At 38.9% G+C, this 64,207-nt stretch overlaps 7 protein-coding genes across 20 annotated transcripts; 4 read left to right on the top strand and 3 right to left on the bottom strand.

Annotated features, from left to right (window-relative positions):
* Positions 1-5,801: 5,801 nt before the first annotated feature.
* LOC133718567 (uncharacterized) lies at positions 5,802-13,299 on the top strand. Of its 2 annotated transcripts, none has more exons than XM_062145426.1 (5): positions 5,802-5,953; positions 6,073-7,970; positions 8,064-8,210; positions 8,281-8,357; positions 11,820-13,299. In XM_062145426.1, the coding sequence occupies exons 2-5, from the start codon at positions 6,362-6,364 to the stop codon at positions 13,254-13,256; spliced, it is 3,270 nt and encodes a 1,089-aa protein (XP_062001410.1). In that variant the 5' UTR covers positions 5,802-5,953; positions 6,073-6,361; the 3' UTR covers positions 13,257-13,299. The 2 variants fall into 2 exon arrangements, with proteins under 2 accessions (XP_062001410.1, XP_062001411.1); XM_062145427.1 differs by having other exon boundaries at positions 8,287-8,357.
* Positions 13,300-13,697: 398 nt separating this feature from the next.
* LOC133718569 (glutamate--cysteine ligase A, chloroplastic-like) lies at positions 13,698-17,980 on the bottom strand. 13 transcript variants are annotated; one of them, XR_009850377.1, is made up of 10 exons: positions 16,870-17,972; positions 16,724-16,775; positions 16,241-16,543; positions 15,917-16,033; positions 15,316-15,417; positions 15,120-15,212; positions 14,927-15,010; positions 14,699-14,848; positions 14,112-14,178; positions 13,698-13,887 (listed from the first exon to the last, which is right to left on the bottom strand). XR_009850377.1 is itself a non-coding variant. In XM_062145432.1 (9 exons), exons 4-9 carry the CDS (start codon positions 16,346-16,348, stop codon positions 14,819-14,821), a joined length of 534 nt encoding a protein of 177 aa, XP_062001416.1. In that variant the 5' UTR covers positions 16,349-16,543; positions 16,724-16,775; positions 16,870-16,943; positions 17,888-17,980; the 3' UTR covers positions 13,936-14,818. The 13 variants fall into 13 exon arrangements, 8 of the variants coding, with proteins under 8 accessions (XP_062001416.1, XP_062001412.1, XP_062001417.1 ...); XR_009850374.1 differs by having other exon boundaries at positions 14,112-14,848; XR_009850376.1 differs by lacking the exon at positions 13,698-13,887 and having other exon boundaries at positions 13,936-14,178.
* A 9,091-nt stretch (positions 17,981-27,071) lies between these two features.
* On the top strand, positions 27,072-29,147 carry LOC133714857 (uncharacterized). Its single transcript, XM_062141117.1, has 2 exons — positions 27,072-27,211; positions 27,493-29,147. The coding sequence occupies exon 2, from the start codon at positions 27,530-27,532 to the stop codon at positions 28,835-28,837; it is 1,308 nt and encodes a 435-aa protein (XP_061997101.1). The 5' UTR covers positions 27,072-27,211; positions 27,493-27,529; the 3' UTR covers positions 28,838-29,147.
* A 687-nt stretch (positions 29,148-29,834) lies between these two features.
* LOC133714858 (uncharacterized) lies at positions 29,835-35,041 on the bottom strand. Its single transcript, XM_062141118.1, has 7 exons — positions 34,659-35,041; positions 34,522-34,562; positions 34,394-34,439; positions 32,841-32,918; positions 31,961-32,074; positions 30,986-31,065; positions 29,835-30,146 (listed from the first exon to the last, which is right to left on the bottom strand). The coding sequence occupies exons 1-7, from the start codon at positions 34,959-34,961 to the stop codon at positions 30,038-30,040; spliced, it is 771 nt and encodes a 256-aa protein (XP_061997102.1). The 5' UTR covers positions 34,962-35,041; the 3' UTR covers positions 29,835-30,037.
* A 396-nt stretch (positions 35,042-35,437) lies between these two features.
* LOC133718702 (protein N-terminal asparagine amidohydrolase) lies at positions 35,438-38,516 on the top strand. The gene is made up of 8 exons (XM_062145572.1): positions 35,438-35,763; positions 35,974-36,038; positions 36,117-36,216; positions 36,324-36,362; positions 36,467-36,658; positions 37,118-37,296; positions 37,506-37,625; positions 38,078-38,516. The coding sequence occupies exons 1-8, from the start codon at positions 35,509-35,511 to the stop codon at positions 38,187-38,189; spliced, it is 1,062 nt and encodes a 353-aa protein (XP_062001556.1). The 5' UTR covers positions 35,438-35,508; the 3' UTR covers positions 38,190-38,516.
* Positions 38,517-48,415: 9,899 nt separating this feature from the next.
* On the top strand, positions 48,416-52,126 carry LOC133713538 (uncharacterized). The gene is made up of 3 exons (XM_062139581.1): positions 48,416-49,029; positions 49,106-49,676; positions 50,688-52,126. Exons 1-3 carry the CDS (start codon positions 48,683-48,685, stop codon positions 51,735-51,737), a joined length of 1,968 nt encoding a protein of 655 aa, XP_061995565.1. The 5' UTR covers positions 48,416-48,682; the 3' UTR covers positions 51,738-52,126.
* Positions 52,127-52,768: 642 nt separating this feature from the next.
* LOC133713539 (protein EMSY-LIKE 3) lies at positions 52,769-57,670 on the bottom strand. The gene is made up of 10 exons (XM_062139582.1): positions 57,334-57,670; positions 56,363-56,571; positions 56,161-56,270; positions 55,778-56,042; positions 55,471-55,680; positions 55,285-55,353; positions 53,703-53,945; positions 53,547-53,615; positions 53,400-53,463; positions 52,769-53,174 (listed from the first exon to the last, which is right to left on the bottom strand). Exons 1-10 carry the CDS (start codon positions 57,359-57,361, stop codon positions 53,131-53,133), a joined length of 1,311 nt encoding a protein of 436 aa, XP_061995566.1. The 5' UTR covers positions 57,362-57,670; the 3' UTR covers positions 52,769-53,130.
* Between the last annotated feature and the right edge of the window lie 6,537 nt (positions 57,671-64,207).

Here is a 64,207-nt window from a genome sequence, read left to right on the forward strand (position 1 = left end):
AGATAAGACTAGCCCTGCTGGTTACAGTGAAAAATCAGACTAGCCCCGCTAGTCAAGCAACGATAAGATATGGGGAAGAAGTTTCACCATACGAAAGAAGGGAGCCTCCCAGGCTCGGGTCGGAGTGTCCCACACTCTGGAGCATCCCATGCTCTGCTCTTACTCACCCACAAACACATAGTAAGCAGGGAGGAGTACTAATAGGCTAGCTAGCAATAAATATGACGACCCAGGTATGGCGGGTAAAAACCATTCAAATCCAGTAAATCTATAAGGCTTCCCCATAAGTCCCGCGAATAAAAACACACGAGTACGATTCCTAACCGTACCCGGAAATTCTCGTAAAAAGTCACATAAATCAACAGCGTGTCCCACACGCTAAAAGAATAATTAGATCAATTATAAATCGCAGTTCCGAAACAAAACCGAATCCAGAATCATCAATGAGGCATTCCCAATGCCAAAACCGTAAATCGATAAATAAACAAGAAATATAATTCCATCGAAATCTCATTTCGAAAAATATTCCATAAATCTCAATATCGACGAATAAAATATATTAATAAATTCCGGAAATCACCTCGGAAAATAATTCGTCGAAAATCACTTAAATCACAATTTCAAATCCGAGCGAATAAAACTCACGTTTCAAAAATCATGATGGAAAATCCAAGCAATATTCCAAAACCGAAATCATATCCGAAACTAAAATAATATGATAATTAATAAAACATTAATTCGAAAAATAAATGCATGCATCAATATTCAAAAACAAACGGTCACTCACAGTACTAGTTGGCGACCACGCAAACAAGTCCCTTCATCTAGCCGTAGCTCGCAACATTGCCCTGTACACAATTATATTTCCGTAAACGGCAATCCGATAAAATAAATACGAACCTAAACGAAACCCGAAAATCTCTATCTCCAAAACCTCTCAAATTCCACCCAAATCTCACCCATAACACCAATTCCTCGATTTACATATTCCACAACGAAAACGAGGGAAATCCGACGGCCGGATTTCCCACAATTCAATCACAAAACTTCCGAACTTCGGAAAATCACAAACAATTCCAAACTCTTCCAAAATTCACCAAACTTCACATATATGCTCTATGATAATTATAGAATTTAACTAGCCAGAAAATGAAATTAAAAAGCTACCCTAGCCGCCGCTACCGCCGCCACCGCCACCAGCTCAAATGGATACCAAAATTTGACAGCAACACCTACTCAACACACTGATCATTTTTCTCAACTACAACACATCCCAATTTTACCTTTAAACAGTCGAAACCGGCCGGTGCAAAAATTTCCAGAAAACTCCAAGAACCCTAGAAAATGCAAATCGTTAATTCGACCTCTACACTGCAAAATTGAAATGAAAGACCTTAGGGGAAATGATCTATGTCAAAAACCGAACCTTCGACGCCAGTTTGGTGGCTGGAGACGGCCGGAATCGCCGGAAATCGACAAAACTCCCAAACTGCTACAGTAACCTTCACAGCTCCAAATCGAGCTCTTCCGGCCAAATCGCTGCAAAACACCACCAGACGTGACAAGGGTGAAGAGGCGAGCCAGCTGATGCCCGGATTCCATCGTGGAGTGGCCGGAGGAGGAAGAAATCGGAAGGAGAAGAAATCGGGCCGAAGAGGAGAAAGGGTCGGGGGAGAGGAGAGAGAAAAGCTGGGTAAGTTTCCAAAAATGGCAACTTACCACAGTAACTCGGCTATTTATAGAAACTTACCACATGAACAGTAATTTTAGTATTTCGCTTATAACTTTTGTATACGAGCTCCGATTTTTACGTACCACATATGCACGCGCTCGGTTTAACGTCCCCTATAACTTTCATGAAGAACAATTTCTCAAATTTTGACCCGAACAAAAAGTCAACTTTTAGGGCCACTAAAAGTGCTGAAATGACAATAAAAGTGAAAATAAATATCGTTTACCGTCCAAATGACTAGTAAACCGGTGAATTCAGGTTCGGGACGTTACACTCTTTGCTAGACGTTTTACACACCACAACACACCACAAAACACCTCTCTCCCTCACAATTCCCAACATTAGAAAAATTCTCTCCATTCTCTAGTCTTCAGAAGCTCTGCGTCTCAACCAATGAGGAGGAGAAGTCATGCAATACATCAAGATTCTAGCCGCCATCCACCCTTGTGTCGTCCCTAGAAGATTGCTTGCTTTCAAGGATCTTCAAGTTCTTCGTCTCAAGGCTTGTCATCCATCTTTCACGGTGTATTTCATATTTTCTTTTGTTTTCCTTTGTTTGATTCGTAGAGTTATGAATTCTAGTTAACATGACGTTAAGGGAAAAGTTTAAAGTCCGTTTGTATGTTTTGAAATAAAGTTGCAATTTCTTTATATGTTGATTTTTATGTTGCTTATGTGAGATTGCTTGATTGATTTTGGATTACAGAAAACTTTTGCATGTTTATGTTCTTTGGTGGCCAACTTAGGATATATGCATGTAATTGGAGCTAGATTTAGGTAAACAATTCACCTAATAGTTTTGTGAACCTATTTCATAAGTAGTAAAGGCTTTGGACAAAAGTCGAAATCAATTAAGGAGGATTGCAAATAGATGAACTTTTTCATACTAGGTTGTGCACTTTGGTTGACATCCTTTCTTTGTTCTTCATGCATTGAATGTGTTCATGATTAGCTAGCTTTCTAGACTATGATTGCATGTTCAATTGGTTTAATTTAGGTGCTTTCACTTAGATTAAAATATTGAAGGAAAGTAAAAAATGAGAAATCGTTTGCTTTCTAACGTTTCACATGGTCAACTTCTTTCTCATGACATAGAAAATCAACTATAGGATTTGTGATTGGATTTCATTCATATGATTGTGGTTTTGATATTTGTTCCTTGCGTTCCACCCTTGTATATATGTTTTTACATTTTCTTTATTTTATTTATTTAATTTTTGATTTAATAATCCTAAACCCCTTTTTACATTAACTTGTATATATTTCTATTCTTTGTTTTATTTTTTTTTTGTAAATATAATACTTTTTACTTTTATTAATTCTTTATTTGTTTTTGCAATTACAGGTGTACCCTCAATCCCCGGCTTGAACGATCCCTACTTATTCTATACTGACAACTACATTTTGCAGGGTTAAATTGCGCGCTTCCTTTTAGCGTATCAAATCTGAGATGCTCTGTCGCAAACTCGCAGAGATGCAGACCGTGGCGGAGGAGGTAGCTCAGGCAGGCGGACTGAAACTCTGAAAGGGGAGGTGGCTCGGTGGCTGGAGCCTGGAACTCTGGAAGGCGGAACCGATCTGAAGTTCTGAACGGGGAGATGGCCGACGGGTTTGGTGTTTGAGAGTCGGGACGGACAGCAGCAACCTAGCAACTCTTCGAAGCATTAGTATTTTATTTATTTATTTATTTGGGATACACCCTTACTTGGCACATTTTGGGCCAAATTTTCCCTTGGGCTGTAGCCCAAGTAGCCCTGTGAGTGGCTACGTCCCTGGATGGGAGCAGTATGGGATTTGGCGGTGCTACATCCAGGTGCGACGGCTATGGCGTCTGTCGACAAAGCAAGGGCCGATGTGGATGGTGTTGCATGGCACAAGGCGGTGCCTAGAGCTTGGGTGTCGAAAGGAAAGTTGAAGGTTGCCCATGTTGGGTGGCCCAAAACTTTTTTAAGGCCCAACTCAAATGGGTGGCCCAAAACATGGTGCATGTTGAAGTCACAAAGGTTTTGGGTGTCCATAACATATATTAGTGTGTGCTATAATTGGGTCGTTTCATGGACCAAACTGATGAGCTCTACCACTATGGGTTTTCACATTTGGGATCCAGGAGGATTGTCTCAACTAATCACCTTTTTGTTCTTTATGTTTTGGGGTGAGTCTATATACTATGTCTCTTTTCATAGTTTTTTAGGCTAGCTCTTAATAAGTAAGCACTGGTTGTCTAATGGGTGGTGCAAGCATACCACGTCCTAAACTTGCCCATAGAGTTAGCAAGGGAAGGTATGTATCCGTGTCATTTTGGCTTGAGTTGAATGAAATTTGATGTATTGATTAAAAAAAAAAAATTCAAGTTTTGGTGAAGCCTTTGACACCAGAAGTGCCTCAATTTATAGTAGTAGATATATCAAAACTGAAACTTTGTAGAGATTAAATTCAGTTTAGTCCCTCAGACTTTAGGCCAAACATCAGTTTGGTCCCTTTTTTTTTTTTTAATCAAACTCATCCCTGATCTCTTAAATTGCATCAATCTCGTCCAAAATTTGAATTTGACTCCGAACATGACGTCATGTGTTGACATGGAGCCGACATGGGGTCCCACGTTTCAGATTTTGACCCTCTAAGAAGGGTAAATTTGACATTTTCCCTTCCTCCCCTTCTTCTTCTTCGTCTTCATCTTCTTTTCTCTCTCTCTCTCTTCCATCTCAATCTTATTTTTCCAGATTTTACTCTGATTCTTGTCTACCCAATTCTTCCAATTTCTTGAAACTTTTGTGCACAAAAGAATTCACCAAACTCTTCCCATTCATTCATCCAATCTCATCACCTGACCCTTTTGAAACTCCACCACCGAAAGACTATCACCAGCCATTAATTCCTATATTCCATCACTTCCTCTTCATTTTACCCATACCAATATCAATACCAGATTTATACCAATACCCATATCAGATTCATACCCATACTTCATACTAGATTCATACCCATATCATATTCCATCACTTCCTCTTCATTTCATCAAGATGTCATCAACAAGTTTTTTTCTTTCAAATTGACAGCAGCTATTCTGCTCCAACACCACAATAACAGTCACTTGTCATACAAAAATCCCAAAAACCATCGGAACAACAGTGAACATAAAATCCCAAAATTCCAATTTCTTCAAAGTACTTCTTCAAATCTCAACTAAACTCGAATTCTAGTATACAGAGGAGGTAGAGATTGATGAGAGGATGTTATTTGGTACCTTACCCGTGCCCGATAGTAGCCACAGCCGCCGGAAATAGCTGTAAAACCGGCGAAACCACCAAAAGCTTCGAGCTTCGCTTCTCTCTTTCTTCCCCTTCCCATTCCAATTCTGATTCCGATTCCAAGTCCTCCGACTTCTCCATCCGCATACCGAATCGCCTGCCCGGTCAAGTCTTCTGGGCTGCCTCGACGAGTCTAAGTCAGTCACCGGAGAAGAAGATGAGGACGACGCCGATCAAGAGGCAGAGGCAGAGGCAGAGGCAGAGGCAGAGGTGAAGAGAGAGAGGCTTCGACGGTGGATTTGATCGAGGCCTCCTATTGCTCCTTGAGGCAAAAGTCTTTGTAATATTTGGAGTAGAGATTCATGGTGGCTGGGAATGAAAGAGAGAGAGAGAGAGAGAGAGAGAGGTTTCAGATATGGGTGAGAAGAAAACGACGCAGAAGGGAGAGAGAATAAGAGAAAAAAAAAATTAGAAATTAGAATAGATTTGAAATGTCTATTTTACCCTTCTTGTGGGTTCAAAATCAGAAATGTGGGACCTCCTTGTCGGCTCCAGCTCAGCGCATGACGTCATGTTCGGAGTCTTTGGACGAGATTGATGCAATTTGGGAGATCAGGGATGAGTTTGATTAAAAAAAAAAGAAGAGGGACCACCTAAAGTCTGAGGGACTAAACTGAATTTAATCCAAGAAAAAAACATAGGTCAGGAAGCCGGGCCATAAAGCTGCGGGCTTATATAGATTGGACCCCGGGCCCAATTGTCTTTAGCCTGGCGGGTGATGCGGATGGCAGAAGAATACGACGTCGTAGAAGTAGCTTGGCTCCGACAGTATATTCCCAGTCGCTTATCACTCTCATAACATTAACAGAGACAATTTAGAAGAAGAAGAAGAAGAAGAAACCACCTGACCTGACCTGACCTGGAGTGGCCGGATCTGAGAAACCATCATCTTTCTTTTCTTATGCCATGCCAGGTTATTTTTTTTGTTCTTGGGGGAGGGGGGTGAGAATAGAAATACAATTGTGAATTTATTGTTGTACTAGCTAGTACTGAAATCTAAAATCAAAGACACTGTTTTTGATTGCTTGGCAGGGATCTGATAGAGTGGATTGGTAGGGCAGGCGCTGCAATGGAGAATAGTAATAATATGATGACGGAACCAGTGATGATTTTGGATTTAAACCAACAACCTGTAGAGCAACCTCATGATTCGGTCACTGGCTTACACTCCATACTGAATGAGCCAGAAACCGCCCAAGGACGCATTGAAGCAGTCACCACTAGGCAGTAGCCGCAGCCATTCTGACATCCACTGAAACCGAGGAAGGTCAGCCATATAAAGGAAACCCACCGGAAAATTGTCGAATCCTCAAACACGTGAATGGCGGACCAGCCGGGCAAGGCCGAATTGAGCGCAGTGCGGTTCAAAAACAAAATGGAGGACATAAGTAACGATCTCGATGACACTTACCGTACGGACTCTGTGATTTCTGTTAATTGTGAGGGAAAAGTCGAGCTTGGTCCCTGTTGGCGTAAGATTCCCCCTGCTTCTGTTGAAGAGTTACTCAAGGTTGAGCCGTCAAGACTTGTTCCGGTCCACTGTCGATGTCGAGGTGAAGAAATTTCATGGAATCAGTGGTCAGATAAACCATTCACAAGTTGGCCCACCTATGAGGAAGCTTGGACTACCTGGGTTGGAAAGATGCTTCCTTATTATGGTGACCATTGGAAGAAGGCCAACATCTATGACGCAATAATGCTCTCTGCCAGGCGCTTCTTGCCCGACAAGGCCCTGCTCAGCGCTGGATTTTGCTTTTGGAATTCATCATCCAACACTCTAGATTTGCCTCTGGGGATGATGAGTGTGAGTTTGCTTGACGTTGCTGCAATTGCTGGGTTTAGGCCTCATGGCACCAGTTATGACTGCACTGGTGAGTTGGGGCTGAAAACTAAATTTAGTTACTACTTCCATGGTCGGCATGAGGCATATGGAAGTTGGATAGCACAGCATAATAGGGATTGGAAACCCAATGTCAAAAGCAACAAAGTCCTCGTATTTGAGGATTTCCAGCACATAAAGGAAACCATGCAAACTACCAGAATCACCGATCAAGAGCATATATCATTCCTCCTCTACTGGCTCTGCAGGTATGTCTTCTGTGTACCTTCGATAGGCATTGAAAAAGAATGGTCTCATTTGGCACAAGTTTTGCATCAAAGAACTGATGTTGCCTTAGGTGAATTAGTGCTAGCCTCACTGTATAGGGGTTTGCAAAAAATCACTGCCAACCCATTTGATGGTAAAGCTCAGGGGCCATTTTGGCTGTTCCAAATGTGGTTACAGATTTACTTCCCAGACCTAGGCGCAGTCAGTACCTTTCCTGCCGATGAGGTTATGGGGTTTGCTTTGACAAACCAAATCCCAAAACTACACTCCCCTCGTGATTGCTTTGCAACGTTATGGAGTTTCAAATCAAACCCATTTTGGACGCACACCTTGACAAGAAGGTATCCCAGTTTCCTAAGAAATAGGTTCATAGATGGTTCAACGTCCGATAGTGCCTTAGATGAGGAAATAGAAGCTGTGCTAACGAGTGTGGTGGTACAAAGAGATCTGCTGTACGGAGGGATCAAAACCGGTAAATATTATGGAGTCCAGGCCGAATTTTACGGCCCGAACCATTTCAGTAGGCAGTTTGGTTGTATACAAGGAATTCCTTACTCTGGTCATGAAAGTGTTAATTGTTATACCTCATGGAGGGATGTATTAATAAATGCTGCGAAAATCAGAGGCGTCTCAAATTCCTTTCGTTCTACAAAGTTGAAACCATTCCTCACCAGGTATTTGCCAACCTCTGAAACTACCCCAGGCTTTGACAAATGGTGGCATAGTCAAACCAAAGGTCGATTTTCAGCAGAACATTATGGGCCCTTTGCTATCTTATATATGCATTTTCCATTCCGGGATAGCTATCATCTAGAAGTTCCAGGTATTCCAATTGTTTTAATCCTGTCATAAGTTGCCTCATCCCTTATAAATACTTTAATGTTAATTTTATGGCACATTCCATTCAATTATGAAGGCTTTCCACCTGCTGTTGGAGAAAGGGAAGAAGGTGAAGAAGGAGAAGCTAAAGTTGAAAGCTCTCTCCCTACCAACAAGAATCGAAAGAGGAAACGCACCACAAATGCTCCTGTGTCAACTAGGCGGAAGACTACTGAAGTCACAGGTTGGTTGACATACCCTTCAGTTATCTGGATTTAGATTATGCACGGTTTAATCTGTTGCTTAACTTGAAGCTGTAGAATCTGGAATGAAGACAAATGGATTTAAAGATGAAGAAGCAGAGGAAATTGATGGCCGTCATACCCTGAATGTTAGCTTCTAACCTAAGCTGATTCATAATCCCTTATTCGAGATTACTTTTTGAAATATACAACACATTGTGTCCTAGTTTTTTGAAATTTGCTATATTCATCATGTCTTGTCACGGTGTTGGTGTTGTGATGCAGTATACTCACCTCTTAGATACCAGGATCAATAAACTCTAAGGTTTAGAGATTATAACACAAATTTTGTAGGATAGGAATAGAAAACTATGAATTAGGAATCACTCCCAGGCTTCTCACCCAAACTAGGCTTCACACCAACACTCCCATCTCAGGAAAACTCAGATACTCTGATAATGTTTATGGATAATGTTTATTCATCAAGACATGCCTGGTCATTTGGCAATTACACATACTTATACTTGAGCAGATAGCTCACATTTAACTAGCATTAAAGACTCAATAGTAAGACTCTTAAGACTCGCAAACCTGAACCATAAAAGACTTCATAAAGGAAACTTTAAAACTCCTAAACTGAAACATAAAATTTGAAAATACACCAGACTTAAGAGGCTTCTAGAATCAGATCATTAATCTCTCCCTCAAAAGCTGCTGTAATTATCTTGAGAGAAATTAATCAAGCCATATGGAAAGGGAATGATTAGGTGCTCTCTTTTTTCTTTTCTTTCGCTCATAGACCTTAAAAGGTCCTGGCCAGTTCATTTTCTAATTGTAGTTCTAACTCTGGCTATGATCTTTCTCTGATGATGTGTAATTATACAAGTCCTCAAATTTGTTGATATTAGCTTGGAATAGCTGCTATTTTCTGGGTTTTAAGAAGATTGAGAGGAATAGATGATGGTGAGGAAAGAGAAAGTACATCTGAGGTTCTCTCTTGATTTCTGTTTGAAGTCGCACCCTCCCTCCCGGGGGGTGTGGTGGGGGTTGGGTTTGTGTTTGTGTTTGTGGAAATTAGTTTGGCCTTTTGGGTTTGATTGAATTTCGGATTTCGATTTTAATGATGGATAATGAGAATTTTCAACATAGGAGGTATTGAATGCTTGATACATGAGTCTTGTAGTAAATATGCACCTTTTACCCAGAACCTTGTTTCTCTTTATAGACTTATGACTGTGCAAACAATAACAGGATGATGATGCAAAATTCCACATGATGCAGGGCAGAAACTGGAAGTTTCTGTCTTGTGGCTAGATTAGGACAAGAACACTAGAGAGCAAAGATCTCAGCGAAAACAAACAAGAACAAAGAGATACCCGCAATAGGATTAGGAGAACGAGTCTATTTGAGTTCTAGGGCTGAGTATCCCAAAGAAGCTCTATATTTTCTGTTAAAAATGACCAAAGACTCAACAAAGCTATATATACTAGGTTACAGCAACCCTAATAAAAGCATAAATAAATGAAAACAGCTGGAGCCCAAAACTAGACCCAACAGAACAATTAACAAAAACAGCATGAATCTAGAAAGACTCAAAAGAACAATAAATGATTATAAAACTCCTAATTTAATTTAGGAGTCTTTTGGATGCTCCTGCATCACCACAGCAAGATAATAAGGAAACAATGGCACACACAAACAGATAATTTTATAGAGGTTTAACAAGAACTTTGCCTACGTCGTCTTATTTGAGAATCACTAGCACTATTGGGAATAACAACTTGATTACAAGTACTTATTGAATCCCTATGCTAATCCCCAACCCCTTTGCTAGATCTCTCTATCACCCTTGGCTCTCTCTGCCCTTGTGTTTGTATGTAACTGAGAACTCTCTGAGATCTCTCTTTGATCTTTTCTCCAAGCCGAGGACACGTTATATGACCTCCCAACAGCCTTATTTATAGATTATAGGTGCTGGTTACAAACTTGTCACATTAGGATTCCAAAAAGTCTAAAACTATTAGAACAAGGAAAGAGAGCTAGCTTTCCTATTCCTACCTTAAATAGGAGTTACTTTCCAAGTCTAAACCAATAGGAATGACTCTTCCTATTCCAAACCCCAGTAGGATACTTGAAGAATTTCTGTGCGCACTAATCTTCCTTTGCCCATCTAGTTTTGCCTTGAATCCTAATCAACATAGGCATATCAACAAGCCAAATTCACAACGAGTCTCACTTTCTGTTCCTGTTGTTCTTCATCATTCCCCCATCCTCCTTGCTTGCTTCTCTAAGTGCTCTCATCAAACTCATCGTCCCCATTCAATTGGATGAATTCTCCGTGGTCCAATGGAATTACCCATTTGCTAATTCCAATCAAAGCTGAAAGACTGATCCGTGATGTCTTTGGTGGTGTGATTGGAAGCCTGAATTGCATGGGAAGAAGCCGCTGATGAACACCAACCTACTAGTATTCTTAGGCTTGGGATGGTTATGATTACCCTTGTAAACTATCTTTGATTTGTCTATCCAAAGACCTCTCAACCTTTTTCTTTGTTGGCAATTGGGATAAGTACACTTGATTCAGAATTTGGGTTTGGATTTTGGATGCAGCAGAGAGCAACAGTTGGTGAGAGTATGAATAGAGTGGGTGGGGAGTGTATTCCATTCGTGGAGTTAAGAGTGAGAGGCCAAAGAAGAGAGATAGGAAGAGAAAAGAGAGTCCTTGTTTTCTTCTTTCTGGTTGTTCATCAAGTCTATTTGAGGTGTATGATTGTGTGTACCCATTATAAATATAGTGGAAGATTGTTTTTCTACCCGGTGGATGTTAGGCAAAAGTTTTGCTGAACCATCTTAAGTCTGTGTTCTTGTGGTTGTTTCTCTTGGTGTGCTGTGCTTATTTCAGTTTTCGATATCATACATTGACCAATTCACAACAGCCATAACGTGCATGGATGAAGGTGTCTATGGATTTAGGGCATTGATGGGCCATGGTTCTCTCAAATTCTCTTTGTAGTTATATTCTAATAATAATCTAATTATACTATTGGGTGGGCCTTTAATGAGGACCATTAAAATGAAGATTTTCTAATTAACGGTTGTGAGACCCACTTTTCTTTCAAATTTCGGCAAATCAGCTGTTGTATGTTTAGATATTTATGAGTAGATCATTTATGCAAATTTTCATTCAAATTGAAAATTGTTAAGGCGTTCATAACGTGATATATCATTTATTAATATGAAAATTTTAGGTTTGACAGATTTTGTTCGTCTATTGATTTGATCTAGTTTGGTACTTTAACGATTAGCAATTTTGAAAGAAATTTTCAAAAGTGATCTAGTCTTGCATACCTAAACATTAATAGTTGATTTATTGAAATATAATTGAAAAGTAGGTTTCGCAACCATTGATCAAAAAGTGTTCATGAAGTCCTCACTTTAAAGATCCTCGTTAGAAGCTCTTCCCTATACTACTGACTTTTTTTTCTTTTTTTTTTTTGAAAGGGGTTTGGAAGGCTCAGCCCCACGCCCGGCCCTATACTATTGACTTAGACATATTGAGATGCTGATTTTGTTATTTACATATTGCAATTACATACCAAGTCTCATTTCAGACCTTCGGAACTATGAAAAAGCTGAGGCCAGCTTTTTCAAGTGACACTGTGAATATCAAAACTGAAGAACCCGAACAGACTGAAGGACCATTGATGGGAACTGTGGAGCTAGGAAGTGAACAAATGTGTAGCGATGATGTTTCCTTAGCTGCCTTTGCACTTATCAGGATGCACCGAGTTCAATGTGAGCCAACCACGCCAGTTCCAGACTTAATAGAGAGCAATGTGGGGACCTCAAACCATGAAAAGTTGAAAGTGTGGGAAAATAATATAGCAAACTCTGCATCTGTTGAGGCCTCCAAACCTGCAAATGATGATCCTGCAGAAGCTGCCTCCGAACCCGAACAGACTGAAGGGACATTGATGGGAACTGTGGAGCTAGGAAGTGAACAAATGTGTAGCGATGCTGCTGCCTTAGCTGCCATTGCACTTATCAGGATGCACCGAGTTCAATGTGAGCCAACCATGCTAGTTCCAGACTTAATAGAGAGCAACATGGGGACCTCAAACCATGAAAAGTTGAAAGTGGGGGAAAATAATATAGCAAACTCTGCATCTGTCGAGGCCTCCAAACCTGCAGAAGATGATCCTGCAGAAGCTGCCTCCGAACCCGAACAAACTGAAGGGCCATTGTTGGGAACTGTGGAGCTTGGAAGTGAACAAATGTGTAGCGATGCTGCTGCCTTAGAAGCTTTCTCTAAGAAGATGCACGGAGTTCAAAGTGAGCCAACCACGCTAGTTCAAGTATTATTACTCAATAAAAAGTTTGGAGTGTTGAAAATTATTGTATTCAACTCTGCATCTGTCAAGGCCTCCAAACCTGCAGAAGAAGATCCTGCTTGTTCCGTTATTGCCAACGTGGTTCGACGCACGTTGGAGAAATTTGAGGATATCCCTTTCGGTATGCAAGGACAACTAATGGAGGCATTAAATTTTCTTGGAGGCAGAGTTCGAGTAAATCATGCGGTAATTAATAAAGTGGAAGAGTATTTTAACGTGCTTACATGTATCAAGGAGGACAAAACTAGGAATTCCAAGACGTTGACTTTGCTCCAAGATTTAGATCAACAACGTAGGGACGTCCGGAATAAGAAGGCTGGAGCAGAAATTGAAGCAAAGAAGTTGGTAATTCCATTTCTACAAAGAGTAGAGAAAATTATTGAATTGGATAAAAAAATAAAGGTACTTGTAGCAAGGAAGCGTATGATGACACAAGCACAAAATATTGCTGATGAAAGGCTTGCACCAGTTGATTTGTTGAGAGCTCAACTGTCCAAACACGATCTTCAGTCTGAAATACTTAAGATTAAATTAGAACTGCACAGTAGCAAGATTTGGTGTGACACTGTATATCAGCTTATAGACGAAACATTTGGGATTTTTTTTTGGGATGAGATTTGTGGAACAAAAGGAATGCTCACTTCCTTTTTGGGATGAGATTTGTGGAACAAAAGGAATGCTCACTTCCTTTTAATTGGTTTCTTGTGTTTTTTCTTCATGACTTGTTCTCAATTCCCTTCCTGTGCTTCCACCTCAAAATTTTTATTTTTCATAGTGCAGCATCTATATCTCCTTTCATACAAAGAGATGAGAATATGAACAAATAATTGTGTTGAAAGATAATCGATTTATGTGTGCCTTATCAAACTACACTTTCTATTGTTGTAATAGGAGAAGATTGTTCTAGATTCCTGTCTTAATTAGAATATGACTTCTTGTACTCAATGGTTTTGTACTTGTATCTCTTTATATGTAGAAGCTCCTACCATTAATAAAAGACGCAACTATTCTCCCAATTCTCTTTTAGATTTCACTAGCAATGGTGCCCGCGCTTTTGCTGTGGGGCTTGTTGTCAATAATTTACAATAATGATAGATATGAATGAAAAGGACTTGATTCTTGATCACAATGATAAAATAAGAGACAAAGTTTCGTCTCTCTAAAATTGTTTGGTTTACATTATCGTAGTTTACAATAAGATTCTATCATAGCATTCTATGACAACATCAAGTATTGCAGGGAGCAAGGAATGCTAAAGTAAACAAATAGAAATGCGGTAGCAGCCGTCCTAAGATTCAAGTAAATGAATTTCAGAGACACTTGAGGATATTCAATATGCCAAATTAGCCTTGAGGATATTGAAAAATAAAATCGCTTAATGCAGAAATTACACTGTTCTAGCAAGTGATTACACATATAGTCTTTAAATGAAAAATTAGAAAAAGAGAGAGAGAGAGAGAATAAAAAAGAAGATGAAAAGCTATTGAGAATTAATCATGTACTATTACGTACTCGTTATCATATGGATTAAGAAGCTTCTCCATTGAAGGTTATCTTGGCTTGCTGTACTACTTGAACTCTGGCGAATGAAGAAAAGCAGCAAAAGCTTAGAACAGCTTACCATATTGTAATGTACAATCAAGAAAGCATTTTGAAGACCTGGAATAGGAAACTGAAAACCAAATATCCAAATTCATGTTCTGCTTGCTCAGATGAAAACCCATTGTGTGTAGAAGTGCACAGTATGAGAGGTTAACAAAATGTTAATAGAGAGAAAACGTTTGGTCAAGTCTATTGAATTCATTGTTTTTGCTAAGAAATAGGTCAGCCACATTTTCACTTGATGGAGGATATTCTTTTGCTTTTCTATTTACTTGCATGCAAAGATTGCAGTATTCTGAAATATGGAACATAATCCTCCTAAATGTGTAAAGTAGATTGAAAGTTCTATATTTGTAAAACTAAATCAAGCAGTCACATACAGTTGTACCTCAGACATGTTTTGATATATCCCTGCGAACTGTCTCAATGCTTTTAGCATAAAAAATAAGTTCAATCTGTCCAGTGCTTTCACATGGAATTGTAATTAACCAACATACCGCTTCTTGGTAAGGAAGAAGCACGGCTGATAAACTTTTTCTATCTCTAAAGGAACTGGAATTGGACTCATATCAATGATTTCAGATGTAACCTCCTGTCCAATCTGAAAAGACTTTTCCCTAGTGCGGCTTTTTAGAAGAACAAACATGCTGCAAGGCAGGTGGAGTATGACTTTAGCCACTCACCAAAACGAATGAAATGGAAAATTATGAAAGAAATTATCTTGCCTGTACTGTGCAAGTCCTGAATATCAGATCATGTCCAAGTGAGCCAACTTTTGCCGTGTAATTATTAGCAATCTCATATCTTCGCTGAACATATATAAGCACCACGCGGTTGTCAGTAATTCTAATATAAAACAATTGAAAAGAAATGATGCCCCTGTGCATCTATATGAATTTTAAGAGAATCAAAAAATACCCTGGGCATCATAGGTATGTCTTGAATGCTCCATTTCGGCTGACCACCAATTTCAGGAAATCCAATTCCCATTTTCTCTGCAACTGCTTTAACCTATTGAAGTCAGAACATATATAAGGGCAAACTGTTAGTATTTATGCATGAAGGGTGACCCTAGCTTGCTGTGAATTCCAAAACCACAGTTAGTTTAACTCACCTGACAGAGCTGTGAATCAACTTCCATACAAACTTGATGCAGAGTTTCAAGAGGTGCACCACTAAGCTCAAACCGACCTCCAGGCTCAACTGATATACTTTGCTGTCCAAAAATATAAATGAATGATATGTATGTGTGTGTGTGTGTGTGTGTGTGTGTGTGTGTGTGTGTGTGTGAGTTTAACCATATATAAGGCCTCTCTCTATTAAGCTACGAATGACAATCTAATTCAACTTACTACACGATAAATATTATAGGTCAATGACCCCTGCGGCATAAATTAGTTTAATATGACTTAGGGTCACAATCAGATAAGCCTACAGGAAGGTTATTTGAGAACTTTTGGAATTGAAATATGCACAATACAAAATTAATTTCCCGAAAGCTTCTATTCAGATCTAATTCATCCAAATTGAACCATTGTCCCAATCTTTTGCTCAGCAAACATATGGGGATTGGTTGGAGCTTCATGCAATGAAGTGCTATGTTTACTTCTATGATTTTTTTATTTTTATTTTTTAAAATATATACTTCTATAATTCTATCACACATATATAGAGAAGCAGCTAGTCTTTTATTGCCCAAAATAGTCGAAATGCACCTTATTCAAGCACTGGTGTGCTTCAAGTACAGACTTGAGGTTGATCATTGGTTCACTCATTCCCATGAACACTACATTAGTCACCCTATGCTTGAATATCTCCTCAATGGCCAAAACCTGTGAATATAAAGGTATTACAATGTCATTTATGCTAAACAAACTCAAGCTAGCTTATGCAATAGTATAAAACAGCAACAATATACTTTTCAATATGTCTTTTAAGAAAATCTCAGCCGTGCATGTTCACAAATTAGGTACAGGAAACACAAACAGCTGCAACTCAAAATGGATTTTGAAGACAAAGCATGGAATAGACAATCATACCTGCTCAACAATTTCATGCCTCTTAACATTCCTTGAAAACCCTTCTTTTCCAGTGGCATAAAAGGAGCAATGCAGCGGGCATCCTACCTGCTTCAAGGTTTCATCCATTCAAAATACGCCAACCATGCAAATGCTAACACTAAAACAAAAACCTGCACCCGAAAATTTTGTCAATGGCTGAACCCCTTCTCAGAAAATCACGTCTGATGGGACACATGCTGTAAGGCGCATCAAACCTTTCTTGTCTTGAACCGGTATGCCAACAGTTTGAATCAGTCTGTTATCATCCAACTTTATCAATAACTGCAAGATTAATCACACAATTTTTAAGCAACTGAAGCTAGCTACCATCAGTTTGCTGAATTCAAGTTATCAAACTTATACAAAGAAAGTACCATATTCTCAATTCAACATCAATTAAGCGCCTAAATTCGTCGAAAAAGACAAAATAAATATATGTATGAGCAAGAAATCTAAGGTGACCTCGCAATCTTCCATCCAGCTTTATCAAGCTCATTCCTGAATGCCAAAGGCGCTGCAACATAAACATGCAACACTAATATATAGTTATATACCATAAGCCCAAAAAAAAAAAATCAAAATCAAAATTACAAAACAAAACTGCATACCTTGACTGAAATCTTGAATGTCTTTAATCTTTCTTTTGTAAATGAGATGAGACAAATGGGTTTATCAAGAAATCCTGAATGCGGAATGGTATTATGGTATAGTTTCTGGTATTCAAATCAGGCATTCAACGACCAAAGAACAAATAATTTCTCCATTTTTTGTTTTGTTCCATATTCCAGCCATCAGGATACAACTCTTAATGAATTAACTTGGAGGTTGTTTGTTAGTTGATCTGTTATGGCCACTTCATTAGGTGAAGCAAAATCAAGACAACAATTCAAAATCTTGTGGGTATCTCAAGAAAAATGAACCCAGAAAAACCTTGTTCAAGTTGATGAACTCTCATCTGCAACATATAGCTTTGCTAACTTTTAACTACTGATCCATATAATAAAACATGTGCCAACTTCCATAACTTTCAGACACCCGTTTTTAATGACCTTTGAACAGTGTATATCATGTTCTGAATCGTTTTAGTTGTAAAAGGAGTTCTACAGCTCTGTTTTATGCATGCAAGAGAAACTTGTAGCCGTAGATGTTGCAGAATCACAGAAAGGAGAGCATGCAATTTACAAATCCAAACATAAAAACCTCAAATAAATTTATTTTCCCTTCCTCTAGTACATATGATCGGAATTAAATCAAAACCCATAATCAAGATTTGATTTTTCCTATTCCTTCACTTAGCCACTAACCAAACAGAGCTCCACACACAATCAAATCCCTCAAAACAGATCAAGATAAAGCGGTAGCAAATAAAAAGAATCCGGAAAATGGGCTCTGCGTCCTGATCATAGAGAAACTTTCTTTGTCTTCACTTGTATGAAATTGATGAACTATTGTATCCATTTAGCCATTGATGTTTGAATTTACAGACATAGTTTCGTTTTCTAAATCTTTAAGAAGGAATTGCTTGTATATGTAAACCCTATTCAGTTAGGCATGCTTAAACCAATTGGCTTACTTGGATCACAATTTTGCTAATTTCAATGGCTACAATGAAAGATAGATACATACCTTCTTCCGCCACTGTTCCAGTCCCAATTTGTTAAATCATTTAATTCAACTATTCAAGACATGAACAGAACAGAGCATCAGCAAAACACACACACACAAACACACACACACACACACATATATATATATATATATAGGATTTTTCTCAGGTGCGGACGTCCGTACCGAAATTTCGGTACGGATTTCCTGTTTTCACCCACTTTCCGATCACATATTTTGATCTTAACCGTTCAGTTTTTAGGTCCTAATGTATAGATCATCTCTGCAAAATTTCAGCCAATTTGGTGATCGTTAAGGCATCCAAAACTGCAATTTACACGAACGAACCGAATCTGTCGAACCGGAACCGTTCGTATACATTGTTGTAATTTGCAGTTTTGGATGCCTTAACGATCACCAAATTGGGTGGAAATTTGTAGAGGTGATCTATACATTAGGACCTAAATACTGAACGGTTAAGATGTGAAAATGTGATTGGAAAGTGGGGGAAAACAGAAAATCTGTATCGTCCGCACGGTACGGACGTCCGCACCGTAGCCGGACACACACACACACACATATATATATATATATATAAAAAATGAGAGAGAATAAAAAATCAGTACAAATTTTGGATCAAGACTCCAAAAACTTATTTTTGGAGGACTCTACGCGCTTCTTCACGCGCCCCTAAACACAGAGGTTTTGCTTCCTGTTTCGATCATGCTCGTCCGGTGGCGCGCGGAGGCTGGACTGGCCTCTGGCCTTCCTGTCGTCTGTTCCGCTGCCGGACAGGTGATGAATGTTAAGGCTTTGGGGCAGCTTCCGAGAGACTGTGGCTACTCAAAGCTTTGGCAGATGGTTCGGTGGTGTTCTGTTTCCTCTTTCTTTTCACACACGGTGGCCGGTGTTCGATTCTGCTTTCCTTCCAAGTGGTGTTGCCGACTTTTATTAGTGGCTTTGATCTGGTTTTTGGGTGAACCCTTGTCGGTTTTTGCTTGGTTTCCAGTTTGGAGCTCTTTATGGTCGGAGACGCTCAGTTGACGGCATCCGAGATCGGCGACGACGTGGTTTCGGCGGCGCTGGGTTGTTCACCTGTGGCTACTGTACGAAGGATTGGGGCGGGGCCTGTTGGGCCAGTCTGCTGGGTTTTGAGCCCACTGTTTCTTTAGGCTGCTTCTGAGACTTAGGGATTGGGGCTGGGGTTTTGTGCCCTAGGCCCATATTATTTCTCATTTTTTCGGGATCCTATGTTAGTAGCTTAGTTTACTTTCAATAATTCCCTAAGTTTTTAGGGACCATAGCTTTGGTACTTTGCTTACAGAATGATCTTAGTTCTACACATTTAGGTGCAAGGTTCTTTGGTGTACCGCAATTGAGCGCATTGGCACCGGGAACTTTGTCCGCTATTATTTTTAGTTTAGAATTATATTATTCTGCTAGGTTTCTGAAAAGGAGCGGAATTGTTTCAAGTGTAATGACATCTATCCTCTCTAGTGGGAACTATGTACTGTGCCATTCTGGCATGTGTTACTATGAATGAAACCATTATATTTAACTCAAAAAAAAAAAAAAAAAAAAAAGATTGATTAAAGGGTGCGGCTATTGCCACCCTACCATTTTCTTTGTTCACCTTACTTGCTCATTACACCCTACATTTTAATTTCAATTATTAAATTTACTTATTTAACCCATTTCTCTTTCCAACAATATCCTTATATGACATATCCAATTCAAAAATAAATGTTTTTAACGAAAATATCTCATTTAATTTATACTCATAAAAAGATTAAAATTTATTAAAATTTCCTAATAAAATCATAATCTGACTTACTCTCATTTTTTAAATTCTTTCTTTCAATTTCAATGTTCTCTATTTCAATCCATGTAAAATGATTAGTAAATTTACAACTATGATCAATGAAGAAGAGATTGATTTTTTTTCTTTGTGTTTTAAATTTTTACTTTTGGTGTCACAAAAAATATTGCAAAGATTTTGATGAAGCTAAAAATAATGGTTTTGTGAATTGAATAACAAATTAACGATGAAGAGACAACAAAAAGATAGTAATAAATTCAAATTTGGGGTGGAGAAGATAAAGATTAATGTTATCCAATGAGAAGCTAAGTAGTATTTGTATTTAATTAATTACTTATATATTTATTTTTGTCACATATTTGAATTTTAGAAAATTAGTGTACTTATCAATCATTTTGCACTTGGGTAATATAGTCTTTTAATAATTCAAATGTTTGTAGGATGAACAAAGAAAATGATAAGGTGGCAATAGCCGCACCTTTGATTAAATCAAGTGATTCTATGAGAGCAAAATTTTACCCAGTTTTTGTGTGTATTCATATTCTGAACATGTGTCATATAGATTTAACTCTTAGAACAAAAAAGGAAATTAACTAAAAAATGGGAGTAAAGTGATATGTTTTAAAAATATTTAATGTCATTGGTTTTGAAATTCTAAATATTATGGTTTCTAACCTCATTTAATTACAATTTATTTAAGGAAAAATTAAATTAGATAGTGTCTAACTTTATTCTTGTATTAAATTGGAAGGCCATGTATAGAATTTTTTTGTGTTTATCTAACTATTTATACATAAATATTTAAATAGAATAATATAAGGAAAATATGACTATTTTTTTTCTTTTAGAATGCATAGATGTCTGTTTTTGTCATTTAACCTACCTACAAAATCTAATTTGAAATATAAAATAATAGGGATGTGTATTAAGTGATTAGGGTGTGTATTTAAAATTTCTCAAAGATAATTAATAATGTCTTGGTTCTATTTATAAATTTTGTTTTGGTTCTATTTATGTTTTAACAATTAAAATATATCAAACTTTTGTTTGGTATAATTTAAGGTAACGTAGATAATTAGTAATGTCTTGGTTCTATTTATAAATTTTGTAACACATCTTTGTAAACAATATTTTTAGTGTATTTATTTGATGGATTAAATACTTGTTACTCCTCAAACTTTTCCCTGAAAAACAGTTTAGTCCCTCGCCTTTCAAATTAAACTCGATAGTCCTTATTCTTTCTAATTCTCACACAACAGGTCCAAAACAGGTCTAAAATGACTATTCTACCCCCAATATCCTTTTTTTATTTTTTTCTCTCTCTTTTTCTAATTTTTCTCTCTTTTTTATTTATTTTTTCTGCTTTTCTCTCTCTCTCTCTCTCTCTCTCTTTTCTCCTTCTTTCTTCGTTCTTCTCTGCTATTTTTTTTTTCACGAGCCCAACTAGTTTAGTTTTTTTCTTCGTTCTTCTCTGCTCTTCCACGAGCCCAACAACTTTCATACCTGCAAGAATGTCCAATTCCAAACAAAAAGGCTGGAAAGCAGCCCAAGTAAAAGGATTTCCGGCGAGCTACTGTTCACCTTCGAATTTCTCCTCTACCGGTCGATTCAAGCTGCAATAAGCATACCCACAAGATCAGTGTTCTTCCAACAACAAGATTCACCAAGGTTTCCAGCCGAAAAATCACCGGAAACCAAAAACCCAACTAAGAAATCGAAAATTTTCGGTTTTTCTCTCCTCCTCTTCGATTGGCTTCAATCCAAGCCTAATCACCTAAAATCCTTACCAGAGATGGAGGAGGAGGAAGAGAGGAAGCTTCGATGGCCGGCGACGAGTCCAACTGAGGTGATTTCGCCGGAATTTGGGTCCGGTCCGAGGAGAAGAGAAAAGAAAGGGGGAGGGGGCTGGAGGTGAATTTCGGTATGGGGTTACTCTTGGATTTGGGAGTGTGAATTTGGAGAGGTGGAGGAATTTTGTGGGGAGGATTGGCTCTAGATTAAATTAAATTGGAATATGGAGTAGAGTAAGAAGGGGAAAAAAAAATAGCAGAGAAGAACGAAGAACGAAGAAAGAAGGAGAAGAGAGAGAGAAAAGCAGAAAAAATAAATAAAAAAAGAGAAAAATTAGAAAAAGAGAGAGAAAAAAATAAAAATAAAAATCTTGGGGGTAGAATAGTCATTTTAGACCTGTTGTGTGAGAATTAGAAAGAATAAGGACTATCCAGTTTAATTTGAAAGGCGAGGGACTAAACTGTAATTCAGGGAAAAGTTTGAGGAGTAACAAGTATTTAATCCTTATTTGATATATTGTTGTTATTGTTTATTAAAATTTTTAACCCATTTCTTGATGTAACTCTTGAGAGCGCTACATATAATTGTACATGTGTAAAAATAGGTTCTGATAAATATATGCCAATTTGATTTAGCGATTGACCTTGACTTTTATTGATAGTCATAGCATATCATGGTCTTATCAGAAAATTGTCGTCTTTTAAAAATAAATGGCCATTTGTTTTCAGATGTAGTAAGAACAATTCTAGGTATAAAAACTTTTTGACCTATATTGTTTCCTGTTAAAATATTTGCTTCTATTAGTCGATCAAATAATTTTGTTATTATTAATCTCGTACTATTGCATAAACCAGACATTTGATTTAAATTTCTTAGTAGCATGATAGGCATTCTAATTTTTAAAATTAATTCATGTGATGGTAATCCATTAAAGTCAAGCTTATTCAAAAATTCTATTGGATATAAAAGATTCGAATTTTCATTATTTCCGAAATTCAATAAGATACTATCAGCACTTAAATAAGTTGTTTTGTTACATGGCAATAGATTAATAGCATAATCATTTATGTCTCGAACTATGGCATTTCACGGTGTAACAATTTTACGGATCTGCTTTTGTAGTACTGTGTTTATTTAAATATTTATTTAACTAAAACTAATTTCCCCATCTATTTTTTTTTTGGATTTGTGTTTTATTTTCCTTGCTGAGAAATGAAAAGAAAATATGAGGAGTTCATTAGAAATAAGAACAGGGGTTTATTTTTGATTGAAGATTGTCGTTTATTTATACCTGAAAATATATAGGAGATGTTGTTATTCTCTGTTTAAATGAATCTAATAGCCTTTAGTAAAGGTCGAACTTGATTACCCAAAGAGATTGGTGCTTTAGAATTTCCAATGGTTTACCATCACCCATAGGGCTCTATATGGTCTTATAGAATAGCCAATGTAGTGAATCCGGTTCTATGCTTCATTTGCCATACTTGAAGGATGAGATTGTAAAGTTGTGGTAGAGCTGCCCTTTTGAGCTGTTTAAAGAATTTTGAACGAAGTCATAGTTTGTTTAGGAATAAGAATGGTTTATTGTGATTGTTGCTGGTAACATTTTTTTTTTTTAGGGAAATGGAATCAGGTTCCAATATATTACGACGTCATAGCGTCAAGCTAGAGGGTTTTAAGAAACCACTCATAGTACAAGTACAAGCACAATACAGACTGCGCAAGCAGCCAAAATCTCCTAACCAAACTGCCCAAAGCAGCCAAATTATTAGTAACCAACAAAACTAAAACCTAAAGGAACTGCAGAAAAGAAAAGCAAAAAAATAAAACTTCCCTAATCCTACCCTATCTGAGGATGGAACCACTGTCTTGAGCATCTTGAAGCCTAAGACCCAAATGGTGTACGTCGCAACAAATAAACACAGTCACACGGTAACATCCAAAAGACAGAAGTAAGGCTAGACAAGAGACTGACTACCTCCCCAAAAGCCCAGTCCAGCCCAAACCAAGTGAAAAGGAAAGAGGAGAGTTGGGCCAAAACAAGTCCCAGGTCACTAGGCTGCAATCACAACCCAGCAAGGCAGAGGCCCAAGCCCACTGCCGAGATCCATCTTCTTCACACCAGCCGGACAAGACTAGCCTTCCCGGAAGGCAACCCAGCCAATCACCGTTCTGCCGGCCTCCAGCGCTCCTCCACCATCACTGGGTCCTCCTAGAGTCTGGCCCGAAAGACTACTTCAAAAAAACAATCACCGAAAGCCCGAAATACCTCCGCCGCCGACTTAGAAAATCAGCACCCTCTTTTGAAGGCTGCGATTGTGGCAGAGTCTTGTGAAGCCGCCGCTGAATCCCAAGATCAAGCTTTGGCACCCAGACGACTCTGAACAGATTCACCACCGTGATCAACTGCGGCTTCAAGAGAGTGTGCTGGTTTTCAAAGGATGTTTTCCCCTTCTTGGAGATAGCAAGCGAAGCTGCAAGACGAGCTGAGACTTCACATACCATGTTTGACTGGTGGGTGTTGAGAATGGCATGATGAGGAGCTACACTCTAATCCAATTCTCTCTGCTTTTAGGTTAAGCTAGAAAAAATATAGATCATTCATTATGGATATTGGAGTTACTTTTCTTTCAAACTAGAGTCATACTTGTGCGAATGCCTGAAATAATAACTAGAAACTTGATGTGTTATGGTCTCAAATTTTAGCAACCAAAGAGAATCAAAGTTAGAAAACTATCTGGAGCAATTTTTGGATTGAAAATGTGTTTGTCACCCACTCTACTTTTCTTTTCTAATTATCTTTTATTTGATTTTTGTATTTTACCATCATGACATTTTAAATGTTTTTTTTCTTTTCTTTTGAATAATTGGATGCTTTTTATGCAAATTAAGTTTATTTTATTTAAAAAGAATATATGACAATTCAAATTTTGGTGAAGCCTTTTTTTTTTTTTTTTTTTGAGAGAGAAAAAGAACTTTCATTCAATCACCAAAACCATACAATTGAGGGGGACATAGACCAAAACCCCAAGAGAAGACAGTTACAGGTACCATGAGCCGATAGGGGCTCAACTATAACCGCAATACGCCAATTTCCAAGGCTACTTAGACTAAATTTACCCGAGTTTCTCAGTAAACTCCTGTAATCAACAGCATAAGAGACTACGTCCTCTTCGACACCGTGTCTCAAAAAAGCCAAGACCACGTGCAAGGATCGCATGTCAGCATATTGACACCAAGAATAAACCGACCATAAACCTAATCGTCCCCGGGTATGACACCATAACTATGGCACCACAAAATAAACCAACCCCAGCTCAAGAGAGTGGGGACTTATTAACCCTAACCAAAAAACCCTAACAAAACCTAAAACCCTAATAAAGAAAAAGAACCAGCCGCAGCCCTCTCCTTCCTTTCCCCAAAGCTCCGACACCATCCTAAGAGCAATCATCAGAAAACCAAGAATTGCCCAGCTGATCTTCTCATCTCCAGGCCACCACCCCCCTCCACTCACCCAGCCATCAACCCTTTGCCATAGGGCCTGACTACCACCAACATACCACTGTCCCCATCCATGGTCAACTAACCATCGACACTGATCACCGCTCCACCAGCCATAGCCGCCACGCATCAAAATCAAAGAAGCCCAGCCTTTGAATCCTTGTCTCCCCGTCCACCATTGTGCTCCAAGAACCGCCGTCGTCACCGTGTGGAAGCCAAAGAGATATCGCACGACACCACGCCCAAAGCAACTACATCCCCGCCCGGCTGCAGCCACCATACTCCGACTAGGCAGAGCCTTCATCGGCGCTGGGGCGCCGCCGGACGAGGAAAAACACTGCACGAAGAAACCCAAGTTTTGACTCCGACTTTTTTGGAGCAAAACCTAAACCCCTAGAGATCTCAATTGGCGTACAACAAGAAGAACCAAAAAAAAAAATCGACCCAGCCCCGGCGACTTAGCGCCGACGAGATCTGATGCAGCATTGACACCAGCGTGAACAAGGACCGAGAGAGAGAGAGAGGACACAGTGGCATGCTTGTAATATTTTAATTGGATTGAGGGAAAAATGGTCATTTTATGTTAAAATGGGTAAGTGGAAACAAAAATCTGTTGTTGGGGTAAGTTGGATAATTTTTGCACATTTTGGTGCTTTGGGTCAAAAAAATATTCAAGTTTTGGTGAAGCCTTTGACACCAGAAGTGCCTCAATTTATAGTAGTAGATATATCAAAACTGAAACTTTGTAGGAACAAGTCTTTATAATTCAATTGATCTAGCGCTCTGCTAGGGTTTCGGAATCCTTCTCCTCTAGGTGGCGGGTTCTCGCTTTCTTGCTGTTGCTTGTCAATGGCGGTGCTGGTAGACTTTGGTCTGCTTGTTCTGTTCTTCACTGCGTTGTGGGACACTGAGGCGTTGTTGAGTTCAGGGGTTGCAGGCGTTGTTGTTTCTGCACCCAAGCTCGACGGTGACATGAATGATGCGGCCTCCGGGAGGGAGTTGGCATCTATATGGCAACTGAGCAGCGATCCGGTCTTGGTTTGGTCAAGATCGGATCGGAAAGGTCGATTCCGATCGAGTCCAGGGGAAGATGTTCTCTGGCGTGCAGGCGATCTTGATCTCCCGGACGGTGACAGAGCGCGGGTTTGCTCGGACGCATGGACTATTGCTTTTGCTGGTGGTGCTGATCGGTATACCGACGGTGAGTACGAAGGTAAGAGTGGCTGTCAATTTGCACCGGGGATTCCGGAGCTGAGGGAGGATCTGCTTCTCTCCTACCCGGGTAGATCGTCGGTGGGGATAATGGTGCGTCTCTGCGCATCGGAGATGCTTACCTTTGATGGTGAGGATGCTTGGTGCAACGACGGGCCCTACCAAGTCTTTGGTGGTCGCGGCTTGCTGGTTGGCGGCGGCGGTGTGCAGGTCCAGTGGGGTGGATCCTGTGGGGTGCTCTTAGCAATTTCGCCCTATTGGGCCAGCTGGGCCTGGGGCTGTTTGGAGGGTTTGTGGTATGGCTGGCAGTGGGTGGGTTGGGTCCTACAACTTCCGGCTTGGACTCTGTCTGTTAGGGATTGGAGTTGGATTACCTCTTGCTAGGGGATTGGATGTTGTGGGTCTCTATGGCCCATAGTGCCGTTTAATTTTTGTTTGGGTCGCAAAAATCAGTGCCTTAGTTGGAACCATTTTATGTAAGCTTCGAGGCTTCTAGGTTTTTGTTAGAATAAAAGTGCGTGAATTTACCAAAAGGTGGGTGTACTAGGGATTTCTGGGATTTTATTCTGCTAGAAAAGGGTTCATGAGATTCTAAGGAACGATTCTTTCTGTCGACCCCATAGGGGTGTTTCGTTTTTGTACTGCTTGCTGAATATTAATGAAAGGGCTGACCTATTATTACCATAAAAAAAAAAAAAAAAAACTGAAACTTTGTAGAGTAAAAAATAAAAGAAAAAAACATAGGTCAGCAAGCCGGGCCATAAAGCTGCGGGCTTATATAGATTGGACCCCCGGCCCAATTGGAGTTGGGTCTTTAGCCTGGCGGGTGATGCGGATGGCAGAAGAATACGACGTCGTAGAAGTAGCTTTGGCTCCGAGAGTATATTCCCAGTCGCTTTATCTGCCCTTGGCGCCTCTCTCATGACATTAACAGAGACAATTTAGAAGAAGAAACCACCTGACCTGACCTGGAGTGGGCCGATCTGAGAAACCATCATCTTTCTTTTCTTATGCCATGCCAGGTTATTCAATTCTCTCTTCTTCTTCTTCCTTTGTTTAATCGCTCTGTTTAACTTGGATATTCTAATTTCCACCTTTCTTGATTCTTGTTTGCCTCAACTTTCGCATTCTTATAATGTTTCTTCAATTAATGGGTTTAACACAAAAGCATCAAGATTTCTTTTTTCTTTTCTTTTTTTCTTGGGGGAGGGGGGTGAGAATAGAAATACAATTGTGAATTTATTGTTGTACTAGCTAGTACTGAAATCTAAAATCAAAGACACTGTTTTTGATTGCTTGGCAGGGATTTGATAGAGTGGATTGGTAGGGCAAGTCCTGCAATGGAGAATAGTAATAATATGATGACGGAACCAGTGATGATTTTGGATTTAAACCAACAACCTGTAGAGCAACCTCATGATTCGGTCACTGGCTTACACTCCATACTGAATGAGCTAGAAACCGCCCAAGGACGCATTGAAGAGCGTATCAGACAGCTCGAAGCAGTCACCGCTAGGCAGCGTCAGAGGTGGAGGCAAGCTCTTGTTTCCCCTCAGGTTGTGAATATCACTCCGCCTGCTGATACGCCAAATGAACAACACATTCACAGTCGGGATGTTGATGCTCTTGCCAATGCTGCGAGAGAAAGAGAGACAACAATAGAGACTGGGAAAACCAACACAACTGAGAGTACCCATTTGATAGCCAAGGCACTCGCGATGGATACAAATCCTAAGAGGGTGGAGCCTCGTATTGGGAGCTTCTTCGACTGTAATATATGCTTGGACATGGCAACAGATCCTATATTGACATGCTGCGGTCATTTGTTTTGTTGGCCATGCTTCTATCAGTTGTCTTATGCTGATTCAAATGCAAAGGAATGCCCTGTGTGCAAAGGAGAAGTGACTGATGCAACTATAATTCCAGTTTACGGGCACGGTGATGGTAACAGTTCTCAAAAGTCAAAGGAATTTGTTTCCGAGGCCCCTCCTAGGCCCCGTGCAGCCAGGATTGAGGGTGTGAGGCAGCAGCTCATTAGGCGAGGGCCATCTTCCGTAATTGAACACAGGATTCAGCTACTAGTTGGTGCATTGGGGGAGAGAAGACAGACACAGGATTTTTTTGGTTCTCATATCAATGCAATGGCTGAAAGAACTAGTTTCTTTACCAGCCGGTATCCATCACCTGCCACCGAAACATCAAGCACCCAGCACCATGATTCACTTCAAGTTTCAAGATTATTGATGCAAAGAGCTGCTTCAGTTTCTTCCCTTTCATCAGCACTGAATACTGCAGAAAGATTAGTTGAGGATCTCGAGGCATATAGTAATGATCCCCGCATGAGAAGAAACCACCAGCAATCTCCAAGTAATGATAATGGAGTTACATCTTCAAATATTGCTACAATTATACAACCAGAAAACCTGACGTCTGATACAGCTGCCGAAATCAATTCAGATGTGCTTCCAGCTGCTTCCTTTTTAAGGAGTTTTCCTGCTAGTGCGGGCTTGGAAGACCAGACCGTGAATTCAGAAATAGATTCAACATTTCGATCTTCATCTTCGAGGAGAAGAAGTAGTTTTCAGAGAGGCTCTGGTGTGAATAATAATCAGCATTCATCTGAACCCAGAAGGAGAAGGTTGAGATGAAGCAAAGATCTTTCTCAGCAGAATTTGATCAAAATGATACAAGGTTCCTTCTGTTTGCATATGGCTGTGTGTGCCAAGTTGCCAACCATGTACGAAGTTCTCACTGCTGTTAAAAGCAATTTCATATACATTTTGTAAAAAGGATACTCCAATGTGATCAAGTATGGCATATCTGGGCTATTAATAAGGGCAGAGTAATGTCTTCCTTCTTTCCATTTCAAGAATTGAAGCTGTGTAATGGCACTAGGGCCTTTCTTTATGCCAGAGAACAGGTCATATAGGTAAAGCTTTATCTTCTAGTTTTGATGTCTTTGTATGTGTCTTTTAAATCTCGGTATATAGAGTGGCAAGCTTTTTGAAATTGTGAGCTATTTATTCTTTAACCAGATACTTGTTTTTTTGTTTATCATCACAAGTCCAAAGTTAAAAGCTAGGCGAATTGGTATGCTTACCGACTTCACTCTATTTTCTTGAGGTTACTTGCTTCTTGTCCATGTTTTTAGGGATGATTTTGAACAAGTTAGATCATTTTGTGCTGCATATACAAATTGTCTTCCAACCCTCTAGATCATTTGGAAGAAGAAACAAGGATACTTCGGACATGCTGATGGTAGTATCTAAGAAGTCTAGGATTGCCAATATTTTACAAATGGCTCTCTGTTTATGGGATTTATTCAGAGAATCATCGGTTGTTTTAAGATGGTAAACGTGATGAGGTAACAAATTTGATAATATCAGCTGGTATCCGGGCAGACTAGTTTAGTCCATTAGTTTGATATTCGACTCTGTATTTTATGTTGTCTGACTAATGAGTCCTGTTTGTAACTTGTGTGTATTCTTGGTCAGTATGAATCAAACATTCCACTTCGTGGGTTTTGCTGAGTGAGTTGCATGCGCATACTGACGTCCTTCCTTTGGGACTGGAATATGCCTTAAATCAAACTCGTCATCTGGAAATTATACTCCAAGGCAGTTATCACAATGTTGTACCTGATCAGTTCACAAGCTTTTCCCAAAATCTTTACATAACAACATTTTTAATGTCTAAGGGCACAACTGTTAACGTTACACCAGAGTGAAATAAATGAGCAACAAACAAAACAAGAAGACAAATTTATACAGCGAAAGACAATCCTACTTAGTGTTTAAGTGCATCAAAGAAGCTACATGTTAATGATGTCTTACAAAAGCTTGCACACACTAATTTCCAGCAGCTAGATCATTTCGGAACTGTTCTACCAGTGGAGGAAGGAGAAGAGCAAGCCTAGACTTGTACCTTGCAATGCGCCGCAAACGTTCCTCTCTTAATCTGCAAGTAAAATACCAAATAGATGTTCAACATTTTACATTGTGTATTACCTGTGGAAATAGATCCCAACCTTTTTTTTTTCAAAGCATTGCACAGTATGACTTTTCTTTACACCAACAAGTGATAACAGGGTATCATATGCTCACATGGGACACAATATATCCTTATTCGGTAATGTTCCATACATCCAAAGTTACAAAAAGGATTCATTAGTCGGAAAAACATAAAATACTATCACTGAAGAACAAAAGGTTTTGAACCCCATTGTAAATTATACCCTTTACAGGCGTCATACCTTTCTAAAATTGTTGATTAAGGCCTTTCTTGACTTGTGGATTAAGGCAGCATGCATTTTCAATTTACTCTCACATCCGAAAACTTTCCATCACCAAAGAAAGACGCAAGTGGGCAAAAAAACCAAAAAAAAACAAAACCTATACAAACTAACAGTCCATTTTTCTTCACTTCACGTAGCCACCTAGGATGAGCTAATTCAATCAGTCTAGCAGTAACTGAAAGTCAATTCTTCTCAAGATTCAATATAAACAGAAACAACTCTCCCCCCTTCACCTTTTTTCCCAAAAGGAGTCTTTACAATCAACAGCAGGACCCTCCCATTCATTGTTCTATGGCCCAAGTGCAGGTGTTAGAATTTAATCTTGCATAGGAGTGGATATTCATTTATGCTTTCTAACCAGAAACATCATCAAAGTACCAACTTCAATTAAGCTATGAACTTTTAAGTATGTATATTACTTCTTTAAGCCTAAAAAAAAAATATATCAAATAATCAGCCATAAGTCTGCTTGTGTAGGAACCAGATGGTATGAGAAACTTACCGTGCTCGAACCTTTCTAGCACGTTTGACATGTCTTTTTAACAGATCTTCTGGTGATACATGTTCAAGGGATTCCTCATCCTAAAAGCAACAACAAGGAAACTCATATCACAACAGATCTAATTGATTTTTCATCAGTGCTACAGATTGAATCATTTGGTAGAGAAAAAAACAGATTCCTAAGTAATAGAACCCCCAACTTTTAATTTCATTGCCCTTTAGATATAAAACTCAGTGGGTTAAATATATTCTAGATATCCATTGTAAAAACTCTTCTATGGGTAAAAGGTAAACTCAGTGGGTTTAATTTCATGAGTCATGTAGCTTTAGCACACCATACTCTGTTTGAAATCACTAATGTCCAAAGAAATATAATTCCCAAAAACAAGAAAAAAAGGTTGATCTAAACGATTAAATCTGTAGCACTGATTTTTCATTTCAAGGTCGAACAAGTTCTTGGCAAAGTTTTCCGGAACCTTGTAACTTGTAACAGTTCTGGAAGACAAATGTCCCAAGAAACAGTGAGTCTGTAAATAAAAATTTTGAATACAAAATTCATCCAGAGATCATCATCATCAGACATAAGTACCCTAAACTCTTCTAATACACTTAATATCTTCTAAAGCTTCAGGGACATAAGTACTGTAACAGAACATATGTGGATGTTGCTAGTTTGCAATCCATTGCAAACAGTTCTATTATTATTTTTTTACTGAAAACTCATTTAGTTTGCTATTGGTCTAGTAACACTAGCTCAAGTATTTTGATTAATGGACACCTAAGGAAACAACCTTATAAATGAGAAACCTAAGATCTCCTAATTGATAGGCCTAAACAGCTAAACTATATAAACAGTCTGGAATCGTGCAAAGCTTTTAAGTTCCATACCTTGATCTCATACCCCTTTTTTTTTTTATCCTTTTCGTATCAATTCAAAAACAACTACTTAATAAAAGAAAGTTATTAGAAACCCAACCTTGTCTTCAATGTCTTCTTTTTTATCGCCTTCTTCCTTCTTTGGCGGAGTCACACTTGCCATAGGTATGGGTGAAGGCTTTGGAAGAGACCTTGTAGCATCACCATATCGTGTCTGCCAACAGATTCAAAATCCTCAGAGAATTAAGAGGAAAGGACTTGAAAAAGATAGAGAAAGAGGTGAATGGAAAATGAAAACGAAAGGAAAGTTGATGCCAGTCACCACATTTCTAAGTCCAGAATGCAAAGTGAAAGCCCAAAGAAGATTAATAATCCATATAGTACAACAAAAACTAGAAGAAAGGAAAGTAAGACTTTTGAAACATGTCATTAGAGATTTCAGTAAACTTTTCAGTTGATATCACACAACCCTCTGCAATTTGAAACATCTGTTATGAAGGCGTAGTTATCCATTTTACATTTGTGGTAAAAATATATTAACTTCTGGAAGCTTGAATAACAAACAATTGTTTCATATGACCTCCAGAGGCGAAAGCGTAAAGCGGGCAAGCCTTGAAGCGTTGAGGCAGAAGTCTTTCGAGCATAAGTTGGAAGAAAGAGATATAGAATAGATATCCAAATAGTGTGGTTCTGTTTAGACCTCCCAAATTAATATTTAGACCTCCTACAATATTTTTATCCTCAAACTTCCAAATTGTCTTCTTAGTATTTTTGAACTTGTATTTGTAATTTTGAAACATTAGCAAGGTCTATTTTAAGTTGCACTAGTGATTTAAGTTTTACCAAGTGCTACTTAGGTTAAACTGAACACAAATTTTGGGCTCTGGGAGATCATAGAGTGTCAGATTTTCTAGCAGAAAGGCAATATATAGAATAGAACATGCATACAGAAAATAATTATCAATTAACATTACACCAACCTGACTTTCTTCGGGAGAACCGTTCCTCAGCCATGACCGACAAAGCGCATATAGAGAAGCTCCATCTGTTATCCTGACCTACAAACATGATTCAAAGTAATTACCAAAAAAGTAAGAACCAAAGGCAAGTCCCAGCTCCCATTCTTGTTATTATCTGCAAAATATCCAAATATATTTCTACGGAGGACAAACTGATTCATCTCAGCTAGATATAAACCAGGTATGATTACATGTATTTTTTAATTTATCTCTTATGTGTTTGTTGTGTATATCAATATGCACCATAGTTACTATATGTATTGGGAAAGATAAGCATATGTTTGATGGGTATTGCATTGGAGTACAGTGTCCGTAGGAGACCAATTAACAAACCAGGTGAGGGTGGTAGTTTCTAATATAATCAAAAGCTATGTACTGAAAGTTCACGCCAAGCTGGCACTGATTTTGATGTGCGAACTATTACATATTTGCATCTGGAATATTAATGAGAATCATAAACACCACACGATTCTGTCTAAAATACTTTCTTTTCTATACATAAAGTGTGTGGAGATGCACAAGCACATATATTATGATTCTCCAAATGGCTCACTGAACCATAAAATTGCAAACAAATGGCGGCATATTGTTGAGCTCACTAGTCAACCTCGAGTCTACACTGCCATTCTAGGAATTCTCCAGAAATTCTTTAAGTAAGGAGGACTAAAAAAAAATAAAAAATTCTTCTGACATTAATAAATGAAAGTAAGGTATTTCCACAATAAAAAAAATGAAGAAAATTAGAGAAGTTCTCCAGGTATTCTATATCTGAGCTTTGCCTTTCCCGCTAGTCATTTAAGGATATTCAGAAGAACAAGAGATATCTAAGGACAGGTTTCTTCCCGTTGACATATGTAAAAAGGATAACAAAGTAAAATACTCATGCTGATTGTATTCTAGCAACAACATGGGACAAAATTTCAAGATGGTCGAGACCTTCACGCAAGGGAACTAGATGCATTTTCTACCCTTTACAAAGGAAAGAAAAAGAAAAAGCACACTCCTAACAAATAAAGTTTAGTCATATAATACAAACAGTTTGTTTTACGTGAGTGTATGTGACTCACACTCACCAAGCAAACTCAACGATGGACAACCACAATACGTATGGAGAAAGCAAAAATGTATGTATGTTCTTTTTACAGAAATCTGAGGAAAATAAACCACAGTAGAGAGAGCTTCTCTCATCTGCAATGATTTCCACAGACGACTCATAAGAAGAAAGCTTTGAACGAACAACTTAAAAACATGTCAGAAGATAAAGTCATTTCTTGCACTAATTATGTTCCCCTTTCAGCCATCCGCTGCTCTTACTAGAATGAAATGTAAACTGACAGTAAGTGTTGAAAAATAGATGAAGATAATAAAAGGGAACAGATATAATGTGCAAATGACCACCCCAGCTTGGACATCAACATTGGAATAGCCTATTCAAATTTAGTTGCGAGTGTGAAAACCAGATCATGACTTAAAAGAAATGTAAAATCAGAGAGCAAGAGTGTGGGTTTCCTTACTTTCCGATCTTGAATGACAGAAAGAGTGTCATCTCTGCTTTTATCCCTTGAGAAGAAGAAGACAAGTTAGGTCAGTAAAAATAAAAAGCCTTAATGGGTGGGAGCAAATGGTATTAACAGCAGATTACCTGATGCCATTGGAGTCGGGAACTGAAGACGGAGGAGCAACCTGATACAGAGAGAGAGAGATGAGTTTAGTGAATAAATCGGGCAAGAAGAAGATGATAATGTAGAATATATATAAAGCAGAAGAAGAGAGTATTACGAGGCCAGGAAAGCGAAGGTCGGGCTTAATTGGAGGCGGAAGAGGAGATTGGTACGAGGGAAGAGGAGGAGGAGGAGGAGGAGGAGCATGAAGATGAGGAGAATAAGGATGGGAATGAAAATTGAGGGGAGATGGGTAGGGAGCGCGGGCAGATGGGTAGACAAGTGCACCAGGTGAAGATTGGGCCCGAATAGGGACCGTGTACATATGAGCAGGAGGAGGTGCGGGAGCTATGGGTCTCAGCGGCCGTGTGGCGGCGGCGCCGGTGGCGGTGGCGGTGGCGTGGTTGGGATCTATAGCCATGCTGGTCGCTCGCTTGCTCACTGGCGCGGGGGAATTTTGGGGAATGAAATTTGCTGTCCCTTTCCCTTTACCCCCCTTTTCTGCCCTGCCCAGTGCCCCACCATAATCAAATATAAATAAATGGTTTGTGGGTTGGGCCAAAAAAAAAAAAACAAATGAGTCGTGGGTTGGGCCCAACAAGCGGAGTTGACTCGGAGCTGGTTTCCATCAAATATTTATCTCAGAGAGATGACCCTCTCTCTCTCTATCTCTCTCTCACTGTGTGGGAATCATCATGATCTTTGTAGGTGGACTTCCTTTCCCTTCCGAATCATCTCCATCGCCTCAGCCTCAGGTACACTCTCTCTAGCTCAATTCCTTGTTTGTTTCAAATCAATATTTGGCTTTGAAATTGTTATGGAATTTACACTAGCTAGTGCCAGTAAACAGCTTTTGCTCTTGCCTCATATTTGGTCATGTATGCCAACAACAGTACGTTGCGGTATGATCAATTTGAGTTTGCATATATACTAGTCAGTAGTCACATTATTACATCACAAACTGAATCATGGATTCTCATCTCACACATGAACTCCCCTGCTCTACGCCTCTACCTCATAAATACCCACAAAGTTGTTCTCATCAGCAGGGATGGGACACCCTCCAAGCTTTGTTGGATCACCCGTTTTTGGAATCTGCCTCCAGTACATTCAAGGCCATCCCGGAGAGGAAGTTCTCGGTGCCCCAAGAATCAGAACCAGAGAGCAGATGGGTTTATCTCTTCCAAAGGGAATATGCAACTGTTGATCCTGCATACGTCGATGTATGTTTATAGCCTTATCTTAAATATTGCAGCAGTTCTTAATAGTAACCTTATCTTTCTTTCAATTGTTATTATCCATATGACTCATTGCATTTAACTTACTACTTTGTGGTAATTGAACTTGTTTACTACAGAATTTAGATACAAGAGTATTGTTATTTTTCACTTCACTGACATAACAAATTTCTTCTCAATCTTCTGCATGGAAAGTTTGTTGGCACTGATGAAGCAACAACCTGTATGGGTCTTGCCATCCGTAACCCGGAAACTGGAATGTAAGTATCGGAGATATAATGTGCTTAAATCTTACCCATTTCAAACACTTCTTTCTGATTTTCTCATTTTGTCTGCAGGACGTCGGTTGCCCATTTAGACTCTCCAAAAGTTGTGGATATGGGTCTCTCCCAGATGGTGTCACTACTAGTTCAACACAATAAGGACGTGGACTTGGATGTATTTCTCTATTTCTTAAATAGCCTTTGCTTCAATGATTATATTTTCTGGTTGGTCTTATACCATGTAGCATGGATTAAGACATTTTGCACGTCTAAAAACTGCAGGTGCATCTAGTTGGTGGTTTTGAAGATGTTTCACCTAATGTTTGGCCCAGGATCCTCTACTTTGTCATTGATTTTCCAGCGATGTAGTTTTCGACTCTGAGACAGAATAGTTGAAGCTGAAATGTATTGAACTTTGTGTGCAGCATGGTAACTGTAATACTAGATCAGGAAATCAGGCAAAGTTGGATGGTTATTCCTTTCCTTTAGCTGCCAAAATTGTTGAAACATTATGCAAGAGCCGGGAGAGATTTCACATTCGAACTCTATGCATTCTTCGGCATAACACCAGAAGGGATCCCGAGGGAAATGCATACCCAATTTTTAACGGGTTCATGGTAAGCTTCGGTTCCATGAGTTGTTAATGAATTTCTTGTAGAGTTCATGTTCAGTTGAGATTATTTGAATTTAAAGGAATCATTTAGGTTTATGAAGCAAAGAGGGCCTTTTCTATCATTGCTAGAGTGTATATACCAGCAAAGTGTTTATTACAATTCTTGAGAAAATTGGACACAATCTAGCATACGCCTGCATTTATCAACAAATCTATTTGTGTCTGCATGTATATATGTGCATAGATTTTTCGTATAGTTCATATTCAGTTGGGGTTGTGCAGCATTGGTTATTTTTGACTTCAATGTGCAGGCAACTGCTTACGGTGATCCTTGATGTTCTCAATATCCCAATATATATGTATACATATATATACACGCGTGTGCGTGTGCTTGTGCGTGTGCGTGTGTCAAGTTATATTTAAATTCCCTATGTATCTTTATCAACTATTTGCTCCTTTCCAGGTAAGCACTTCCACGGGATCTATTATTCCTGCCAGCTTTGACAAAACCTCAAGATGTCCTGATGAAATTGTCAGGAGAATTAGGGTTTCTGCATCTTATGAGGACTCCAGATGGAAAGGAAGGTTATTGGAAACATATGAAACTCAAACTGATCTTTTCAAAATAGCTCCATGCTGCTGGTAAGGAGTTCTTGCTTCATCACTTATGTCTTCAGCTTCAATTTCTCTAAAATGTACCTCTGTTCTGAAAAGCTCTTGGAGCTGTATTGCATTGTGCTTTAATGTGCCATCATCCTTGACATGTAAATATCTTTTTTAGTTTCTCTCAAGTCAGTAGTCCTTCAATCATATTACACTCATACTTTTATTATCTTTTTTTATTAATGTAGGAGCCTATATCAGTTGCATATTGCGTTGTCCCTACAAAATTATTCAGATTCGGAAATCCTCCTTATGTGTTCTACTTCACCCTCTGCTGAGGCACCGGATTTTGTGAAAAATCTTAGAAGGTATGTACACCCAAGATTGGTGCTGCTTTACTGTTTTATAGTTCTCAGTCTTCTCTTATCCAAGTAAAAATATACACGTCACGCAGAACAAGCACATACATAGTTTTGCACCACCAGCAAAAAAAAAAAAAAGGAGATGTTTGTTTCTACAAAATAATAATAGATAAATGAACTAAGGAGTTGACTACGAACTCTCCAACAAGTAGCTTGCTATAGATGCATTTCAGTTCAATAAAATATTCCAAGTAAATTTTGATCATTATGTTTTCTGCTTGTGGCGATATGGTAGCTGGTTACAGATATTGCTGTAGTCTGTAGATATAAGTAGTTGGTAGCGTGAAAGCTTATTGAGAGTAGTTATCAATCCATATTGTCATGTGCTCTTGGGAGTGAAGTCATACACTGAATGGAGAAATACAATTCAACTCAAGTCTTTTCTTCTTTTTCTTCAGGGTGTGGGACTACTTGATTGAGTATCCAGATTGGAGAGAAACCTTTCCTATGGAGCAGCCACGCGTATTTCAGAGGACTGCTGAGGGAGGCTGGAAAGCCAAAAGGTGCTGATACATTGAAGCTTGTTGCTCAACTTGACAACCATTTCAGTTTCAGCTGCTTAATTAAGTTCCATTCCTCATCTGGGTCTATACGGACAGAAATACAAATTCTTTTACTCGTAACTGGCAAATAAGACCCTTATCAAAAAAAAAAAAAAAAACTGGCAAATAAGCCCATTTATCAATTGTGCAAATAAAATTATAAAACGAGTTTTTATCACCAATGGTGTCTAAATTCTTTTACACCGGACCGAATGGTACTTAATTTTTAAAAGTGATCAAAATGATATGTAAACTTTTAAAAATAAATCAACTTGATACCTCGGCTTATTTTTCATCACTTTTTCTATTAAAATTGATCACGTGCGGTGCATGTGAGGTGTTTTATTGGGCTATTATAGTATTTTTCACACAAAACTGTTTTTTAATTCTTTTTTATTCTACTTTGTTGATTCTCTTCTTCTTTTATTGTCTACCTCTCTCTCCCTTTTTCTTTGTTTCTTCAGAATGTAGGAAACATCCCAACCTTATTTATTTTGAAGATGGTAGAATTGAAATTGAATGGACTATTTTAGTTCTATAGAAGAATAAGATTGGGTTATAGATGGTTGATGGCCTATCTGACCACAAATCACTTCAATTTCTGAGTTTGATTTTGCATATTCAGATTCAGTTTCAGATTCCAATTCTGTGGTGCCATAGGTGACGCGGCGGAGGAAAAGGTCGGCGGTGGGACCATTGTATTTTCACGCAGTTCTATTGCTTAATGACCATTGATCAAACTGCTTTGACATAAACAAGAAAAAAAAACTTGGGTTATAGATACAATATCCAAAAGGAAGAGGATTGAGCTAAAGTCGGGCAATCACAAGCAAAGAAGAATTAAGCTTGGGTAGTTAGGTTGTAGATGACTAGATGCAATTTGTAGATTGCAAGAGAACGAGGAAGGAGAACAGAAAAAGAGAGAGAGAATGAATGAGAGGATAATATGGTCATTTTGAACTATAAATTGAATGAAATGTCGTATATACTACTAATTTTAACGGAGAGTGACGGAAATTGAATTGAGGTAAAAATTGATCAATTTTTATAAATTTAGGTACCTCTTTGATCACTTTTGAAAATTTGATATTATTTTGTCTAGAACAAAAAAGTTTTAACTCTAATAGTAATACACCGATAAAACACCCTTATAAAACTGGTTTAGTAAAGGAAAAAACTTCGCTAACTAGCCCTGGTCAGCGTGGGCTGCCCATGATTCCCTAAACACCAATCAAAGTTTTACACGTAGAACACTTTTTGTCTCTTCCTTTACCAAATTCTCATCTACTGCAGCTCTACTATTACTTACTCTTATTAACAAAAGCGTAGTGGACCCATTTAGATTTTGTTTATTTTCTCATATTGCAATTATAAACTTCATCCTCTATATTCAAAGGTAAACAGTAAAATTTACTATTCATAATATCGATCGTTGACCGACTTGAGTTGAAAGCTATTTGTAAAATTACTAGCAAAGAATTGAAGATAGAGAAAGAAAAATTGAGAAAATTGAAAGACTTTAGATAGAGTCTTAATTAAAAGAGAAACTCCCGATTACTGGGATATCTTCTTTAGAGTACAAACCAGTATCTATAAGATTGAGCAGGATATTGAAAATCTCTTATATATCCTTAAAGAGGAACAAAAACCTCTTGATTACATGAGCATTGGTTAGATCTGCAAATCACTGGTATCAGAGCTTGCAAAGAGCTCAGTAGGGGAATCCTCAATGGGGACAATGTCTGATTTAATAATAGAGAAACTGAATTCTCTATTAAAAACATTTGATGAAAAATATCATAACCTGCAGAAAGAATTATCTAGATGTCAAACTCATCTAGAAAAATTACCTAATATACTCTACCAATTAGAAAAATTGGAAAACAAACTGGATTATATCAAAGAACTTCCAAAAACGAAAGAAGAAAAGCTAAGAAGTGTTAGTAGAAAAATCAATGAACAGCAAAAAACGCTGGATTCTATGAAAAATATACTGAAGGACAAGAAAGTGCCTACAGTAAAAACAAAGAAAGCTAATGGGTTTAAACCATTAGAAGGACCGGAAAAGAATCCTGTTCCAAACATGATTTTTCTAGATCCATCAACTAGTTCTACTAGTATTCGGTATGAAAATCCGAAAGAAACTCGAGATGTCAAAATAATGAGCATCTTCGGGAAAAAGAAAGGAGTACAACTCCTAAATGCTGAAGAATTCGAATTCAACGAAATCGAGCAAGAGGTAAAAAATGCCTCAATTCCAAAGCTAGATTTTAAACAAATCTACAAAAAGGGAACGTTTGATCTGATGGATAGCCATCATTTCAAATTACTGGAATTCACAACCCTTTCCACAACAGGAGAAACAGATCTCTTACTAATCACTCCTGAAGAAGTTGCCAGAGCAATAACAAAAAAATATCAATTAGGCACATCGGAGCAGTCCAAGTTGGCATAAAATTACTTGCTCGAGAAGGTATAAACTGTTCAGTCTTATGTGTCTTACAAGACAATAGACTAACAGATTTTCAAGCCAGTCTGTTGGGAACACTTGAAGCATCTCTATGCAATCAAGTGGCTTATTTCAACTGTTTCCCAAATTTCTCAACCAGCTTGAAAGATGCAGCTCACTGTCTTAGACTGAGAGTCAAGACAGATGACATATCTATGAAAAATGATATGCAAGAACTCGCAATAGTATACAGAATATACTATAAACTGATGAGTACCACAGTAGAACCTAAGACAATGATATCAAATATCCCAGGTCTTACTACTGGATTCCTCACCAGTCAGAAGAATCATTCACAACAGATTCATAAGGTTACTTGGAATGAAGTAACTTTTCCTATTGAATGGAAATTATCTGGTCCGAAAAAACCAGCAGAAAATGCCAAGGCGGCAATTTATGAAAGTAGAAAGACTGGAGATATCAGTCTCAAATTCGACGATCACAGAAAAAGTGACGTATGTCCTGAAAATGTCAGGATAAACAAAAATCTTCTTAGAAGAAGCTACAGCACTAGAGAGGCTAGTAGCAGTGGTACCAAATTTTCTGTTGAAGAACCAACAGAACCAATCACTGAAGAAGAATTAGAAGCTAATCTGAACAGACCAGTAAATATGCTTAGAGCACAAAAACTTTATGATCTCTATGATGAAGTAGAATCCTGTGAAAATCCTGAGTGATTAGAAAAACTAATCGAAGAAATGAAAAAGTTCAAACCAGGAAAGGAAAGAAAACTCCTTCCCTACCAAGATATTGAAATGGAAGAAGGAGACAGCTCCAAAACTTTCATCATCCGAGAAAAGGGAAAACTAAAACTCCCTGTTCAAAAAGCCCCTACAGGGAAAAATGGAGAAAGAAATTCTCAAAGATTTATCCCAGAGGATAAGATACCCAGAGTACCAATTTCAAATTATGGTATCTGGCTAGATTTAGACAAAGCTCTAGACAAGAGAAAAACTCTTGACCAATGGGTAGACAGCCTGATGATGGCCTCTGCTCTCACCCTTGGAAAGTTCGAAGCACCAGATCTTCAAATGTACTTTGAAACTACTCTAACCGGAGTAGCAAAGAAGTATTACTTCTCTTTCAAAGAAACTGCCAGAGGAAAAGAATGGCTAGAAGAAATCCAAACTTCGAAATCTCCATATGATTTTGCAGTACCCCTGTATGATCAGCTATGTGGAGATCTCTCAAATCTGAGTGAAAATGCTAAAGAAACGGCCAAATCAAATATCTATGCTCTCAAAATCTGTGACATGAAATATTTTGAAGAATACTTGAATGAATTTCAATAATATTACTGTACGATTGGTGAACTAGAGAATACTGATCTAGTCAACCTGTTGCATAGAAAACTCCCTGAACCATGGAGAACAGCTGTGAGAGAAAGCATAGCTGAAAAATCAATTGAAAGATTTTCAGTTGGAGGAATTGCCGACAGAATCAGGCAACTACTGAAAGAACAATACAAAGCCAATCTTAGAGCAAAGATGGCTAAGAAACAACTCAAAGGCGTTGAAAATTTCTGTTATGAAATACTGGATATGCCAACCAACTTGGGATGTCATGAATCCAAGTTCCACATAAAAAGAAAAGAAAAATATTACTCGAAAAAATTCAGAAAGAGAAATAAGAGAAAAGATTGGAAATTCAAGAAAAGCTCCAATTTCAAGAAACAACAGGATGAAGATCCTTAAAAGAAATTCTTCAAGAAAAAGAAGAATCACCAAGTCAACCATAAACAACCAAGCAAGAAAGCTTGCAGATGTTGGTTATGTAAAGCTGAAGGGAACTATGTCAATGAATGCCCGGAAAAGGGTAAAAAATCTACTAAAGCTCTCTTTGAAGAATACGAGCATGTAGTAGAAACGGCTAATATGAAAGTCTATGAAATAGCCTATTCTGATGATGAAGAAGACGATAGGTCAGTTTACTCTGCATGGTCTGAAGAAGAAGAATCATCTGATTCTGATATAGATTCTGAAGTAGAGTACTTCGAATCTAGACAGATGAATGTTTTGAAAATCAAAAACTGGGAAGAAAGTAAGACAGAATCATTAATGTCTTCTTATCAGGTGAACCCTGGTACATTCCTTTGTGACTACTGCCTATATCACGAAAGGGATGGTCTCCCTATGTTTTGTGAAGAGTCAAAAAAGATTTATCACAAAGAATGCTTCATAGCTGAAGCAAGAAGAAAAACCAAGAATGGTCTTGTCAGCCAATTGGCAGAACAAGAATATGAAGAATATTTCTCTGAACAAAAAGAGAAAAAGGTAGAAGCTTTGTTCCAAGAAATCATGGAACCATCTTCCTCAAAAATAAAGGAAGAAATCATTGATGAAGAAAAAATCGATGAAAATATTGAACTGGTTGAACCACCAGAAATTATTCCGGAAGAATGCAAACCATTCATACCAAAAGAACAAGCTCAGGAAAATGAGCTTCAACAATCGAAGGTCGTCTCTACTAGTAGATACAGCAACTACATAGAGATTGGACTAAAATTCCCTGATCACAAAAAGTATCATCTACATGCCTTTGTAGATAATGGATCGGGATTTACTGTTGCAAAGAGATTTGCAATTCCAGAAGAACTCTGGAAAGAAGATAAGAAAAGAACAGCTACTGGTGTTACTTTTGACGGAAGTCACCTCACCATGAATAAAGTAGCAAAAAATGTTCATATCACCATTGGTGGAGGAACATTTATCATCCATAATGTTTGGCAATCTGAAGGCCAAGGATCAAATTTCTTGTTGGGAAATGATTTTATTCTCCAACAGAGATTCATCCAGGATGAAGAAGCGATAAGCTTCAGAAAAGGAGAACGGGTGTTCTGGGCAGACAGGCTTACACAAGCCAAAAGTGTTGTAGGTCCAAACTTTACTACCCAATATCAGAGATCGCAACAGAATAGTGGTGATCTTACCCCCTACAAACCCAAATTTGAACCCATACTCCAAGTCAAACAACAAGAAGAATTACTTGTTGAAGAATCCTCTGAAGAAGAAGAAGAAGAAATTAGTGAAGATGAAGAAACTAGTTTCATTCATGAGCATAACCTCAAGCACTTCCAAAATAAGCTGGAATCCCAGAAAATTCCAACTCTTGAGAAAATCAAGAACCTACTCTAACAGAATATCGATGTAGACCCTTAGAAGTTTTGGGAAAAAGACCAAGTGGTCTGTGACTTAAGATTACATGACATGAATGCTATCTGTCATGTCAAAGCAATTCCTCAGTACAAAGAGGAAGACCAAAAAGAATTCAGAAAAGATATTGAAGATCTCCTGAACAAGAGATTAATTCAACCTTCCACTAGCCCTCATCATGCTCCAGCATTCTACGTGAGAAATCATGAAGAAAACCTCAGAGGAAAAGCTAGAATGGTGATTGACTACAGAGACGTCAACAAGAAGACTGTCTAAGACAGTTATCAAATTGCTCAAGTAAGAGTACTGATCAACCAGCTCAGAAGAGCTAAAGTCTTTTCAAAATTCGATGTAAAGTCGGGTTTTTGGCAAGTCAGGATGCATCTTGAGAGTGTTCCTCTCACTGCATTTGGAACACCACAAGGACATTACGAATGGTTAGTAATGCATTTTGGTCTAAAACAAGCTCCCTCAATCTTCTAAAGAAAAATGGACAACATCTTCAAACATGTTGCGGAGTTCTGTGTTGTCTATATTGATGACATCCTTGTCTTCTCCAAAAACAGAGAAGAACACATGAAACACCTCCATGAGGTTGTAAAGCTGATAGTTCAGCATGGAATTATCCTAGGAGAAAAGAAAATCTTCTTTATCCTCGATGAAGTTGATTTCCTAGGAATAAACAACAAGAATGGAGTAATAAAACTCCAACCTCACATCCTTGAGAAGATCTGGAAATTCCCAGATAGGATTCCTGATGCTAAGAGTCTAGAGAGATTCTTAGGTGTCATAAATTATGGGAGAGATTTCATTCCCAAAATCTCACGTTATCTTCTAAAACTAGTTCCAAAAGAAAATGGAACTTCACAGAAGATGATGAGAAAATTGTGAAGCAGATAAAAAATCTCTGCAAAAATCTCCCTCCTCTACAACAACCAGAGGAAAATGATGAAATTATCCTCCAGACAGATGCGAGTGATAATTACTGGTCCGGTGTTGTTCTGGCAAAAACACCTGGAACTAACATTGAAAAGATCTGCAAATTTTGTAGTGGCAAGTTCAGCCCTGCAAAACTAAATTATCCCACAGGGGAAAAAGAAATTTTGGCTGTCAAAAAAATAATTTTAAATTCTCCAGCTTTTCTTGGAAAACCCTTTACTGTCCGCACCGATTGTGCTAGAGTAAAGAACTTCAAAAATTTTAAACTAGATAAAGCTGCTGATAGAGGAAGATTAGCCAATTGACAATTGTTTCTTGACCAATATGATTATATTGTTGAATTAATTGCAAGAAACAAGAACTATCTTCCAGACGCCTTAACCAGAGAACTGGCAATGTTTAGCCGCAAAGATGACGATGAAGGTCGCAATCCCAGAAGCAGAAGAACTGGGAAAGAACATGAAACTGCTGAGGAACCCAAAGAAAAAATCCTCAAAAGGTTTCTGCTAGGTCCAAAAGGACTAGCTCCAACTGATCAATCCCAGGGTAAAGGATTGGCTAGCCCGTCTCAAACGGCAGACGGTAAAGGCTCATCAAGACCGTTGACGGCTGTTACTTTGCCAAAAAGCAAACCTACTCCAACTGGAGTAATAAATGTTTTTAACTATAAACTTCAAACATTTGATGCTCCTGTGTTCAGAACTGGCAGGAGACTAGCTTACCACCAGAAAGCAATTCTAGATAATCTCCTATTTGCTTTTCAGTAAAGAAGCAGTGGTCTGATGTTCCCAGCTCTCTTTGCCCTAGCTGAGGAACTATATGAAAATGCTAGACCACAGTTTGAAGAAACTCATACACAGCAGAGTGCTGTTAGAAAAGAAAAAATTCACTTCCTCGAAGATCCAAAAAGTGCTAGAGTCCCTATCATAGCACTAAAAGAATCAGACTGGGATGAATTCCATTGTCTGATAGGAAGTCATAATTCTGAAGACCGTATTCCTCCAACTCTCTTCATTATTGCTGGACCTTATGTTGGAAGATGCCTAGCCAATGTTCAGAGTGAATATCCTCAGGAACACAAGCTTTGGCTTGTTGAAAATGGTTTTGTTCATAATCTCTGGAGCAAAACAAATGATGATCTCAAGGGACTATCCCCTATCATTGTCAACACAGTCAAAAATGTCAGAAAAAATGACTGTATGTTACGACTGAAGTTCAGATCCACTCCACCAGAATGGATACAGAAGACCAATGGTGAAGTTGAGTACATTTCTCCATATCATTATGTGAGAATTATTCAAAGAAGATATCTTCAGCCTGCCTGTGTTGGATACAATGGTCAGCCAAACTCAAACATCCCATGGATGAAGGCCATGTCTCTGGAATACATCAAAAAGATCATCTCAGAAGATACAAAGAATACCTTCCTAGCAGTAGGAGAAAAAACAATTATCACTGCTTACGATCATCCTGACGTAGTCAGCAGTAACCTCTTCCTATCTCTCACAAGAAAGGAGATAGACTCGACACTGGCATGCTTACAATGGGTTGAAAGGCTTGAAACAGACAACCACTATAAGATGTATGTTGATACATATGTCGAAGACAATGCAACAACTGCTAGAATGGCTCAGGCAGACAACGACTCCTTTGTCCTTGGCCACAATTCAGAAACAGACGAGAACATGTGAAGCAACAGGTGTTGAAAGCACCTAAAGTACTTTTGGACTTTTCCCAAAAGTTGCTTTTGCTTTTCAAAAAGATAGGTGAAAAACACTTCACCTAAAAGAATCTGCTTTTCCCCGTTCGACCTCCACCAGCAGGAGCACTCAGGAAAACAAGAAGTCACGGAGCCGTCCTGTACATTTTTATGTTTTGAATTCTGGTTTGAGTTCCGCTCCCTATATAAGGAGCTTTAGGTTTCATTTGTAGACATTCGAAAGAGGATCGAAAAAATCTCCTCTCATAAAAAAACTTTCAGAAAATAGTTTAAGGACTTGAGCAGAAGAGTCTTCTCTCAAGGAAGAAGAATGTCATAGTAGCAGTGTGCTCTTTCCTTCCAGTCTAGTGTGAAGTAGTGTGCTTTCTTTCAAGTAAGTATCTGTAACTCATCCTTATGGATAGCTAAACAGCTTCTTAGCTGTTTACCTGAGTATGAGGCTCTGAAGTTTTAAGCTGTAATTATGTTTGAATAAATCGATTCTATATGAAGCCCAGTACTCGGTTTGAAAAATATTTGTTTAAGTTTTGTTGCTGCATGTCATTTTATCATTTATCAAGCTAAGATTTATTTTCCCAAAAGTCTAGAACAGCAGTGATTCCGCCCTAAGAAGTAACCGTTTAGACAGGAAGTCGTTAGGTGAAAATGTGGCATGTTGAAGGCTAGATCTATGCTTTAGGATTTTATATTACAGCCTGATAATTGAGAAAAAGATAAAAGTAGAAAAGAAAGAAGGGACACAACACGTGTAAACTCCTTAGAGGAGCATCCCAAGCCTGGTCAGGAGGTGCTAACCACACCTGGTCAGCCAAGTACTATCCTTGAGTAAATGGGAGTTGGAATTGGCGGAAAAAGAGTTGTCCTTTAGTGAGAGAGGCAGTGCACTAGTGTATATACTTTTATGGTATAATCTGATTTTGTTTATGCAACAAGTAGCCCAGGCACACAGAAAAGTAGCCCTTTACGGCTTTTAGCACAATGTTAAAGGTGACTCAATGAACTAGCGTTCAAAACTTCAAATCACACTGGCAGAGCCAGAGATATTTTGAAACTTTTTTTTTTTTGATCAAGAGATATTTTGAAACTTAAGAATGTGAATTTGTACTTTGGAGTTAATGAGCCGTGAGATTGTCATGTGACTGAGCTTGGATTTGAGGGTGATGGGCAAGGTAGATCGTGGGCGTGGTTATTCTGAAGGTGGGCCGGGTGGTTGCCACGACCTCATGTCCCTAAGCCTAATTTTGGTCCTCATTTGGGCCTGTTTATTGAGTGGGAGCCCATGAGAAAAGGTAACCATATCCATATAGTTGCCCACCTCATCCATGTTTACACATATGGCCAAAACAAGTGACAATTTCACCTTGTTGGCTTCTTCTATTTTATCAGTGAAGATTATTATTTTTTTTTTTTTGGTCTGGAAAGGCTGGAAAGGTGTTTATGATATGGAACAATTTTTGGGTAGTGAGGAAAAAGGATGAACTTTTTTTTTTTTTCGGAGGGCGGGGGTGTCCTTTCTTTGTTGTTATTCTGTTTGAAGTGAATCCTTTCTGGTTCTAGTTTGGCCAATAATTCAACAATCCAATTCCAAAAACCGAATAAGGATTCGAAGGTTGAATGAATGGGAATGACAATGGAGGACAAGCAAATGTAATTGAATATAGGAGGATTGAGGGTAATACGGTCCCTTTTGATGCTTTTATTCGGCCTGAAATTTGGTATCCTATTTAGGCTTCTGCTCTAGGCCGTTGGGCAATAACCCAAAAATCCAATTCCAGCCTAATAAGGAATTAGAGATGAAAATCATATATACTTATATAGAGTGGTAGGGGTAATACGGTCAGTTGGTATTTAGGTAGTGCCCAGTTGCGTGCTGGAGATCAGTTCTCTAGGCATGTCTACATGAATTGTCTCTCTTTATATATAACGTAACCATTGGAAGAGTAACAATACGGACACACAGACTCACAGAACCATCCACCCAATCCAAGAAGACGAACAAAATCGACTCTGTTCATTAGTTTTTATTATTATTAGTAGTATCATTAGGCTGGTCTTGGTAGGTGGTGTTTATATTTGATAAAGCCCAAAAAGGAGTATTATTTGAAAGCACAAAATGGAGGGATGAGAATTAGGCTGGTTGGATGGAACAATATCAAGACGGAGTCGTAAGGATGAAAGGTGGCGGCACTAGTGGTAGTGGACAAGAGGTTGAGTCGTGGGGGACGTGGGAGGAGCTCTTGCTAGCATGCGCGGTGAAGCGTCACGGCGTCAAGGACTGGGAGTCGGTGGCCATGGAAGTCCAAGGCAAGACCTCTCTCCCGCAACTCCACACCACCGCCTACAACTGCAAGCGAAAGTATCAGGATCTCCAACGCCGATTCCACCAAAGCCATGACGACCAGGATCCTATCCCTTGGCTCCACCACCTCAAAGACCTACGCCTCGCTCAGCTTCGTCAGGACCTCCATCGCTACGACGTCTCTATCCTGTCTGTATTTTCTATTTTTTTTTATTTTGATTTTTTCACGTCAAGTTTCAGATCTGATTCGAGTTTTGATTGCCAGGTCGTTGCAGTTGAAGGTGAAGAAGTTAGAGGAAGAAGAGAAAGACGACGACCCCAAACCAGATCTGGAGGAACCGGACTCCAAGGGACGCACCCGCACCAGATCAGAAGAAGACGACAAAAAAACACCGGACGAACCGGACCGGTTCAAACACGAGAACCAGTCGGTGAACGGCTCCAATTCCACCTGCTCCAAAACCCACGAGCACGAGCACGGGGAGGACCACAATCATAAAAAGTCTCCGACTGAACCGGACCCGCTCCCGGCCGGTTCGGCTCAACCCTCCAAAGGCCACTCGGACTCCGACGACGACGACTCGGATAAAGGAAGCTGTGAAACCGTCGCCAAGAAGCGCCGGCGGCGAGAGAGAGGCGCGGCGGCGTCGCGTGAGTCGGGGAGTAGTGAGGCGCAGAGTTCGGCGAGCTTGACGCGGAAACGACGTCGTAAATTGGAATTGGAAGACCAGCCTGACGAACCAGTATTGGGGAAATCACAGCCGTTGGCTGCCATTCTGCAGATGATCCGAGCGCATCAGCATGGCTCATTGTTCCAGCGACGGCTTCCAAGCCAGGTTAGCTTCTTTTTTATTATTATATTAATATCTTATTTTACCGTCAATTACTATAAACTGCGACACATGCATGGCACCAAGCCATCAAACCAACTAAATTTGAAAGACATTAAAGTTTTCATGCATCTCGGTTTTACTGTCTTTCTCCTCTCTATATCCCCTAATAAATTGGAAACTGAACGGGCAAAAACTAATTTTTTGGTCACTCAACTGTGACTCATTCGACACTTTGGTCACTCAATTTTCAAATATATCACTTTGGTCACTCAACAATTATTCTGTGAATCACTTTAGTCACCGAAAGGGACATTTTGTCTCACTTTAATCACTTCTCTCAATCATTCCAATTCAGACTTCTCAATTTTTCACAATTAGTCGGACGAAAATATCATTGATATTGATATTGATATTGTCGCAAATAAAAAAAAAATTAATGAAAAAAATTAACAGAATGATTAAAGTGAATAACAGAGTTAAAATTGAGTGACCAAAGTGATATATTTAAAAAATGAGTGACCAAAGTGTCAAACAGGTAAAATTTGTGATATTATCTTTTTTTACTATGTGTTTTAGTTTCAGCCGAGAACCCGTGGCAAAACAGAAAAAAAAGAAAAAGAAAAAAGGACTATCTTGGTTTAGTACCCACCATGTGGTCATGATGTTCCCAATATTTGGGGCCACTTTAAAATGGTCTTTGTTGTTCCTAAGTAATAAATTGCATGCACAAACCCTAGTTAGTGTTCGGGATTGTACCTCAACGATAATTAATTAAATTGGTGACATTAGTATTGTTTGTTTGCTAGAAATGGATTTCTGTATACTACTTTTGGAAGACTTGGCCATTAATTTGCACAACAAAATTTCGGGATACTCCATAGTTTTTTTTTTTTTTTGTCTGCATCTGTATGTGTACAGTTTTTGTTCAGTTCTCAAAAAAAAAAATAATAATAATAATAATAAATAATATGGTGCGCGCATGAAAGTTGAAACCAAATGGACTGACGTGTGCAGGAAAGTGACAAGTATACGAGTATGGTCCGGCAGCATGTGGACCTAGAGACGATACAAACAAAGCTCCAAAAGGATTCCTATTCCACGCTCACATTCTACCGGGATCTCCTTCTCCTCTTCTCCAACGCCGTCGTTTTCTTCCCCAAATCCTCAACTGAATCCGTCGCTGCCCACCAACTCCGACGCCTTGTCTTGAACGAAATGAAGAAGAGAAATCTAATCACCAGGCCCGACCCTTCATCTGGGCCGTCAGACTCATTGCCCTCCCAAACAACGATTCCAACAGACTCGTTGCTTGCCAAACACAAGTCAACAGCACCCATTATTGTCTGCCGCAAACGAAGCTCAATCTCATCAAAGCCTTCTACCATTGCTCGTAAGGCTAGTACTACCACTGATCACCCAGCAGCAGAAGCGCCAGCGGCTTTTGATATTAAACCACCCAATAACAGTAAGAAGACCTCTAACTTAAACAATGTAGATGAAGATAATGGATCAAAAGAGAAACCTGTAACTGGAACCAGAAGCTCAAGAAGGACGACAACTACTCATCATCACGACAATAATGCTGGCGCTTCCTCCACCAAGAAAAAAATTGCAAGCCCTGCGGAAACTCCCAAAGCAGGTAAGAAGAGGAAAACCCCTGAGCCAGCGACACCATCAGACAAAAAGAGAAGTGGAGCAGCAGCAGCGGCAGCCGATTTCCTGAAAAGAATAAAGCGTAATTCTCCTGCGCAGCAGAAATTGAAATTGAAAGGTGGGACTGGCTCTAGTACAAGTACTAGAGGTGCAGAGCAGAAGAAGAGGGGAGGTAATAAGGCTGACAAGGTTAAAGGAAGGGTGTCAAGGCAAAGTGGTGGTGAAAATAAGAAACAAGTGAAAGAAGAAAGCAGTCCATCCAAGCGAAGCATAGGAAGACCGTCCAAGAGGGCAGCTGAGACAGCAGCGGCTGCCAATGTAGTTTCACCGAAGCGATCAAGGGAAAATGGGGGGAAGCAGCAGCAGCAGCAAGAAGCTTCTAAGCGGCCCAAAAAACGATCCCGAAGGTAAACTGGCCAAAAAAAAAAAACGTGGACTATGCATGCATGGCTAACTCAAAATCTCATGTATACTGTACATTAGTTATTCCTAGATAGGAATATAGGATAGGTTAGTTTTTTTACTAGTTTGGTTGCTTTTTGGCACTAGATTAACACTTGTAGATGTAGACTTTCTTTTCCTTTTGGCTACGTTTCGCTTTTGCGCTCATCTGTGTGTACACGAATGCTAGGTACGGCAGTACAAGTTAGAATTCTTGTTGATTATGTTTCTGTTGTATATTGAGGTGGGATTATATCTTCTATGACTGTAAATGTATTATGTACGTACTGGTGCTAGTATACAATGATGAGGAGGCAAATTAATTCAGACATATATACACTGATAATCGGTTTGCGAGACACTGTTTGTCCAGCATGTACATCTTCGGATCTTCCTAGACCTCTAAGAAATCAGCTGGCTTGTTATACATCAAATTGGCTCGCTTTGCTTTTGTGATGCAGTAAAGAGTAACAGAATGAAATAAGAGCAACCCCAGAGACGATTGGTGGTATTGCCAGTAAGAGAACCTCGTGCTGCAACATTCTCGTCAACACATATTCCAGAGCCAAAGCACTAGTCACAATTTGAACGGGCCGGTCCGCGGTGTTGTCCCTGGCCCCTCACTGATCGAACTCAGATTCTTGTCATGCCAAAACCCAAATCAAAACTTTGGTCTTACCAGATTGTTTTGATCTAAAATCAAGAATGGCATATAACTTTTGCCACACTGTATGAGTTGGACCTTGGATGATAGCAGGGTTTTGGCAAAAGCTCCAAACATTTGTTTCAAGTTGGTTAGCAAAAGCTCCAAATCCTAGTCTTGTCTGTGAAGATTTTGTCCATTGGAAAATACTGTCAATTCCAAAACCCCCCGAAATATTGCCTGTGCAGAGTGTGTGATGAGCCAGTTTATGCATAACCCAAGTGATGATGAGATTATGTTCACGAGTATGCAACAAAAGAAGGGCAGGACATAGATTATTTTTACATGAACAAGCATAGCATGCACACTGATCGATCACTATTAATGAAATAATGTTACACAAGCAGCAGCCTTTACCTAGGTTGTTAATTCCTCCCGCTATATCTATAAATCAATTATTATTACCCAAGCTACAGTAACTCATTCTACAATACTGCCTACATCCTCAAGACACCCGAGCCCAGAGTTCTTACATGTTGGGGGATAGTAATAATAACAATAAAGATATCATTGTACAAAAGAGTGGCCTTCAAACCCGATAACCCGATCTTCTTTCTTTCAGTTCGGGCATCCTTATAATTTGCCTACCTTACTATTGCTCACTTCTGGCCTCTTACCACCAATAATATACGCTTTGCTGCTTCAACCCTTCTATCATTCTCAATCCATTGGTTGCCCACGTAAGAACTGGTGGCCACCCTCAGCTGTATAAAAGCAAAAGTCCAAGATGAGGCATCAAGTGAGGGAAAAAGTAAAAGTCATAAAAACAAAGTGTACTAATTACAAATAGATGTGATTGACTTGTTTGTGGGCACACACAATCACAGATTGGTAGATTATCTTTCCCAATATACTCTAATTGGCGGACATTAATATATTATATACAGCAAGGTATGCTCTGAAGAAGAAAACAAGATGAGCATAGTTACCGCTTTCACCGTCAGAAATATCAGTGAGCTTTGCAATTGCATCAATAAGTGCTTGCTCATGATCCTGCTCAGTCAGTTAAGAGATCAGTTGTGAAAATAAGGAGTGATGAAAAATATAAACCTAAGGGGTACTAAGATTGTCCTTACTTTCAAAACTTTCTTTGCTTTATCAATTTCAACAGGGTCTGGATGATTTGCACCAAAGACTCTCTCTACCTGTCCAAATTTTTACAGAAAATGAAATTTCTGCTATGAAACCAACAAATGCAATGACCATATAGGGATCCACCTGTTTTCACTAACCTCCTTAATTAAAGTATCAGTGTGAAGTAACTGTATATCATCTGGCGCCTTCTTTCCGATGCCATTCTGTGATGGCAGAAGATCTTTTCTTGATTGACCCTTTCGGATTCCTCTACCTCTTCCAGAAACTGGAACACTATCACGGCCTACAGATCTATTCATCCCATGACCTGATCCACCATAACCCCCACGTTGAGAGATACCAGGATCTTCATCTACCCATTGAATATCCTCAGGAGATATCTGCACAAGGAGTTACAAACGAAAATAAAGAAGCATGTAAAAATTCTGGAATTAATATATCATCATTGAGTGGTAAAACTTAATCCATTATCACTAAAGATGAGATGTGTTCTAGATTTCTAATATGTTATAGGGATTAAAAAAAAAAAATCAAAACAATTATTGATATCTTGTCTTTCCTTCTCGTAAACATTTCCCCCATTGACTGTAAACCAAACATAGTACAAGTTGTCAGGACTTTATGTAAACGGTCTTGAGATATTGTTCAAAGCATAATAATTGAATTATGGTAGCTGCTATATGAAGGAATAGATCCGATGAGCATGTTTTGTTCGGGAATCATACTTTGAACATGTTGAAACACTAGAGCTGCAAATCCCCAAAAAACAAAAAAGATTACAACACAACACTATTTCCTTAAGTGGGGCTTGCATAACTGATTGGGGTTTTTTAGGGTCCCAAAGGCACAAATGTAAAGCAAGGTGTTTTTGCTCTCGCCCCTCAAGTCATATGCCTTTTGGAACATGATTGCAATTGTACAAATGTAATGGAAATTAGGTACAGAGGCAGGGAGCTAGCAAAGAGCAGAGAGAGGCAGAGTGGATGCTTAGGGTTTGAAAGGCATTGAATTTATATATGAAAATAATCAAAACAGGGGTGTATGCAGTAACAAAGAGGTCTGTTTTCTTATTTTGTTTAATTTTTCACAACAGAACACCACTAGCCCGACAAATAAGATGTCAGGCCCATGACTTGCTCCAATGTGATCTGGGGTTTGAACCCCCTCACAGTACCTACCTAGCAATTTGCTAGAGTTTCCTGCCTCCTAAAGATTGTAGGTTCGGCACAGTTTCAGCCCGGGTTGCGAAGTGGGTTTGGGGGTTTCTGGGGTATAAAAAAAATGTTGCATGTGGCCAGGGACCCAGATCCAGAAAATAAAAAAAATAAAAAATAAAACGTTGAAGAAGAAAAAGAACAAAAGGCATCTCAACAAACAGTGTTGCCCTGCAGTGGAAGGCATGTTTTCCAGGCAGACTGTCTTTTCTGGCACGCCCGCGGTGTTTTGAATCTCCCCAGGCCCTGATATGCATCTCAAAATTGCCTTCCAAAAACACTGATCTTTACTATTTGGTTGTTTTGCTTATTATTAGGGCTCCAGTATTGTGTATAGAATTTTGGACTGCCAATTAGATATATAGGCCTTATTCTGAAATAACTCGAGACTACAGGAATCATAGCTTTATAATGCACAATTTGCGGAAAATATGTCATTAGTATGACACAATGAAAAAAAATAAAAAAATAACTTCAGACCACATGGACAAAGAATAAAACATACCTCTGATAGATTAACCCATTCCCACGATTCGTCAGCAGAATTAATATCGTAGACTAGTACATGTAATCCCTGACAAAGATTAAAAAGGAAGGAAAAACAAACAAACAACTGTCAGGTACATGACTTTTCACATCTTCATAGCAGCTGAACTATTATCTCAACAAAAACAATAAAAGCCAAACATACCTTAGCTGCATTATAGTCCGTTATAACAGCTTCATAAAAGCTGTTGTCCTCCGGCCACCTAGTCCTAACTCTTTTCCCAATGAAAGGATTAAGTGTCGCTCCTTCCACAGGCTCTTTCCTAATTGCACCAGATGAGACTCTATTAGAAACTTGACCCCTTCCTGAAGAAGGGTGCGGCTTTATTGAAGAAGCACCAGGTAAAATTTGACCCTGCGAACAATATGACATAATCAAAACAAACAATTACATAAATAAGTTGCAATTTTTTTTTATGTTTAACTCCATATATAAATAATCTTCAACTCACAGATTTATGTTTCTTGCCCTTGGCTACTGGGGCTGGGACTGGGACAGATCCTCTCTTTACATTGGATGAAGATGGCTGGTGGGATGTGGTTGATGGCTGTGGAAGAAATGGTGGTGATGGTCCAACAAAGGATTGCGAATGTATTGATTGTGTAGTCTTCTGTTTCTTCCGAGATGCAGAAACAGTAGGACTGGGCAACGGATCATGGACAGCTTGAACAGTACCGAGCATGCCTGTTTGAACCCCACCTCCCTGTCTCCACTCCCTGATGGCATCACCCAACACATCACCAATTAAAAGGCAAACGAGACTAAGTAACCAAAAACTAACAAATGTCCCATTCTCAATTAAATAACTAAAATAGTTTCTTGTATCTATCAAACCTTATCCTCTGCAGGACATCATCTGCATTAACCCGTCCCAGAAGTTCTCTGTGCTCCTCATTCGATAACCTCAACTCCTTTCTAAGTTCTGTTATCACACTTTCCTTTTCCTGAAGAAAATAAATTTCATGCAGTAATCATTTAAACCTGATCACACAAATAAAAGTTATTAGACCCATGAAAAAAAGAGTGATAAAAATACCCAAGTAATTTGATCAGCTTGAGCTTTAAAGGCTCTTAGAACTGAACTGTATGCTTCTTTTTCAAGCTGATGAATTTGTGCTTCCATGCCAGTTTCACCATACATCCTAGAATATGGGGCAGAACCCACAGCAGATCTTCCATTCCCTGCAACACGACCCCCTCTAGAAATTCTATTTTGATGTGATGGAGGAAGATCGTCATCAGTTCCTGCATTTAATTTTTCAGGAAGAATGCAACATATGATCAATAATAAGAATCGTATGAGATCTCTTACATTACTGTAGTTACAGAAATATTAAACCAGGAATTTGAAAAGACAAAAAAATCTACATTGGTTGCTATGCATGACAAACCAACAATCTGGTTTTACATTAAACGAATGCACCCAGATCTACTCAATTGTCCTTAGGTGCAAATGTAGAGGGAGAGATTTCAGAACTATATGTTTAATTTCTGGAAAAGACAAAAATCCAAGAACTAACAAAATTGGGAATTGGCAACTAAACTGAACTTAAGTAGTACATTCATGGTTCATAATCAATTACCACTTCATAACTAGTTTCTTTCTCATTCCTTTTTGTCTTACAGAAAACAAGATTATTTCTTTCTCATGCTACACCTTTAGTATGAACTTGTCTGCAGAACTCAAAACCCTACTAATGAATAGTTTGAACGTAGAAGAGTTGATTTTCAAACCCTACTTCCTCTTCAAGAACCTAAAAGAGCATAAATTCCATACATGTATTTACACAACAGGAACCCCAAGTTTCAAAAGTGAGGAAGGAAAGAATGAATGAAGTGAATTTGATACCATACATACAGCTGAAACAAAACCCTAAATTAGCAAGCCCAAAATCCCCAATCAGTGTTGGAAGAAGAAAAGGTAGAATCTTGAATAGAAATAAGAGAAAAACCCTAACAGGAATCCCAATTCAGCCCCAATTAGTGAATCTATGAAAGTGAACTCACCGCTGCTATCGTATGGCTCGTGCTCCATGGGCACTTGGTACCCTCCTCAAGCTAAACACTTGCTCACCCAAATCCAAAATATGCTCAGAGAGAGAGAGAGAGAGAGACCTCAGGGCTCGAAACGACGCCGCAGCGGAAAATAAAGACGGTGGTTTCCAATTCAAAGAGGGTGGTGTGTGGTCTGCTGGCAACTCAGTCTCAGACAAGTGTGGTGTGGCGGTCGGAGGCGAAATCAGTGTCGCTGGAGAGTCCAGGAAGAGAGACGCAGACGCAGTCTTGTCTTCTCACTCTGGTAATGGGTTCCGAGTCTTCCCTGTCTTTTTTTTTTTTTTTTTTGGTAAAATATTTTGATTTTATTTTCTTTTATGTAATTTGTCTCCAGGTAAGATCTTGATGATTTACTCATGATTTTTCCTTTTATTCAAAAACTTCTCATTGAATTAAAACTTGGAGTTTGAGAACAAGGAACGTATGAGAGGAAGGCTCAAATCTTAAATTCTTACACCCTCAAATATGTCAATATTTCTTACACTTTAGTTATCCAAAAACACAAATGAGTTTTTAAAAGTCCTCAAACATTATTGTTAACTCTTCATTTTTTTTTTTTTATGTAGGACTTTCCGTTTATACGTCTTAGTTTTTGTCTAGCAAAAATTATTCTATGCATCGATGGTGCAAGTGACCCAATACCTATTAGGTGATCTCAAACCTTGATAATTGTAGGTAACTATAACTAAAAGTGTACTTGATGTACGTTATCAAGCCGTACATTCATGTTAGTATAGGTGCATGTCGATGCTCTGAATTTTTATCTCTATTTAGCCACACAAGCCTAAATTAATTATTGCATTGCCCTTCTATCCTAATAAGTGTAAATAAGGTTGTTGATTCCAAAATGACCCAATAAAAGAACTCAAAATTTGCACAAAATAAAGTTATTCAAATTCACACGATTAGAAAGCAGGTCATTTGCATGTCAACCCACTAATAAAATGACCTATGTAACCCGTTTATTGAAATGTTTGAGTCAAGTTGTTAATAATCATGTTGGGTTTGTGTTTGCATTTTGACATGATTATAAAATTAATAGGTTGGGTTTGAATTTGTTTACAATGATACATTTCATACCTCGACATTATACGAACCCGACACAACCTGACCTATTGATAAACCGAGATCTTTAATGCATATGTAAGTGATTTTGTTAGAAAACAAAAATAATTGGAAGTTAAACTAGAAACTATTAACGTACTTTTAGCTTTTTTCAGATAATTTACTATATACTATTTATGTAACATCCCGAACCTAAATTTTACCTGTTTACTAGTCATTTAGACGGTAAACGACAATTACTTTCACTTTTTAATTTATTTCGATACTTTTAGTGGCCCTAAAAGTTGAATTTTTGTTCGGGTCAAAATTTGAGAAAATGTTCTTCATGAAAGTTGTAGAGGACGTTAAACCGAGCGCGTGCATATGTGGTACGTAAAAATCGGAGTTTGTATGCAAAAGTTATAAGCGAAAAACGAAAGTTACTGTTCATGATAAATTAGTATAAATTCAAATTTTTACTGTGTCTGGGTAAGTTTTTATTTTCTTCTTCTCTCTTCTCCTCCCATGTTCTCTCTCCTCTCTTCTCTCTCCTCTCTTCTCTGCAACTTCGGTCATCTCTCGAGTCCGGCCACCTGTGTGATGCCCCGGAAATTCGTATTTATTTTTCGAGGATTTTCTGGAATTTAATTAGTGGTTATTGGACGATTTCGTGGCTCGTGGATGGAGCAGAAGTGTTTCGGGCGGATAATTATTCAGGAAGTGTCATTTAAGGGGGGCGCAAGGGTTGATTTTTTATTCGTTGGAATTCTCTGAAAACTTCCTTCACGAAAGTTGTAGAGCGCGTCGATACGAGTTCGTGGACATGCGGAACGCGAGAATCAGAGTTTGTATGAAGAAGTTTTGGGCTTCGGAAAAACTTTCCATTTTTGTATAAAAGGACGAATTTTTGGGAAATTTGCAAAAGAGCCCAGATTTCCCCCTCCCGAGCCCGCGCGCAGCCAGCCACTTCGCCGGCGTCGTTCTCCTTCCTCCGGCCACCTTTTGCTTCGATTTAAAAGTGGGTTTTGCTCCCTCAATCCCCTCTAGAGGTCTGTGGAAGGATTGAAGAGAGATTCGAGCTGTGGAGGGAGCTACATCAACTGGAAGAGGACGTTTCGGGGACGAAATCACCTTGATCGAAGTTGGCGATTCCGGCCACCATAGCTGGTGGTTCTTGACGGCTTTTGGAGCCTTGAGGACGTGGATGCTTCTCCCAAAGTGGCTTGCATCGATTCAACTCGTGGAGGTCGAATTTTGGAATTGAAATTCTAGGGTTTCAATCAGTCCGATTTATTCTAAAGTACTTGACGAAGTATCATTGGACGGTTGTTTTGTGGTGTGGCTGCTTTGTTCTATATTGAAGACGCAGCGGGGAGTTTCGACGTGAGTAATCTCACAAGGTTCATTTACGAACGGAGTTACCATTATTGTTTTGGCGTTATTTGTTTAACTGCAAACTATAGATGGTATTAGTAGGCATTCCTGAGCGAATGACTACGTATATATATATTTACGTGAAATATATATTCTTGTGAGTGATGTGTGATGAGTGATGAATAATATGCATGATGGTGTTCATATTATTGTTGAAAGCAACTTTTCAGGAAACAATATTGTGGAAAAAGATATTTTTTATTGTTTGAAAAGTATTGATTTTGATGTTACATTTGTGAGTCAAGCGTGACTTATTTTAAATGTGTGGGTCCTTGTACCAAGAGCCACAAATGGTGAGCAGGGATGGGGAAAGCCGAAACTAGATGTTGTAACGTTTTTAGGTCGGGTGCGACTTACTTAACGTTTGATTAAAAGACCAGACGGGGTCTGAAAATCATATGTCACAGATGGTGACCAAGCCAGAAAATCGGTAATCACGTCCTTGGCTGGACGAGTGGTTATGACTTCAGTTAGAGCTTATGGGGGTAACGGTTGAGGTTGCTGGAGACTCATAAGTATGTAGTTTAAAGGAGAGTTCTGAGACTATTCTTCTTTTATTGTCTAGATGAGACTTGAATTGCTTCTTGATGGTTAAGTTAGCAAATAGAGCATTATCACAGCGGTGACTTATGTTGTCTCTTCGGTGGAAAGGACATGAAATGTTAGAAGGAATCATGGTTGCATTGTTTCTTTAAGTTGATTGTGTGAGTTGTTGATTGATGTTCATGAGTTACTCATACGGGCTTGCAAAAGCTTACCGGGTTTGTTGTGTGAAAACCCGGTGCACCATTCAAACGGTGTAGGGGTTAATTCTGTAGGTCAGGACAATCGCGGCTGATGCTGAGGTAGCGCCAATTGCAGCTTAACGGTAGGAAGCCATTTTTGTGACTTTACCGTTAATAAGACTTCCGCTTGTAGTGAGCTCTGAGGAGCATCTACGTTTTATTTTGTTGTTGACAATTTAATTCGTAAGTTTATGTATATATGACTCTGTGGAGCTGGTCAATATTGGAATAGTAGGTTCAGGGCATCAATATGTACTTGGTTTAAAAGGGAAAGAGTTCTAAGTATTTTGTATTAATGGCTGAACGATCACGCATATATAATTATGGGATTGTATATCGATTTTTATTTGTGTTAAAAATCAGGGGCGTGACAACCTGGAAGCGAACCGCGACCACCGTTGGCTTCCTCTCCTCCTCCTGGACACGCCTACGGTGGTAGCTCGCCGAGTCTTGGCCGAAAAACGAAGAACCAAGCCGTGGAAGTTCACTATAGCAGATTGAGGTCAACACCGGTTTCTCCCGATTCCGGCCACCACAGACGACAAACCTTAGTCCATTGGAAGTGCCTTGAGACGTAGATGATGCTCCCCAAGTATTTTGCAGCGATTTGAAGCGTGGAGGAAGAATCAAAGGTTTGAAATTCTGGGTATTATTCACGAATCGGGTTCAAGCTTCTCCTTAATTGTTAAGGTACTTCCAGTCGTTTTCTGGAATTGTTGTAGTTGAGAAAGTTGTTCATATGGTTGAGACGAAGCTGCTGCCAAAATTTGGTGGCCATTGGAGCTGGTGGCGGTGGCGGCGGCTGCGGCGCGTAGGGCAGCTTTTTAATTTTCAATTTTTAGCTAGTTAAATCCTATATTTGTTGTAGAAGTTGAATATGTGATTTTGGTGAATTTTGGAGAAGTTTGACATTGATTGTGAATTTTCGAAGTTTTGAGTTTTGGATGTCGATTTGTGGGAATCCGACCTTCGGATTTCCCTTGTTTCCACTATAGAATACTTGAATCGACGGATTGATATTAGTGGTGAAGTTTGGCTTGAATCCGGAAAGAAATGGAGATGTTGGTTTACGTGGGGTTTTCGGGTTTCGTTTTTGAATCGTATTTATTTGTCGATTTGTTGTTTAGGGAATATAATTGTGTACAGGACGAGGTACTAACTCATCACTCGACGAGGATCCTTACACTTGGATACCACGTTAGCCGTATACTGTGAGTGGACGTTTGATTTTAAATAATGCATGCAATTATTTTCTAAATTAAGTATTTATTTAATTAATTATCATATTATTATAATTTACTTCCGGAAAATTGATATTGGTTTATCTTGATTTTGATCTGGAAAATGGATTAGTGATTTAAATTATTGTTTTTAAGTTATTGAGCATATTATCCGAGTTTTTACATATTGAATTATTTGTTCGATTGGACTTTCGGATTAGAAATTGTTATGCTTGATTTTAAACTCATGATTTAGAATGATTTTCGACGAATTATTTTTCGAGGTGATTTCCGGAATTAAATATTGTTTTCATTGGTCAATTTTGAGTTTCCCAAAGGATCTTCGAAAATGGGATTTTCGTTGGGATTCATGTATTTATTTTAATCTCGCATATTGGTTTTATGAATTTGAGAATATTTTGGCGTGCGGGGCCACGTCGTTGGAATATGTATTTTTCTCGTGAGATATTGGGAAAACCTTACTGATTTTCGGTTTTCGTATGATTTTAACCCACCATACCTGGGTCATATATTTTATTGCTAGCTAGCCTATTAGTACTCCTCCCCGCTTACTATGTGTTTGGGGGTGAGTTGAGCAAAGCATGGGATGCTCAAGAATGTGGGACATTCCAACCCAAGCCTGGGAGGCTCCCTTACTCGTATGGTGATGACTTCTTCCCCATACTCTGTTGTTACTTGATTAGCGGGGCTGATATGTTCTCATGAGTTTTCGAGCTTAAAGAAATGTGTTTTATAAATGTTGCATGCATTGGATTTCTTTATAAAGGCATAAATGTGGGAAAGTATAAACTCCCTATTCTTTACAATTATTTATTTTTGTCCACTCATGCTAACGTTTTTATCTACTTTCTCCTGGGCCATTCGGTTTCAAATGCCTAGTTTGCAGGCTAGGCTAGTTGAGGTCGGGCGTACATGGAGTTGAGGCATAGTCAACAACACAACTTCCGCATGTCCATTTTATCCATGTTTTGCTTATTTACCTTTCATTCTAGAATTGCTCTGATAACTTGTGAGATGAATGTTATTAAGTTGAGATTTGTACTTGTAAATGGGAGATGTTGAGATTTGGGGAGTATGGTGGCTCCAGGAGATTAAGGATGGATAGTTTAGAAGTGTAAAATGTCTTTCTACAAGTTTTGGGTAGTCCATTTTTAGACAAAGTTCTGCCAAATTTTTGGTAGAATTTCTTGTAAGGTGGGTCCCGCAGGGCCACTTCGGATTTCAGGATGAAATCCGAGGCGGGTCCTGTCAACTTGTCAGTTCACTGTTCATTGGCTTAGTAATAGTACTGGCTTGAGCCGAGCCGGCACTGTGAAATGACTATTTTCCCTTTGTTTCCGACCTAGGTATAAAAGTTCCCTTCAGGCGCACACTACACCAATTTCGGAATCAGACAACACATATCAGACGACAGCAAACATTTTAACTGTCGTCTGATTTAATCAGACGACAGCAAGAAATATTATGTCGTCTAAGTTTTCGAATTAGACAACAGTTTTTTCGTGGCTCTTTTGCAATAGCATTTCAGACAATGGTTGATTTTTTTGATGTTGTCTGAATTAATTCATTCAGACAACAGTTATTATGTGATGTTGTCCAAGATTCATTTATACAATGGTTGATTTTTGCTGTTGTCTGATTATTTTCAGTCACACAACTGTTATTAGGTGTCTGTTGTCTGATATCTCGTAAGTCAATGGCTACTGAAAGATGTTGTGTGATTTAAGTGGTTCAGACAATGGTTTTTAATTTGTCTGTTGTCACATGAGTTTCAGACAATGCACCTTATTTGATGTCGTCTGAGTTTTAGATTTTTTTTTTTCGATACAATCAATAGCTGACTTTAGTTAGGGTTTGACTTATACTTTAACACTTTAAAACTCTAACACTTTCAACTCTTTCCCTCTCCATTCCATCGAGCAAAACACCCACTCCCGCCTCCAGCTGAAAATCACTCTCTCTCTCTCTCTCATCCCTCCGTCCCGCCCTCAGCCTTCCCTCAGTCCCGCTCTCAGCCCCGCCCTCAGCCCGCTCTCAGACCACGAACCCGTCTCTACTAAGCAGTTTGAAGGTAGATCTTCTCAAACTTAACCTCCATCAACAACAGCTTCATGGTCTGGAACCCGCCGGAGTTCGTCCGGGACCTTTTGCCCAAGTACTTCAAGCACAATAACTTCTCCAGTTTCGTGAGGCAGTTGAACACTTATGTATGTGTTTTCATTCTCTCTCTCTCTCTCTCTCTCTTTTTCTTAGCTGTTCAAGGTTTATGCCTTTCCATTTGGTGATTGATTTTGTCAATGATTAAGCCTATCTTTGCAATCT

The sequence above is a fragment of the Rosa rugosa genome, chromosome 6 (genome assembly GCF_958449725.1).
Source record: "Rosa rugosa chromosome 6, drRosRugo1.1, whole genome shotgun sequence".
NCBI lineage: Eukaryota > Viridiplantae > Streptophyta > Magnoliopsida > Rosales > Rosaceae > Rosa > Rosa rugosa.

Coding starts and splice junctions, on each gene's coding strand:
- LOC133718567 (XM_062145426.1), top strand. CDS start 6,362: ATGGCGGACCAGCCGGGCAAGGCCGAATTGAGCGCAGTGCGGTTCAAA. Junction 7,971..8,063: donor CTATCATCTAGAAGTTCCAG/GTATTCCAATTG, acceptor TCAATTATGAAG/GCTTTCCACCTGCTGTTGGA. Junction 8,358..11,819: donor ATGGCCGTCATACCCTGAAT/GTTAGCTTCTAA, acceptor GTCTCATTTCAG/ACCTTCGGAACTATGAAAAA.
- LOC133718569 (XM_062145432.1), bottom strand. CDS start 16,348: ATGGATGAAACCTTGAAGCAGGTAGGATGCCCGCTGCATTGCTCCTTT. Junction 16,034..16,240: donor GGCATGAAATTGTTGAGCAG/GTATGATTGTCT, acceptor TTATATTCACAG/GTTTTGGCCATTGAGGAGAT. Junction 15,011..15,119: donor ACATACCTATGATGCCCAGG/GTATTTTTTGAT, acceptor ATATATGTTCAG/CGAAGATATGAGATTGCTAA.
- LOC133714857 (XM_062141117.1), top strand. CDS start 27,530: ATGGAGAATAGTAATAATATGATGACGGAACCAGTGATGATTTTGGAT.
- LOC133714858 (XM_062141118.1), bottom strand. CDS start 34,961: ATGGCTATAGATCCCAACCACGCCACCGCCACCGCCACCGGCGCCGCC. Junction 31,066..31,960: donor AAGAAGACATTGAAGACAAG/GTTGGGTTTCTA, acceptor TGTTGCTTTTAG/GATGAGGAATCCCTTGAACA. Junction 30,147..30,985: donor GCTAGAAAGGTTCGAGCACG/GTAAGTTTCTCA, acceptor TTTTACTTGCAG/ATTAAGAGAGGAACGTTTGC.
- LOC133718702 (XM_062145572.1), top strand. CDS start 35,509: ATGGATTCTCATCTCACACATGAACTCCCCTGCTCTACGCCTCTACCT. Junction 36,659..37,117: donor CAATTTTTAACGGGTTCATG/GTAAGCTTCGGT, acceptor GCTCCTTTCCAG/GTAAGCACTTCCACGGGATC. Junction 37,626..38,077: donor TTTGTGAAAAATCTTAGAAG/GTATGTACACCC, acceptor CTTTTTCTTCAG/GGTGTGGGACTACTTGATTG.
- LOC133713538 (XM_062139581.1), top strand. CDS start 48,683: ATGGAACAATATCAAGACGGAGTCGTAAGGATGAAAGGTGGCGGCACT. Junction 49,030..49,105: donor CGCTACGACGTCTCTATCCT/GTCTGTATTTTC, acceptor TTTGATTGCCAG/GTCGTTGCAGTTGAAGGTGA. Junction 49,677..50,687: donor AGCGACGGCTTCCAAGCCAG/GTTAGCTTCTTT, acceptor TGACGTGTGCAG/GAAAGTGACAAGTATACGAG.
- LOC133713539 (XM_062139582.1), bottom strand. CDS start 57,361: ATGGAGCACGAGCCATACGATAGCAGCG. Junction 55,681..55,777: donor AGGGCAAGAAACATAAATCT/GTGAGTTGAAGA, acceptor TATTGTTCGCAG/GGTCAAATTTTACCTGGTGC. Junction 53,946..55,284: donor AATGGGTTAATCTATCAGAG/GTATGTTTTATT, acceptor CTCCTTGTGCAG/ATATCTCCTGAGGATATTCA.